General features: G+C 38.6%; 1 protein-coding gene across 1 annotated transcript; it reads left to right on the top strand.

The window, feature by feature from the left end:
• The first annotated feature begins 51,805 nt into the window (after positions 1-51,805).
• On the top strand, positions 51,806-56,874 carry PENK (proenkephalin). Its single transcript, XM_019711081.2, has 4 exons — positions 51,806-51,946; positions 52,044-52,100; positions 52,596-52,736; positions 55,884-56,874. Exons 3-4 carry the CDS (start codon positions 52,599-52,601, stop codon positions 56,544-56,546), a joined length of 801 nt encoding a protein of 266 aa, XP_019566640.2. The 5' UTR covers positions 51,806-51,946; positions 52,044-52,100; positions 52,596-52,598; the 3' UTR covers positions 56,547-56,874.
• The last annotated feature ends 15,215 nt before the right edge of the window (positions 56,875-72,089 follow it).

The raw sequence follows: 72,089 nt of genomic DNA on the forward strand, positions 1-72,089 counted from the left end.
GCTCTTGCATCACAACAATGCACCAGCTCACATGGCACTGTCTGGGAGGAAGTTTTTAGCCAGTTAACAAATAACTTTATTGGAACACCCTCCCTACTCACCTGATCTGGCCCCCAATGACTTGTTTCTTTACCTGAAGATAAAGGAAATGTTGAAAGGAAGACATTTTGATGACATTCAGGATATCAAGCAAACTATGATGACTACTCTGATGCCCATTCCAGAAAAAGAGTTCCAAAATTGCTTTGAAGGGTGGACTAGGTGCTGGTGTCAGTTCATACCTTCCCAAGGGGAGTACTTTGAAGGTGACTGTAGTGATATTCAGCAATGTGGTGTGTAGCACTTTTTCTAGGATGAGTTCACGGACTTAATTGTCTCACCTCATATGCATTGTTATATATGACAGCTATTGATGATGTCTTATATATAATACCAGCATTCACAGTCTAAACTCAACAAAAAACATATTTGCCAAAAAAGAAAATAGATATCTGGTTTTATGGTCAGGAAAGGTAGAATGATTTAGCAGATAGTCATTAATATCTCTGGATAACAATTTTATTATATTCACATAGTATCAACTTTAATCCCAAGTTTGGTCTTCTAGTCTCAGTAGCCTCCTTCTATAGTTAAATTGTCATAAATGCTGTGGTGATGCTGACAAAATCTCAGAAAGGCACTCGCTGAAGTCTTAAATTAAATATCTCTTAAACCAACACAAAGATTGAATCAAGCTGTTTCATTAAAGCCATATTGAGCAGCTAACTTATAACTGCTTTGTTAAGAAGGTTATCACTGTACCAGAAAGAAGCTGTGTCTAAATGTTAAGCATGATGAGGTCAGCTTAGCATTCATTATAAAACCAGTCTTCCAGACAACTGAACTTAATTTTCTGCTATTTTGTGTCATGCACAATTTCAAATTATCAAAGCTATTTCTAGAGCTCTACTCCCATCCTACATGGAATATGCTTTTCTAGTCTTTATCAAATCTTGACAAATAGCGGCACTAAGAAGGCAAAGTTGTTAAAAGTTCATTGGGACAAGATGCAAAGTCCTCTTCCATTTATTCCATGGACACCTGTCCAGGGTTCGTACCTGCCTAAAGTTTCCAGCAGGGGAATTACGTGTCATAGATGCACAGTAATTGCCCCTGGTATTTGAGGTTTACAATCTAAGAAACAGCATGTTGGCAAAAGTAGTCCCCTAAAAAGTAATCTAATCTGGTTTTGATTAAGCGTGTTTCCTTTTTTATTTATAGTGAAACCTGGTGCCAGATAACTTTTCCAAGAGCACACCATATCATTTCCCCGCTAAAGAACATGCAATTGCTTCTTATTAACCAGTGGCTCTAGTCACTGGATTAAGATTCATGGCCCTCCATTATCGGTTTCTGCTTTTTTCTGCCCACATGTATCTTCTTCTACTTCTCAACATGAATTCTAAACTCCATCTAACCAAACTTCTTATTGTTTTCCCTACTTGTTCTTGTGATATTGCTCTCACTTCAAATGCTCTTTGGTTTCCCCTCCCCCACCGCCAGCCCCCCAACCCTCATTCCCCCCACAACACACTCATCCCAGGCTTGGAAGTCACTGACACCTCAGTTTGAACTCCAGCTTTCTCATTTAGTGGCTGTGGGGATGACACCAACTCTAATTTCACTGACTTCATTAAAGGAAATTACATTTGAAGTGTGCCTGACACAAAGGAAACCCTCCATAAATGTCAGCTTTCTCCCTTGCCTCCCTGTTATCAAAATCCTAACCATCCTCGCCTTGGACTGATGGAAAATAATGCTTCCTCAATAATTCTACTATGGTTCAGGACATGTTTGGAACTCCTTTTATGGAACTGTCTTCGGTACTCTGTTAGGAATCTATGCATCTGTAATTCACTGATAACCAGATGAGCGGATGCTTAATAAGTGAAAGGTATATTTTGCATGTAACAGGATATCCAGAGACACAAAGTTCAGGGCGAGGATGGCTATTCTGTGATGTTGTCAGGATCCCACCTCCTCCTATTTTTCTGCCCTCTTATTGTATGCCCAGGGGAATACACAGGTATGGAGGAAGGCCAAAGGGTCAAAAGCTTTCTGCACCTTTTCAATAGAGAAGAGAACTCGCCCAAGAACTTCCACCCACATATTATGGGCAAGGACAACATTGCATGGCCACTGAGCTGCACACAAAAGCCACAAGACGGAATAATTCAGCTTCCCAGCCTCTGTAATAAAGGACTGCAAGGGGAACTGGGCTTGATGGATATGGAATAAGTCAACCTGTAATATCTGCTACATCTTCAAAGTCAGTTTCTAAACCTAGAAGTTTACCAAAGAATTAGTCTTAAATCCACCCTGAGCAAAATTGTCTTAACTGAATATTCAAGAGAATGTGTCAGAGATTCCTAATTCCTAAAGAGGAAATGCAAACACAATTGGGACAATAGCAGCAGCACTGGAATAATTATATGTTTTCCAAAAGTAATTAGTTTAAAGTGAAGAGAATTCATCTAGATAGACGACGTCCCATATGCTTCGGCTTTAAACAAAGTCATTGCGTCACTGTTGAGGAATACGCTTACTCTTTTATTCCTGAAGAATGTCATTTGTGCACTGCTCTCTCAAAAAAATCGGAAGCTCTTTGACACTGGCCTGTGTTTGGTGGCTCTTCTTTACCCCTGTTGCACCCAGCAGTGTGCATAACAGAGTACACTGAGGTGAATAATTTAGCCAACAGAGGTGGACAGAGTGCTACATTTTTATAAAGGAGATTTCTAAAGCAGGGTAAATTTCTCCTGGGCATATGAGGGCATTATAATGTTATAATTGGACTTAGCAGAGCCCTTATATATGGTAACCATCCAATAAATCTTTGCCATGGATATGGGCCATTCATCTGCCATATAATTAAACAGGGTGACTCCTTTTCCATAAATCTAGGGGGAGAAACTGCTCTATTAGGTACTTCTGGTATTTCTGATTTTCTTGCTACTTGGTTATCAACTTCTCCCCTGAGTACAGTAGGGAATGTGTATAAGTGAAAATAGAAAGAGCAGCAACATTGCACAACTCCAGGGGGCATCATTCACATGGAAGCTGATGGAACTGTGCAGTGTACAACCCATGCAGCTCTCTGCAACAGCCCTGTGAGGACACTCCGAAGACAGAGCTTGTCCTTGTCCATTTCACAGCTGACTGATGGCTTAGAAAGAAAAATTATTCTGCAGGAACAGACCATAATTCCAAGGAATGTGTTGCTATTGGCAATTAGATCCTTTTTACATTCCAGATAAAAAGCACGTGTTCCCCTTTTGATGAAATGGTTAGCCTATAAAACAGGTGAATTTTGACATTTCTCATTGTGACATCCAAAATCATGGGGAGACCCAACAACACGGCCCAAAGTGCTACCATGTGGTTGGGAGCATGGATTTTGGATGCGAATTTGGATTTTACTCAGGGTCTCAGGAAAGTTAAATGGCACTTGGGTCACCAGCCAGCCCCAGGGAATTCTGACATCCGAGTTACGCACCACATAAGACCTCTGGTTCCTAGTTTTAGAGACAACGAATTGCAGTGCCAGAGAGTCAATTGCAAAACTTTCAGGGCCTTTGAGAGCAAGTTCACATCTTGATGGTAGCTTGAAATTGGCCCTTGTAAAACTATTTACACCACAAAAATCCAAAAATACTTCAAACTAAAACTTTTTTTTTAGAGCTGTTTGGTAAACATTTATGAACACACCACTGATCATGTACAAAATGAGCAAGAGGCTGCAGCCTTGAAGTTAAACGGCCAAACCCCTCACAGGTCACAGATCAGGAAAGCCAGGGTCTCCCAGAAAAGTTGTAGGAAAAATTCAAATAACAAGTAAGCATTGAGCATCAACAGATGTTCTCCCCCATGCTCAGTCCCACCAGGATAAAAGAGGGAACTTACAGCCAATTCGTGACTTTGGAACAGCTCCTAACTGACTTTCAAACTATAATAATATCAGTAACAGTAAGCACTCAATCCTTACAACGTGCCAGAGAGCTGTCACCTCTCTTACTCCTCCAAACCTTACAGCATTGGTCTTACTAGCTTCACTTTATAGAAGAAGAAACAAGGGCTTAAAGAGGCTGCACGTATCGCTCCAGCTACATGGAAAGTGGGTAATGCCAGGAATCAGCACTAAGCAGGCAGACCCCCTGGTAACACACCCACAAAACAAGAGCAGGGTGCAGTGAAGGCCAGCAAGGGACAGCCTGCCATGCCAGAGCCACGTGCAGGCAATCACAGTGGGAGACACACCAGGGACTCAGGAGGGGGAGGGAGATTCGAGGTGGTGGAGGAGACAGAGCTGACAACAGGGAGGGGAGCAGAAGGCAAGTCCAGAGCTGGTGTGAGTGTGGTGGGTATCCTGGGCTTGTGATTCGGCCTGACTAGAGCAAAAGGTGCCCCCTCACCCCAGGGACACCACAAAGTTCTCCCAACAAGCCTCTGAGGCATGCATTGCACATACCTCCCCAAGATAAGCTGCCAAGAGACAATGCTTGACCATCTAGCTCATCTGCACTGGATGAAGGAGTGTGCACTGAAGCACATCACTATCCAATTTCCTTTTTCTTAGACACTCCAAGTCCTTACTCCAATTTCTCATTCACCACAATTAACATTGAACTAAACATGTTTTCTTAGCGTGCCGAAGCATATTTTATTGGACTAATTACTAAAACTCAGGTGGTGGAAATTACACTTTGCATTCATGTCATGGATTAACTAAGGCTGATGTTGCTGGAAATTGTAAGACTCTAGTCTATCATATATAAAAAAGATTAAGTATTAATTAGTGATTTCATCTCTTCAATAACTCAGACATCTCATTAATCAATTATTATCAATCTCTAACTCTTTCGAAGCAAGATGTCCTCTCTGCTGAGGTTCTGTGAATTGTTTACTTAATGCTGTTCTGTGCTTCTCTACCTGAGCTCCAGCATAGCAAAGTTTTACTATATAGAATCAAATACTCTGCAAGCCAACTTATAGCCTCTGAGATGTATGAATGCCTCACAGAAATGCTCTATTAAAATAGCAGCTAAGGTAGCTATAGTGCTGTCCCTACCCCAAATGCCAGTTAACAAGGGCTCCCACTGAATCTGTGACTGCTTAAGGGACAGAGAGGAAAGAAAGCTGTTTTCTTCCTCGGGGGAGGGAGAAGACAGAGGGGGAGGAGCATTCCCAGACTCATTTCCTTCCTCTGAGAGCAAAGGTTTGAAAAGTGATTCAGTGAGTTCATTCTAGAAACTTCTTGACTCAGTTCCAGTGAGACACTACATTAGAACACAATCTTCCCAGGTTTTGACTTACTAAAGAAGCCACAGTTAATATGATCAAAGGTACAGACAAAAATGTCAGTTCAAGATTGCTCATTGAAGCATTGTTTTAATAATAATGAATATTTAGAAACTATATCAATGACCAAAAGTAAGATAATAATTCACTTTGATCATAGCATAGATCATATAGCTGTTGAAAACCATGCATTTGAAGTCCCATGGGAAAATGTCACAACATAGTACTGGGTGAAAGAAGCAAAATGCAAGCTTTATTATTACAAAGTTTAAAACTAATTTATGTGTGCGTTTGTGTGTATTTATGTGGAACATATATATTATATAAAAACAACTTTAGCAATATTTTGTACATATTCTTCCCAATGTTAAATATGTAATACATATTAATATATAAATATTATATGTAATGTATGTATAAAATATTACATAAAAATAGTATAGATATTTATAATAACACATATCATATGTATTTCATATTGGAGGAATATATACAAAATGCAAAATGCCACTAAAGTTATTCTGAGCAATTGGTTTTCAAGGGATTTTTATTTTATTCTTCATATTTTTAATATTTTATCATGTGTAATTTTATAGTTAGGAAAACAGTTAAGATGCCTCCATTAATTTGATAACCAGAATCACACTGTATCTAGACATGAATCTCATAACTCTTCACTTACAGCTTCCCTACTGAACTTATGAGGAATGATGAAAAAATATGGTGAATGTTTAAATTTAAAATAATTTGTTACAGTAAAAGACACATTGTCTTTAATTCTCCTTAAAATACTCCCCCTCACTTCGAATACACTTATCCTATCATTCTTGCCTCTTTCGTGAGTATCTTTAGCTGCGCTTTTGTGGTTGCCTTGATGTACTGAATCGATTCAGAATATTTACCTTTCATGGTCATTTTGACTTTGGGGAAGAGCCAGAAGCCGCATGGTACCAGAACCGGTGAATGAGGTGGATGAAAACACACCATAATGTGCAGCTCACACCCAGGGGTGTGGTAGAGACAGAGTGATGTGACAAGCCGAGTTGAGGCTGAAATGTCTCTGGGTAGTAGAACAAAAGCGTGCACCCTTGGCTGGGGAACAGAAACCTTATTCATCTCCGAAACACAAAGCAAAGATGGAAAATGCCTACAGAGAAATCTAGCAACAGAGCCAGGAGTTCCCTCCAAAAAATTAAAATAGGTACAATATTGAATTTTTCCACATGATTTTTCGTTTGTCTAAACAGAAAATTATGTTCCTAATAATGGCATCAGTTTCTGAGTAATAAACTATGTGTACAGTCAAAATAGTCTTTAAATCATGACTCAAACCTGACATATTTAAATTTCTGTTGCATGGACATTTCATCCACCAGAGGAAGGCAGGCCACCACCATGTCTAATCGAGACTTATTTTGCCCAGTTTTCATCCATTAGTTCCCTCTAACGTGGCTAATCATCCCTGAGGATGGCTCACTGACAAAATGTTTTGGCTGTGGGGTACCACTGCTTCTACAAGAATTTAGAGTTTTGTCCATCAGCATCTATATCCAAATCACCAGTGGTCCTTCAAAAAGGTAAGTTTCTGGGCCCTACCCAGGGCCTACTGAGTCAGCAGTCCTGGGTCTCAACCCCAAGTCTACATTTCACCCACTTCTTTGGTGATCTGCATGCACATTCAAGGTTGAGAAATTGCCTTACTGCCTTAAATATTGTCAGCTGCTGCCTTATGAGGAATTCCTCCACAAGTTATTGACTCTTCTTTTACCTGTTCTCTCTTATAAAAAATTTTTTCACTTTAGGAACCTTGTTTCTTAATGTAGTTTAAGCCTCAGCTAATGTGTTTCCTTGGATCAGAGTGGTTTCCTCTCACTGTCAATGAAAGTGGAGCCTTTTAAAATTTTGCTTAAACTGAAAACATCAAAATGAATCTCATCAGGAAGTCATCCTGAGTCACTCCAGGGAAATGAAAGACAGGTCTGCTGGGAACAGAGGACGGATGAGGGAGAGAAAGCTGAATACCAAAGCCCAGGAGAGGGCCATACAAGAGGCTTGCCCTGGGAATTGTCAGACTTACTGAACAGAATGGGGCTCATGCTCATCAGAGGCTTGGGTGACGTTTCAGAGATGAATCACAACCCAGAAGAGTGGAAGGAGAGAGAGGGCCAGAAGAACCAACACTGAATACAGATGAGTGGAGCATTGCAGGCATTTATACCCCACAGGCTCTCTAATAACCAAGCTCTCTGCGGACATCAGGTCAGCATCATCCCAGCAGGGGACTTGGGCAGCTTTGACCAGAGGAAGGTCCACAGAGGAGCCTTGCTCATCCTTAGTCTCATAGTTCTTCTGGAATTCTGATTCTCTTACTTAAATGGCTCATATTTCAAATCCTTGAAAGAATTCCAAAATACCTATGTCCAGTTAATTTACTAAATCCCTAGAATTAGATTCTTAGAAAGTAGATGTCTAGAAATAATGAGACCTCATTGGAACATCTCATTTAAGAATCTTACTGAACATCACTGAATTGGTGAATAAAAAAGCACAGAATAACAATCTGTGGAAGCTTTGAAATCACCTTATACTTCATGTATATTTTGTTCACTTTGGTATTCATTCAGAAAGTATTTATTCGGCACCTCCACATGCCAGGTATATGAGGATATGCAGTGAACAAAGATAAACACGGTTTTTATTCTCAAGGAGTTATGTCCAGATGGGAAGATAAAGAGGAATCAAATGATCACACGTGAAACTGCAAAGCTGACATGAGCTATGAGGAGAGATCCAGTGCTGAGAGAGTCAGGAATAAAGTGTCAGGTTAGGGAGTTCAGGGAAAGCTTTCTTGAGGAAGTAGCACTTGAGCTGGAGGCAAGAGGCTGAGTAGGAATTGATCAGGCAAAATGGCAGTAATAGTAGCATGGCTGAGAGAAGCTAGTGCAGCTAGAGAGGATGGAAAAGGCCCAGAAAAGTGAAGAGGCAGGTAGGTCAGACCGGGACAGGCTTAGAGGTCTAAGGAAGGGGCTTGTCTTCTTCCTAGGGGCAGCAGGAAGACACGAAAAGTGGCCATTGGAAATATTGACCTGTGATCTTAGAATAGATGCAGAGGAAGGGATTGGTGAGGCAGTAAAATTAGACAAATTAATTAGGACTTGTAGCACTCCAGGCAAGAGAGAGTGATCACTTAGACCAGGAAAGATGTGGGTTGTAGAGTGGTCCATGAATTGCTTTGGGAGATCTACTATCAACTCCTCACTGTGGAAATGAGGACAGATGTCTAAGACATCAACTAACCTTCTCGAAGCCTTAACATCTAGATGGGGCAGTGCTGGTGCTGGAGCTATGACCCTGAGAGAAAAGGAGAGGTAAAGTAAAGTATCATATTCTTCATGCAGTGCATTTAAAAATGAATGTTCCTCTTATGATGATGGTACAGCCAAGTTAATAACCAATATTAGACACAAGTGGAATACAGCAAAATGTGAACCATAGTGTTCAAGTAGCTACTGCTGATGGAGCCCCACTGGGCAGAAACCCTCACCAAAGCTCCTCTGGTCCTTAATTTTCATAACAGTAACAAAAAAATCCATCATATTTGCATGTAATACTTTCCATTTTAAAAAATAATTTAACATGTATGATTCCATTTGATTCACGTAACCTTCCCAGGAGGGCATGGGGACAGGTGTCCCTACCACCCTTGTAACTGAGAAAACTAAGACACAGAGAAGTGACCAGTCCATGGTCACAGGGCCAGGTGGTGAGAAACCTAGACTCCTGCTTCTGGGTTCCATATTTTCCCATAAAGATCTGCTCATTCTGATGTTTACCCTTGGTGTTTTCCCATAACCACAATTCTACTTTTCCAAAATGATGCCCAAAATGCCGATAGAATACAAGACAGTTCTACAAATGATGAAAATTAGACAAGCTTAGTTCTTTACATATAGTGTCCCTCTGATTTTCACAACAACCTTGTGAGGTAGGTGGTATCATTATACCAATTATACAGATGAAGACATTGAAACTCAGAGATGTTAAGTAAGACAAGACCACTCCGTTACCACGTTTATGAGACAGAGAACAAATTCAAACCCAGGTCTGAGGCCAAAGCCTGACTCCAACCACCAGCCCATATTTCCCCATGTGTAGTGTACCTGAGATTCTCAGACACCTCCTTACTCAGTCTGTACCATTGGTCAAACACCAAACAACTTTAGTGGACACTAGCACTTGTCAATGATTCCTTTGTGATCTCTTTATTGCTTACCCATCACAAGTCTAGCAGTTTAGAGAAACTATATTTATAAAACCCGTTTTGTCAAGGTGTGTGTCAGATAGACCATGAACATTCACGTCCAAAAGAAACAAACCTTTACAATTTTTCTTTCCAAACTGCATGTTCTGTCACAGTATATGCCAATACCTAGCTTGGACAATTGTATGTGATAATGCATAAGAACGGATATGAGGGAGGTCAGTTTGGGGGTTTCGGGGAAGCGTTTGGTATATTGAGACAGAATACTGTTATGTGCATGAGCGTTCAAGTGCTGCACTGCTGGTTTCACAAATAAGTCTGGATCCTTTGCTAAAGTGGCCGGAAGAGCCAACTGATAATAAAAAATTTGATCCCAGGCTCAAATTTGTTCTAACTCAAATTTTAACTACATTTGGGGAGGATAGTAGAGAACCAAAATTAGGTTAGAAGGAGAAACAAATATGGCCATAAACGAAGCCATTTCATATGAGCAATATGTAATGTAATAATCAGGTACAATAAAACAGCCACTAAAAGAAATAAGGAGGTGACAAACCTCATTGACCAAACAGAAGCAGTTCTGATAGTGAAAAAAGGCACTATTAACGACTACGTCAGAACGACCTGAGCTGAGCCAACCAACACTACATTCGTATGATCACCTGACAATAAAGAGGGCGGAACACGGAGAAAGCCACATCAAAAATAGGTGCATGTAACTAGAAAAAGTGATGGAAGAGGAAAGAGATCACATGACAGGAAAGGTAAGAGCATGAGATGAGTTACTGCAAAAATCCACAAGGGGAAACAGAGTTAATTGAGCTGCCTGGAGACAGAGGTGGATTTGATTGGAACTAAAGAAGCTTAAGCTTCAGGACCCTTTCCAAGGTCCTAGCAATGGGTTCACATAATCCTATTTTTTAAACTAAGACAAAGTAATAAATTTTTGTACTGTTTTACCTAAAGAAGTTCCATCAAGTTGTCTGAGCATCGAGCCTCACAATACCTAGATTAATCCCTGCCTACAAAGCTAACTCTTCTGGGGAGCTGCCACCAGGCTCCCGGGTGTCAGCGCCAGGCTTAGACCAGGGAGAAACAAAAGCTTTTCCAAAATGCCAACGTTACTCCTCCAAAGTCCTAATTTTTCTCAGACCAGAATTATCAGAAGCAGCCTGAGCAGTCAGCAGCCTTCTCACCACAGTGGTGAGACCCAACTTAGACAGTAAGTGAGACAGTCCACCAACCGGATCCACTGACTTAGCCATTTATGCATCACTGAGTAAGAAGTCTATGGAAAAAGTTGTATCCTAAACTTCAAAGTGCAAGTTGCAGGAGCTTTAGATAAGTGTGTGTAATAACCCAATATCAAAGGTAGTTTACAGGTCTGCTCTGTAAAGGCAGATCCCGTCTGTCAGTTTTGAAAGTTCTCACTTAACTATGTGTATTAGAATAGGTGTCGCAGTAGCTAAGTGTCAACTCCTGGGTTTCCTCCTGTTGGGGCACAGCAAACTCACCCTTTTGGCCCCCACACTTTAACCACAAAGAGGCTACAAGAACTGAAGAACAGAAAAGTCAGAGCTTTCTAGAATAGGACTCAGGATACTCCAGAATCAAATGCCAGGCTTATGGAGGCACAGATAAAGGATCCATAATGTGCCTCACTTTCTTAAACTGAACCAGTGGAGGAGAGAGGGGAGATGACAATTTCTTCCTCAGAACAATGAACGTCTGAGAGCTGCGTGGGAGAAATTAGTGACAATAGTATGATATCTGTCAACTTTTGAAAAATTAGAATCAGGAAACCAAAAGTAAAGTTGAAAGAAGACAAATTAGGTTATATCAAGATTTGACACATCGCTGAATACCTGCTAATGAAAAAAAAGATTTCATTTAAACTTTCTTATTGTCTTTATGCATAACACTTTTAAAATCACATAACATTTTCATAAGAGTATTAAAAAATAACCTTGCTTTTAATATGAAAGAGAGTATGACAGGCATGTAAAGTTCATTCTCTAAAAATGGTAGCAGCTCATTCTTGAGTCTTTTTTTAAATGTATTTTCTAAAGATTTACTGTAAATAATTCAGGTGGAAGCAGAGAGAGAAGCCTTAAAACATCCCAATTGTTGCTATTCTGTTGGTCGTTTTCAGAAATGGACAGCAGTAAAGCCAGAGATGTGACATGGGAGCAAAACTGAGGATGATTTTCTGATTTGAATGTCTTTCTCGAGGGATTGAAATGCAATTTGTCAAGGTAATAGACTGAGTCATTTTCTACAGTCAGCAAATGTGACAAAGCCACATGGCCATATGACTTCCTAAACTTGATTGAACATTTAATAATGCTAATGCCAATGATCACTTGGAGATAATTGGCAATTATTTTTGGAGCAGTCATGAAGCCTTCCACCATAGAAGAGCTGGCTCAAAGACACTCATTGTCAGTGCATGTTTATAGCCAAACCAAGGGCCACAGTTTGGAGTACTTGGACTACCTGGGAGACAGTCTGGAGTCCCACAGTCCTGGATTTCAATCCCACGTTCACCTCTTATGAGTTGTATCACTTTAAGCAAGTTACAACCTCAGTTTGATGTGTTATATATAGCCAAAGGGATAAAACACTTAGTATTAGACCTGGCACCTTATAGGCTCTCAGTATATTTTAGGAAAACTTTAGGGAAATGGCTCTCTGGCTTAGGCACAGGTATGAGAAGAAGGCCTTCTTATCTAAGTTAAGTCTTTTTCTATCCTTTGTCTTATGCTGACAAAAGAAATTACTTAAGTTCAATATCTCTGTAAGATTGATATATAACATTATGTAAGTGTCAGGTGTACAACATTATAATTTGACATCTGTATACACTACAAAGTGATCTCCTCCAAAAGTCTGGTTACCATCCATCACCACACAATTGTTCCCCTTCACCCATTTTGCCCAGTCTTCAACCCCTTTCCCCTCTGGTAACCACCAGTCTTTTCTCTGTATGTACAAGTTTGTTTTTGTTTTGTTTTGTTTGTTCATTTTGTTTTTGTTTTTGTTTTCAGATTCCACATGTGATTAAAATAATATGGTATCTTCTTTCTCTGTCTGACTTATTTCACTTAGCATAATACTCTCAAGGCCCGTCCATGTTCTTGCAAATGGCAAGATTTCATTCTTTTTTATGGCTGAGTAGTATTCCTGTGTGTGTGTGTGTTTGTGTATCACACCTTTTTTATCCATTCATCCATTGATGGGCACTTAGGTTGTTTCCATATCTTGGCTATTGTAAATAATACTGCAGTGAACATAGGGGTGCAGATATCTTTCCAAATTAGTGTTTTCTTATTATTTGAATAAATACCCAGAAGCAGAATAGCTGTCTCATATGATAGTTCTATTCCTAGTTTTTTGAGGAATCTCCATATTGTTTTCCACTGTGGCTGCACCAATTTACATTCTCATGAGGAATATACTAATTTTACCTCAAAAAAAAAAAAAGAAAAAAAATATATATATATATATAAAGAGGTGTGTCAGGAGGAAACCATTGAACAAAAAATACTTACGATATATGAAAGGCAAATTTAAAAAAATACAATCAAATAAATTATTTTCTTTTGTGCTTAAATAATGGATGAAGCTTATGGTAACCATACTGCTATTTTTGATGTCTTGAATTACTTCAGCAGCTTAGCCTTGGGTTTATTTCTCTGGAGTATATCATTGATCCCCTGTGAGGTCCTATTCCCTGAGTGAATTTGTTGTCAGGGGGAAAAACAACTAAAAATTGATCCTATAGAATTTCATAAATGACAATGCTGAAAAAAATTGCAAAGAAATCTCCATAAGCATGTAGGTTCTTGATAATTGAGGGAGCTATTATCTCAGCAGCTCCCAAATAAATGAAATATTTAAATGTTGGCAGTTAAATGATACCTCTCATATGAAGCATAGATATTCCTAGGTCTGAATTTCTAATTGTAAATTATCCAGCTTCCTGGATTCCCTTCCTGTCTCTCATGCTCAACACTGGAAACTCTACTAGTCACTAGAATCTCTACTAGTCACTAGAAGGAGAGCAAGAGTGAAAAAAAGAAGAAAGAGTCACCAAAACAATCAACTTTATTCTTTGTGAATAGCTTTCTATATAGCAAGGGAGCTACTATTGAACACTGCATTGATAATTTGGGCCAAAGTAATGAAATAAGAGAAAGAAAATTGTGGTGCAAGAATTAAAAAATTAGAAGCATATGCATGTGATAGAATTATACATCTGTGACATCCCCCTAAAAATAATTCAGTGGAAAACCGCTGCTAACAATAAGATAATTTAGCATACTAGTATTAAGTTGATATTTTTAAAACTAGTTCTCACATATAAAACAAAAAACAATTAAAATATATAATGGAAAAGAAGATACTGTTTACATTTAGGAAAAAAGAGCACTAAGTATTAACAAATATATAAAACCTATGTGAGGAAAAGCACAAAACACTCCTAAAAACTACAAAGTTTACTGAAAAATGGAAAGAGAGCCAGTATACCTTGGTAGGAAAACTCAGTACTGTAAAGATGTCGATCCTCCCTTTACAAGCTAATGTCATCTCAATAAAATATCAAGACATTTTTCCTGGAACTAGACAAGATGGATACAAAATTCATCTGGAAGAAAAAACAAGCAAAAATAACTACAAAAACCCAGCAAAAGGAGTGAGTCAGGTGGAGTGGGGAAACGATTTCTACCACGTATGAAATGACATTTTAAATTATCGTTATAGTATAAATGATAAAGTCAATATAATTAAAAGCAGCATGATATTGGTTCATGAACACACAGGGGACTAATGGAACAAAATAGAAAATCCAGAAAAAGACATAGTAGCATGTGAAAATTTAGTATATGGGAAAGGCAGAATATCAAATCAGTGGGGAAAGGATAGATTTCTTAATAAAATATTTTATAATAACTGAATGATAATATGGAAAATAATAAAATATGATCTATTCCTTACAATAGATACCAGGAAATTCCAAACAGACTAGAGATGTAAGCGCAGGAAATAACACCACATGAGGAGAAAAGGAGTGAATTTCTTCATTACTTGAAAATGCACACAACTTTCCTAATCATGATTCAAAATAAAGAAGAGAAGATATTGATAAATTTAAATACATAAAATTAAAACATCTTTGCAGTAGCAAAGTGCAAGACAAATGACAAACTAGGGAACTAATTTGCAACATAATAAACACAGACAAAAACCTAATATTGCTAATATAAAAAGAACTTCTAAAAGTAGGGAAAAAGACCAACAACCTGATAGGAAAAATGGACAAGAGGTAGCCATAAAAAGTTTTAAAAGAAGAAATGTGAATGGTCCTTAAACATATAGAAAGATGCTCAACCTTACTCATGCAAAATTAATGTAATTTAAAATTTATTTTTCTGGTAGATAAGCAAAAATCCAAATATTTATCAGTAACCCCACCACAACCTTGCCCCTCCAATATTCCACCAGTTGCTACAATAGGTACAAGCAGAAAGAAAGAGGTACAAAGATCTATGCAAATGTTTTAAATGTCTACATCCTAGATAAATTCCTAATTCAGACAAATTCAGAAACTGGCCAATCATGAGGCCGAACAGGTTGCCTTAAATCCTACCCACTGGCTGCTCCACAGATGTTCCTGAACATGGTTTGAAAACTAGAAAATCTCTTATTAAAGTTTTCAGTGGTTGTTTCTTGCCCTCAGCCTCTTCACAGCTAAGATTATTGCTGTACATTCTTGTTTATTTTGTACCTAAACATCGGTTTTCCAGACTCCTTATGATGGCACCAAAGTCTGCTGATAACCACAGTGCTTAGGTCTCTATCAAGGATGTGGCAACCCTGCCCCACCCTCCAAAATGACTAAGGAGCAGAAATAATTTTGATATTAGGTCTTCTCTGCATTCCAGTGACACTGTACAATCAAGCAGAGAGCAACAAGGTGTTGTTTTGCTATGTGATAAGGACATTGGGAAGACGTTGCTTATCTTGTGCCAGGAGGTTGAATGCCAGTTTAGGACCCCTCCCCTCGGTTGCCAAGGGTGAGGGGAGCTGCAGAGGGAGTGCTCTAAAATGGGACAGAGTACAAAAAGCCAAAAGGAAATGTTTGCACCATGAACCCCCAACTTCAACTGCACAGATTTGGAACGCAAGGGGAGTTTCCTGAAATATCCACTTCTATAATTCAATCCGGTACACTTAATTGGAGATTTTCAGGATAATTGGCTCTTTGGGACATTTAAAAGCAAAATAGTCAGGTCTGTTAATGGAAGATCAGGTGTTGGGCCTTTCTAAATATTATTCACAGCCATTAAGACAGTTCCAGGAAAAGCAGTACTGGACAGTGTGGTGCCCATTAGCCAAAGCAGCAAGATTAAACCGACAGGCATAGTGCCACAGGCACTGGCCAGCTGCCGCCACCAGAATGGGAAGTCCCAGGGTTTCTATAGGCTTTTCCAGAACTCCTGTCCAGGGCCTAGTCCTTTGGCCAATAAAGAGAACGAGGAAATCGGGATTTTATGTGAACCTAAGGAGAAGTTGAAAATAAAATCCCCTAAAATATGGAATACTCTGATGTTTCCTAGCTAGACGTGTTTGTAACTCTAGAATTTCTTCTGTTTTCAAGTACAGAGTCTTTCACTTGTGTTATCCCTCAGGGATTATTTGTACTTAGTCTCACGCAAACAATGAAATGAAAGAACAGCGTGTTGGATGGCATCGTTTTCAGTAGCCACAAATAAAGGCTTTATTTTCCTTACTGATCATTACCCACGTTTGCTTTTGATTCAGCCCACTCTCCAGAGGTTGCCATCTTAGCCTCTTACAGGAGTTGTTTATTCTCTTCCATTTACTGAAGAGGCTGTCTTTTCTCCACCGTATGTCTTTTGCTTCTTTGTCAAAAATTATCTGTCCATATCTATGTGGTTTTATTTCTGGGTTCTCAGTTCTATTCCATTGGTCTATGTGTCTGCTTTTCTGCAAATACCATCATATGTCTTAACCCCACAGCAGCAGTAACAAAGAAATCAATGACTGGCGACAGTGGGCATATTGCAGACTTGGATGGATGACTGCAGCCAAACTATAGGAGGGGGTGGAAGGAAGCGACGTTGCTTTTCCATCTGTGAGTAAAAACCCAGACAGACCAGTAGCGAGAAAAGCCGAAACAAACTTTTCTTCCAAAACACATTTTCTTTTCTTTTAATGTATTGTAAGAACTAGTCATATCATATTTTGATCATTTTTTTTCCTGATTTTCTCATACGGCTCATTGTGAAGCATCAAAAATTCATTTACAGGGCTTTTGTGCAGCAAGAGGCAAAACATTAAAAACGTTGTCACACTCAGGGAAAAATGCGGCAAAGTGGTCCCCAAAGCTACATGGCACCATCGGCATATAGTTTCTCCATTCCCTATTACTTCCACTGATGAAAGGTAAAATTACTGTTCATTCCTCCTTTGCCACCCAGAATGACATATGTATGAGACACACTTCCTTAGCCATAATCAGACGTCTTCAGGAATTTGTTGCCTAAAAAGAACTAGGTTAGTTCTCATAAAAGTGGAATGGAGCTTTTCTTTCAGCTAATGTAACATTTTTCAGCAGCATCTGTGATTTTTATTCTCTGTTATTTATCGACTTATTATCCTAGGCTTAATGGGGGTGTAGTTTAGGGTGCTGCTATGCAAAAGGTGATATGGTACCGTTTAGGTCTGAATAGAGAGCGCACAAGTAGGCAATTTAACAGTTCTAGAAAGAAATGCCTGGATTTGGGCTTTGTTACTGGTATAGGACGAAGAAGGCACCAACTGGGTGGATATTCCATCATATTCAGGCATGGGAGAAGTAGCTTCAGATGAAATAAAATTCCAACTGGCTTTGGGCACATTTCTTGCTTTATCTCCAACTTGATTTTTAGTGATCTGTGTGGAGATCTTATATGGAGATGCCACATCCATTCCTCTGTTTGTAGTTTTAGTAAATTTCCTTATGGAGATGTTTTCTTATTAAAAAAAAAAGTTAGTGCTTTATCTCTTTATTAAAAGATACATAGTACAAAGGAAAATTGGCACCGACTCCAGACGTGTTCATTGGAAACATAGTCAGGCTATTATTTCAAAGACAAAGCTGAAATCCAAGCAGATGTTTACAGAATGCCGCTTGCCAGGACGTGTTACAGCTCCAAAAAATTATTCAAGACTGAAGTAGCAATGCTTGAGCTTGTCCAAAAAATAGAAGTATATCAAGGTACATTTTTATCAGTTATTTCCTAAACACAGGTAGTAAAATTATTCTAGCAGCACATAAAATATATTCCTGAATATGTTTGTTTACTTGCAGGTCAAAATTCTTACTCACTGCTTACCACAGGACAATTATGGCATTATAATCATCTTACAGACAAATAGGCAATAAATATTTGTTTAGTGATATTAAGCTGAATTTATTGTAATTCCAAGGAAAAATGTTTAGATGTGGCCAGTAATGTGTCACCAAATACCATATTGCTTTCTAAAGAACAAAAGCAACGAAATATATAGCCAGTCTTCTACAGAGTTTTTCCTTAAACATTATATTTTTCGGTCAACCACGGGGGATCAATTACTAGAAATAAATAAACTGAGACTTTTGGAAATGTGAGTATATGAGGAATACATGCCACTCGATCAAATGTTTACCTTCATGGCAGCTTGCCATTTTATCACTGGAGACCTGTGGGACATAGAAAACAAAATACTTCCTGCCCCAACCCCTGCTACCCTCCCCCCTTCTCTGCTCACACTTGAGCAATCTGCTGCCGGTACTTAGAGAAGTGAAGAGCAAAGCTGTCTCAAAGCAAAAACAATCTGCAGTCACTTTACTTGTCAAAAGCTGAACACCCACTTTTCTCCCCCCACCAACCCCTCAGCCTCTCACCCTCCTCTCGGTAGAGAAAAGCTGCCTCATGATAGACAAGCCACTTTCCTCTCCTCTTCTTTCTCCCTTCCTCTTTCCCATTAGACGTAGAAGAGGCTGTTTTTTACAGAGCTGACATGATTTTAAATCCAGCTATCTCTGGGTATTCACATTCGTACAGCTGTAAAGAGTCATTTACTTTGTGGATGTGATTTATGTTCTGATTCTATATTTTGCTTTCCATTAGTCCTATTCACAATTCTTCAACAACTTTGCCTCCGTCTTTTCAGGGGTGATTCACTAGGACTTCTGGACTCAATACCCTCTACTTCCCTGAGCCTCGGAAAATGGTGGCTTTCAAAAAATACTTGGACTTCAGTTCAATTCAACAAAGAATTGGGTGCCTATTGTGTGTGCAATGTAAAATTAAGCACCCAGAAGAGGAAACGCATGATTCATAGTTCCCCCATGAGTCTCAAGGAGTTCCCAAGTTCCACGGTAATAGGTGCTGTATGGGATTGTGGACAAGCTATGTAAGTATCAGATACCAAGATTGTTGATGTATAAAGAGCGAGATACAAACATAAACTCATAAAAGTTAAGTAAAAAAAATACATGTAACCTATTACATATGTAAATTAATATCATCATAATTCATGTTGCTTGAAAAGTCTAGAGGCAATAATGACCCTAGTGACCAAATAACTATTTTTTAAGTAATATTTATCATTAAAATGAATTAGGACTTCTTGGAGAAATGGCCAACTTCAGGTTTAGGACAAGATATGTACAAGATGAGTCTGAGACTGCTTATTGCGCCAGAAGGCAAGGAAGTTGGTTGTTTTAAACACAGTAGTAATTTGAAGGAGCTTCTCCTGTCCACTGACAATCTGAACACCAACGCCACTAGTGCATAGTTGAAAACACATCAAATGTGTGACATCCCTGAGTTCTTAAAATTCCAAAATAATAATACCTCATTGGACACTATTGCAATGGTACAAATTTATTATTCTGAAAATTGAAAATAAAGGAATTTATCTTGCCTTTTTTGTATGCATTATATTTTAGAGTAGACAAATAGTTGATAAGGAAAAGCTCTTTACACATGAGTTCCAATTAACTAATTAATGCAGAAAAAAATGACAGAATTGGAAATCACAACTTTACAATACTTAATGAAATAATTGATCTGGGCAAGAGTTGTTAAAAACCCTGAGGTGATAAGCTGATAGAGAATTTGATAATGGATGGATCAGACTTATAATATCTAAAGCCACTAGTCAATATGAACATCAGAAGGAGTGGAATAATGAGGCGTCAGTGTCACCTAATGTAATGCCTTTGGAAGTATACAGCACCATAGCTATGACATACTTGTATTCTTGCTCAGAAAACAAAGTGGCATCAAATAGAACTTATAGATACATCTGCCATTTTACAGGAAATACACGGAATAGAGACATTTGTTAAGCAACCCATCAAGGGTGCAATTGGCTGAGTCTACAACACAAGGAATTTTACAAAAAAATTACTTAATTTTTTTAAACTCAGGAATAACAGGAAAAAATAATGTTGGGAATTATTGAAAGTTAAAAAACGTTTTTTTATAATACATGGTCCACCAAATGAAATGTCAGTTCCTTATTTTGATTCTAATTTGAAAAAGAAATAAAGTGTCAAAAGTAATGTTTTTTAAAAAGTTGAGAAAAAATGAATATAGCTGAGTATTGGGTAATATTGAGAAATTATTAATAATTATTAAAATTATTAATTTATTAAGTATGATAATGGTATTTCATAACTGTTAGAAATACATACAGAAGTTTTTGTAGGAGAAAGTACATGGTCTGGAATTTGTTTCAAAATACTTAGCAATTTAAAAAGGAGAATAAATGAAACCAAAACAATGCAAAATATTGGTAATGATTCAAGTTGATGTGTTGCCTATGAAGGTTCATTTTTTTATTCTTTTTACTTTTGTGTGATTGAAAGTTTTCACCTAAAAATGTTTAAAGGAAACGTAGATTATTTGGCACCTGAGTAAGGGTATGCATTATACAATTTCCACTGATAGGGCTATACCTCTCCAACATGATTCCAAATCACAGGCGAGATGTAATACAAAAGACTATTGGACTAGAAGCCTGGACACTGGATTCCCATCCCTGATCACCCACTAAACAGCTGGACTTAAGCAAGTTATTGTCCTTCTCTACATCTTAATATCCTCACCTATATGATAAAGAGGTGGAACTAAAAGTTGACTTCTAGCAATACTGGGCTCAAAGTGTCCCAAGATTATAATAGACAATATATGGCATGGCTCTCAGGGCTCAGCCTGCCCTGAATCCAAGCTCTCATCTTGTTGCAAAGGTTCCAAATGATGAGGAGAGTAGACTCTTTATGAAGATGCCCCATATGGTATCTGGCATATTGTACAGGCTCAGTAATCATTCAAGAACAGCAATATCATTGTTAAATGCGAATTCCAGGAATAGAAAGGTTGATGGAACATGATTTGCTTACTGTTGCCTGGATAATACTAGACCAAGACTATAAGTTAGATTTCTTAGCTTTTTCTTCCAAATGAACCAAGCTTCGTGAAGACCAGTACCACAATATTTAATTTCTGCATATAGACAGAAAGTAGAAAGAGCTAATAAATAAACTCTAGGCCCTGAATCATATAACCAAGAGGATCCCGAAAGACACATAAGACAGGAACCAAGGAGTCCTGCCCAAGAAAGTCAGTCAAGAAAAAGAAGAGCAGGCAGGAAATGGGGCTCAGAGTTGGCATGGGTAACCTATGTGAGCCCAGGATCTGAGTTCATTGCAGCTGTCATTCACTTTTCTGAGCTGTTAATTTTGACCCTCTGACCACTGCTTCCTGCCTGCCCTGCTGTTTCAGGCCACCTGGGGAGATGGGACAGCCCCAGGACCAACAGGTTGATTATGGTCCAACCTGTAGGTCTGAAACCTGGATTTTGTTGATGGAGTAGCAGAAGTGCCATAAACAACAGGAGGGCTTTGGTAACTAAAATGCTAGGAACCACGGTGACTTCAATGATACAAAATATTTAGTCAGAACCAATTATTTATGGGTGTCTCCCAAGCATATGAAATGCATTAAACTTGCCATCCCGTGAACTTGCCATCTAGATATGCTGGCAATTGAACACTTGAGTCAAAACTGGGTTTTACAGAGAAGCTACAGTACCCTGCACATAATACTCAGTTGTGAATGGATGAATGAAAAAATAAAAGTAGAAATCAACATCTTATTTCTATCTTTTCCTATCTCAACCTGTTAAATAGAGGCTGGGGATAGAAATGGCAGGAGTGGGGGGCGAGCGGGGGTAGTCAGGTGGAATCCCTTACTTTTTTCTATTGCCTTAGGGTTGTTAAGTTGGAGGAAGAGAAATTGTGGCTCCTTTCTGATAATGATTCAGTATTCTTCCATACTGCTTTCCAAATAAATGTGTAGAGAATGATTTACCATGTAGGTCATCTTTCCAATACTACACTATGAATCAAAGAACAGAATAATAAGAAATTAACTAAGATTTGCTGTAAATCTTAGCTAAGAGATTGAAATAGATTTATTTAGTTTCTAATACAGAGTATAGAAAAATATTTTTGGATGAGAAGTAGGAAGGTTCTTAGCTTTATGACAAAGAACGGTCAATCTGTCCATTCACTAATGATCAGAGCCAAAAACACTTTCTAGTCTTTATTTATGACAGTGGTATCCGTTTCAGTGTCCTGATTATTTTTGACCTCATTAAAACCCAAATGTCTTCAGAGAAACTGCTGGAGACTTACTATCTCAATTACAGATCAAAACCAACTATTTATTCCCTGTGAGGTCTTAATTTTCTCAATCTCTACAACTCCCAGGAATTAGCTTGGTCATTTTTCTTTTTCTTTTTTTTCATTTGTTTACAGATGGCAGGGAGGCCTAGATGGCAGTGCTGGAAAAACGACGATGTCTCCATGCTAAAGAATTCACTAAGGAAAGGCAAAGAAAAGAAATGTCCAACAAATTAATTGCTGTGTTAATCTCTCTACTCTTCACAGAGGGCAGTAAAGAATGACCCACCAAACAAACCGTAAGAGTAGAATTTGAAGTAGAATAAAGGGAAGTGGAAGAACAAATTTGGCAACCAAGTCCCGAAGATGCTGATGGATGGATGTCTCAGGTATGATAAGGAAGGAGTTAGTAAGAGATTTCTTGTGCAAAGAGTCAAGTCAGCACTGGCGAGTGAGATGGGTAGCTGTAAGGAGAGCAGTCTCCAAAAGGTGGTGGTGGATGTGTGGTCTAGATGGGAAAACATGAATGAAGGAGTGTGCAGGAAGGAAGATGAGTGAAGAAGATAAGATCTCAGAAACATGAAGGGAAAAGTTAATGAAAGAGTGAGGTATGTGTGAGCAAGAAGGATATGCTAAAAGAGAGACAGGAAAACTGAGCCCCCCCCCCCACTGCCCCCCGTGAAAGTTTGCTTAAAACTGATTATCCGTATACAGAAAAGGTCATTAGGTTTGTCATATAATTGCTCTGTGGTTGATAGGTCCCATTGGTTCCCCAAATTTGAAACAGATTTCTTCAATTACCATGCAAAAGTACATTCTATCCACCAACTGGCTACCTGCAATCACAAAGGGAAAAAACATAGTAGCAACATCTTGCTGGGTTTTCTTAAATCCAACAGGTGGCTTCTTGCTAGATCTCTGAATGTTGGTGATACCAACTTCTGGGACAGCCAAGTGTGGAAGACAGTCCAAACAACGGGCTGCTTTTGCTCGCTGTCAGTTCAGCTTCCTACAAATAAAGTTAAAACACCACTCAGTTAGCAATTGGAAACACATATCAAAGTGAGGAAGATTAACCCAAAAAAGATTTTTCTAACCATCCTTAACATATGTGTTTAAGAAGATTCTATCTTTTAGTTGTAGCAATGCAAATGTCAGTGAGTATAAACATGTGTCTAACAGCTTGCCAGCAGTTTCTTCTTACCCTTGAATGATGAAACCCACACAGAATCCAGGGCAGAATGTGGAACTCCCATTGGCTTCAGCACGAAATACAGAGATAGGAATGGTGGTAACAGGAAGGGACACGAAAATCCTGAGAATAACCCTTTGAGAGGAATCATGTTGGTCCCTTGACAAATATGCATGAAAAGAGTAAATGTGGGTCCTCTCATTAAGACTAAGGCTGCTTAAAGAATGCAGATATAACTAAGTTTATTTGAAAGAAAATTAATTTCCAAGGATGATAAAAGAGGAATCATTCTTAGAAGAGACGCTCAGAGAAAGGGGGATGCTAGGAAGCCAGAGAGCTCTGGTGTTTACTGTCATGACATGACGACCGTCCCTTCCTCTGTTTCAGCAACCTGGATTTGTCTCATATGTTCTTTCCCAAACCAATACTACATATTACCCCAGAAGGGAAAGAATTTATTAGTGTGTATTCTAAAGTCCCTTGTAAGGGAAAAATCCACTTCATCATGTCTTAGAATGGGCAAGGAAAAACAAAAATGTCATGGTTGGCAGTGTTTCTAAGTTAGTATCAGTAAATAAAATGTTTGTCATTTTATTTTTCTGTTTTACCAAACAAAATATAGCTGCCAATTCTTCCATCTGTAAAACTACTCTTTCTGTAAAACTACTCAAGAGAATTACTGAGTTACTATGTTTGCAAAAGTGGTTTCCTTGGGTATTGTTTACTTTCTATGACTGAAGGGGAAACATTTCAATCCCTTTACTGAGCCCTCATATTCCATGCACGTGCTGTATTTTGATGAGGTTGTGCCTCTGTTAATTATTCCAAATCCTTTTTTTTCTTGTCATTTCAAATCTCTTTTTACTTTTTTTGGAATCCCAAATTTTTTGTCATTCCAAATTTTCAATGTCTTCAGGGTCTAACTCAGGCTCCTGGAGAGGCTTTCTCAACCTCTTATCCTCTACAGGTTTATCCCCTGTCTCTGTGTACTTACTATTAAATATTGTATTGTTTCATTACATTTTGCCCCATATTATTAAAAAACTATTTTTTTTATTTATTGGGGTGACAATTGTTAATAAAATTACATAGATTTCAGGTGTACAATTCTGCATTACATCATCTATAAATCCCATTGTGTGTTCACCACCCAGAGTCAGTTCTCCTTCCATCACCATATATTTGATCCCCCTTACACTCATCTCCCACCCCCCATCCCCCTTACCCTCTGGTAACCACTAAACTATTGTCTGTGTCTATGAGTTTTTGTTTCTCACTTGTTTGTCTTGTTCTTTTGTTGTTTTTGGTTTATATACCACATATCAGTGAAATCATACGGTTCTCTGCTTTTTCTGTCTGACTTATGTCGCTTAGCATCATACTCTCAAGATCCATCCATGTTGTCACAAATGTTCCTATATCATCTTTTCTTACTGCTGAATAGTATTCCATTGTGTACATATACCACGACTTCTTTATCCATTCATCTATCGAAGGACATTTTGGTTGTTTCCATGTCTTGGCCACCATAAATAAAGCTACAATGAACATTGGAGCACACATGTCTTTATGTATAAATGTTTTCAGATTTTTTGGGTAGATAACCAGGAGAGGGATTGCTGGGTCATACGGTAATTCTATTCGTAATTTTTTGAGGAACCTCCACACTGCCTTCCATAACGGCTGCACCAGTCTGCATTCCCACCAACAGTGTATGAGGGTTCCTTTTTCTCCACAGCCTCTCCAACACTTGTTACTATTTGTCTTGTTGATGATAGCCATTCTGACTGGGGTGAGGTGATATCTCATTGTGGTTTTTATTTGCATTTCTCTGATGATTAGTGATGTTGAGCATTTTTTCATATGTCTATTTGCCATTTGTATGTCCTCTTTGGGGAAATGTCTCTTCAGGTCTTCTGCCCATTTTTCAATTGGGTTGTTTATTTTTTCTGTTGTTGAGTTTCATGAGGTCCTTGTATATTTTGGATATTAGCCCCTTATCAGAGTCACTGCAAAAATCTTCTCCCATTCAGTTGGTTGCCTCTTTATTTTGTCGATGGTTTCTTTTGCTGTGCAGAAGCTTTTAAGTTTCATATAGTCCCATTCATTTATTTTAGCTTTTACTTCCATTGCCTTTGGAGTCAAATTCATGAAATGATCGTTGAACCCAAGGTCCATAATTTTAGTACCTATGTTTCTTCTATGCAGTTTATTGTTTCAGGTCTTATGCTTAAGTCTTTGATCCATTTTGAATTAATTTTGGTACATGGTGACAGATACCAGTCCAGTTTCATTCTTTTGCACATGGCTATCCAATTCTCCCAGCACCATTTATTGAAGAGGCTGTCTTTCCTCCATTGTATGTTTTTAGCTTCTTTGTCAAAAATTATCTGTCCATATTTATGTGGTTTTATTTCTGGGTTCTCAATTCTATTCCATTAGTCTATGTGTCTCTTTTTCTGCCAATACCATGCTGTTTTGATTATTGTAGCCCTGTAGTACAAGCTAAAGTCAGGTAGTGTGATACCTCCAGTATTGTTCTTTTTTCTTAAGAGTGCTTTGGCTATTTGGGGTCTTCTGTGGTTCCAAACAAGTCTGATGATTTTTTGTTCTATTTCTTTAAAAAATGCCATTGGGATTTTGATGGGGATTGCATTAAATCTGTATATTGCTTTGGGTAATATGGCCATTTTAACTATGTTGATTCTTCCAATCCATGAGCACGGAATATCTTTCCATTTCTTTCTGTCTTCTTCAATTTCTTTCAAAAATGTCTTATAGTTTTCAGCATATAGGTCTTTCACATCCTTGGTTAAGTTTATTCCTATATATTTTATTCTTTTTGCTGCAATTGCAACAGGAATGGTTTTTTGTATTTCTTTTTCTGAGGTTTCATTGTTAGTATATAGGAATGCAATGGACTTTTGTACATTGATTTTGTAGCCAGAAACTTTACTGTATTCATTGATTGTTTCTAATAGCTTTTTGGTGGAGTCTTTAGGGTGTTCTATGTATAGCATCATGTCATCTGCAAAGAGTGATAATTTAACTTCTTCATTCCCAATTTGGATGCCTTTATTTCTTTCTCTTGCCTGATTTTTCTGGCAAGGACTTCCATCACTATGTTGAAAAGCAGAGGTGATAGGGGACAGCCCTGTCGTGTTCCTGAACGTAGAGCAAAGGGCTTCAGTTTTTCACCATTAATTATGAGATTAGCTGAGGGCTTGTCATATATGGCCTTTATTATGTTAATGTATTTTCCTTCTATACCTATTTTATTAAGTGTTTTAATCATAAACGGATGTTGTTTCTTGTCAAATGCTTTTTCTGCATCAATTGATAATCATATGATTTTTGTCCTTTATTTTGTTTATGTGACACATCACATTGGTGGATTTGCGGATGTTGAACCATCCTTGTGCCCCGGGGATGAACACCACTTGGTCGTGATGAATAATCTTTTTAATGCATTGTTGTATTCGATTTGCTAGAATTTTGTTTAGGATTTTTGCATCTGTATTCATCAGAGATATTGGTCTGTAGTTTTCTTTTTTTCTGTTGTCCTTACCCGGTTTTGGTATCAGGGTTATATTGGCCTCATAAAATGAGTTAGGGAGTACTGTCACTTCTTTGATTTTTTGGAAGAGTTTGAGCAGGATTGGTATTAGATCCTCTTTGAATGTTTGATAGAATTCACTAGTGAAGCCATCTGGTCCCGGACTTTTGTTTTGGGAAGGTTTTGGATGACTGATTCAATTTCCTTACTGGTGATCAGTCTGTTTAGATTTTCCAGTTCTTCATGGTTCAGCCTTGGAAAGCTATATGTTTCTAAGAACTTGTCCAAATCGTCTAGGTTATTGATTTTGGTGGCATATAGTCCTTCATAGTATTCTTGGATGATCCTTTGTATTTCTGTGGTGTCCGTGATAACTTCCCCTTTTTCATTTCTGATTTTATTAATTAGTGTCTTCTCTCTTTTTATCTTAGTGAGTCTAGCCAAGGGTTTGTCAATTTTGTTAATCTTTTCAAAGAACCAGCTCTTTGTCACATTAATTTTTTCTATTGTCTTTTTGTTCTCTATTTCATTTAGTTCTGTTCTGATTTTTGTTATTTCCTTTGTTCTGCTGACCTTGGGTTTTACTTGTTATTCTTTTTCTAGTTCTTTAAGGTGCAGCATGAGGTTATTTATTTGAGATTTTTCTTGTTTCTTGAGATAGGCCTGTAATGATATAAATTTCCCTCTTAAAACTGCTTTCGCTGCATCCCCAAAATTTTGGTAGGATGTGTTTTCATTGTCATTTGTTTCTATCTATCTTTTTTTTTCTTTTTTTTAATTAAATTTATTTGGGTGACAATTGTTAGTAAAATTACATAGATTTCAGGTGTACAATTCTGTATTACATCATCTATAAATCCCATTGTGTGTTCAAAAGAACAAGACAAACAAATGAGAAACAGAAACTCATAGACACAGACAATAGTTTAGTGGTTGCCAGAGGGTAAAGGGGGTGGGGGGTGGGGGGTGGGAGATGAGGGTAAGGGGGATTGAATATATGGTGATGGAAGGAGAACTGACTCTGGGTGTTTCTATCTATCTTTTGATCTCTCCACTAATTTCTTCTTTGACCCAGTCGTTCTTTAAAAGTATGTTGTTTAATCTCCATGTATTTGTGTTTTTTCCTGCTTTCTTTTCGCAGTTGATATCCAATTTCAAAGCCTTGTGATCAAAGAATATGCTTGGTATGATTTCAATCTTCTTAAATTTTCTGAGGCTGATTTTATGTCCCAATATATGGTCTATCCTTGAGAATGTTCCATGTATACTAGAAAAGAATGTATAGTCTGATGTTTTAGGATGAAGTCCTCTATAAATGTCAATTATGTCCATTTCGTTTAATGTGTCATTTAGGGCTGCTATTTCGTTATTTATTTTCTGTTTGGATGATCTATCCATAGCTGTCAATGATGTATTTAAGTCCCCTAGTATAATTGTGTTTTGGTCAATTTCTCCCTTTAGTTCTATTAGTAGTTGCTTGGTGTATTTCGGTGCTCCCTGATTGGGGGCATAAATATTGATGACTGTTATGTCTTCTTGTTGTATAGTCCCCTTTACCATTACGAAATGTCCATCTTTGTCTCTTGTTATCTTTTTCGCCATGAAGTCTGTTTCCTCTGATATCATTATGGCTACACCTGATTTTCTCTGGGTACCATTTGCTTGGAGTGTCAATTCCCACCCTTTCATTTTGAGTCTATGCTTGTCCTTGTAGCTGAGATGTGTCTCTTGGAGACAGCATATGGTTGGGTTTAGTTTTTTGATCCAATCTGCTACTCTGTGCCTTTTTATTGGTGAGTTCAGTCCATTTACATTTAGGGTGATTATTTATATGTGTGGATTTCCTGTCATTCTATCTTTAGTTTTCTGGTAAGGCTGTGTCTCCATTGTTTCTTTGCCTTTTTATTGTTGTCTATTATTTCTGTGTGGTGGTATTCTATGATGTTTCCCTCTGTTTCTTCTTTTATTACAGTATATATTTCAGTTCTGGATATTTTTTAGAGTGGTTACCCTTAAGTTTATGGAAAAAAGTTTGATATTTAGAGTATTCCATTTTCTTCAGCACGCTTACTTTCTCCATTCCCAAATTCCGGTTCAGGCCTTTACTCTCCCCCTTTTTATGTTTTGGTTGCACAAATTGTCCCTGTTGATGGTGGTCGAATAGCCTCCTTTAGTATTTCTTGTAGTGCAGGTCGTGTATTAGAAAATTCCCTCAGCTTCTGTATGTCTAGAAAAGTCTTTATTCCTCCTTCATATCTAAAGGATATCTTTACTGGATATATTATTCTTGGCTCATAATTTCTCTCTTTCAATAGTTTGAATATTTGCTTCCACTCCTTCCTGGCTTGTAGAGTTTCTGCTGAAAAATCTGATGATAATCTAATGGGCTTTCCTTTGTAGGTTACTGTCTTCTTTTCCCTGGCTGCCTTGAGGATTCTTTATTTGTCGTTGATTTTAGACAGCTTCAATACAATGTGCCTTGGAGAAGGCCTATTGGGATTGAAGTAATTAGGTGTTCTATTTGCTTCTTGGATTCAAGGATCCAGTTCTGTCCATAAGTTTGGGAAGTTCTCATCAACAATTTGTTTGAATATATTCTCTGTTCCCTCCTCTCTTTCTTCTTCTTGTATGCCCATTATTCTTATATTGCTCTTTCTGATGGAGTCAGAAAGTTCTTGTAGAGTTCTTTCATTTCTTTTAAGTCTCAAGTCTCTTTCTTCTTCCATCCATGTCATTTCCAGGTTTCTATCTTCGATGTCACTGATTCTTTCCTCCATCTGGTCAACTCTACTACCTAAGCTGGTTATTTCATTCTTAATTTCTTCTATTGAGTTCTTAATCTCCAGAAATTCTATTTGGTTCTTTTTTAAAATTTCAATCTCTTTTGTAAAATGCTCATGTTGTTCTTTGATTGTGTTTCTGAGTTCATTAAACTGCCTTTCTGTGTTTTCTTGCATCTCATTGAGTTTTTTCAGAACTGCAATCTTGAATTCTCTGTCATTTAAGTCACATATTTCCATATCTTTAAGTTCCTTTTCTGGAGACTTTTCACTTTCTTTCTGAGCTGTCTTGTTGCCTTGGTTATTCATGGCAATTACTGATTTATTATTTCTCTTCCTAGACATCTACAGGAGTGGCTTCTGCAACAGGTTGATAGGAAGAGGTCTTTCTTTTGTTTTCCAGTACTTGTTGGTAGAATGTTTTATTTTCTCTCCGACTGCAGCCTTTTTTTTTTTCTCTCTCATACAGTAGTGCTATGTTTTCTCTGCACTATTCCAGCTTTTCACACAATGGAGGGATTCCCTGGGAGACGGACTTCTCCTCTGTTAACAGTTCACCTGGGTCACAGAGCGCAGTGTCCCGGTGGGTATGCGGAGAGCTTTTGAAGTTCCAAAGCTCTCCCTGCACCAGATTCAGAGCCCGTATGTTTCAACAGTTCTGTTTACTCCTGCAGGTATCCACCCAGATATGTGGGGCCAGGGGCGGGGTGAGTTGTGAGAGGTGGCCCAGAGCAATGGTGGTGTCCACACCACAGCCAGTCCTGCTTCCACAGCTCCCTCCACTTTGCCAGAACTAGTTGGGCTGTGAATCTGTCTGTGGTCCACAGTTCTCAGAACAGCAAATATTCTGTTCTTTTGATCTGACACTGCTACTGTTCTGCTTCTAGCACCGGGCAGGTGGGGGTGGGGCGAGCTCTGGGACGGTAGGGAGGGGTCGGCTAGTCTCAGTGCCTAAGGCTTCCGTTCTCTGCTCAGCAGTGAGGGCTTAAACCACTGTTTTTAGCCTTTTTCCCTCAGTCTTTTCTCCAAGGTCTCTGCCATGAGCGTTGGGTTCAGCCGTATTATATGGTGTCCCCTCAGCCCTATGGGCCATAAACAGAGCCCTAGCAGTCCGAGTTCTTCCCTCTCCCACAGCTTCAGTAGCTCTGGGATGCAGCGAGCTCGGAGCCCTGAGCTAGGTCTGCTTCCTGCGCCCGGGCGGCTCCGTCTCTGTACTTCTCCCTCCCCTCCTCCCCCGCTCATGTGATTCGCCCACCTTTAGGTGAATTCAGTAATGGGCCTCCTTGTCCTGCCCGTCTCCTGTGCAGGGAGTCCTTTGTGGAATTATTGTTGTTCGATTAGTTGTAAATTCCAGGGGAGCTTTACAGAGGCTCACCTCATGCCGCCATTTTGATGAGCTCTATAAAATTATTTCTTTTAAGTGTCTATCCTCTTCAACTAGGTGGTGAAATCATTTTTGGTCAAAGCATGTTACATACTCCCCACATATCACTTCAGACCTAAAATGGAACCAGATATACAAGAAATACTCAAATTAAAATATTTTGTTCTCCACAAATCTCTAAATGCATAATAGAACAAATATATAGATTATTACAGTATTTTTACGCTAATTATTTGATGAGGGAGGAAGAGGAAAAAATATGCAACAATAAGGGAAAATCTGTGTTAACTTAGTGATTCTGATAAGTCAGTGGAATGCTTCCACAAGAAGAAAAAAAGTAGAGTTAATGAGTAAACCTAAAGTTCATAAACTATTTTACTGGGAAAAGAAATTTAAATTGAAGTACAGAGCGGATTTCTATGTGGTGGACCAACTACTGTAGAGAGATCCTGTTCTTGCCAAAAACACAAAATACTGGATAAAATAAACATTTAAAAAATTTTCAAATACATAATAAAGTTTAAAATATAAGGAACGCTCCAGTTGTCAGAAATAAAAAATGAAACCAAATTCTGAACTGTAAGGGGAACCCAATGTTTCTGGTGGGGATGAGGTGTGGTGGGAAGAGAGAGTTTAAGGTCAGATATGAAAATTCTGACACCCACACAATGAGGAGTGTTGATTCAAGTCTGCATTATGTGGGAGAAGCCCTCAGTGAGATCTTTGTCTTCAGACACACACACACACATACACACACGCACACACACACACACACACACACACACAAAGCCAATAAATTAATATAAATACTATTCCAGGACAACTTATACCCCAGGACCCATCAGCAAGCTAGCAGAAAATTACTGTGAAATGTCACTTTCCCAGCTTAGCTGCAATATATATGTATATAAATTATATAGAGCACTCTTTCAATTCAATAATAAGACAAATTTAAATGGGCAAAAGATTTGAACAGGAACTTTACCAATTTTTTTTATTTGTATTTTTAACTGACAATATAAAGTTCTAGCAAGGCAAATAGAACTCTCTTACATTGCTGATAGGAATACAAAATGGTATAACAACTTTGGAAAACAGTTTGTCAGTTTTTATAATATCTGTGAGCAATCTTGCACGTAAGGTGTTACCATAACATCCCAGCAACTGTATTGCTAGGCATTTATCTAAGAGAAATAAGAACACCTGTATGTAAATGTTTGTAGCACCTTTATTCATACTTGCCCCAAACTGGAAACAACTAAAATGCCCATCACTTGTGAATAAATAAACAAACTATGATACACCCATACAAAGTAATACTACTCAGCAATAAAAATAAATAAATACCACGAAATGGATGAATCTCAAAAGCATCATACTAAGTAAAAGAAGCCAAATACAAACACCACTTCATCTATGATTCAATTAACATGACATTCTGGGAAAGGCAAAATTATAAGGACAGGGTCCAGATCAGTCATTTCCAGGGGCTGGAAGACAAGGAGGAGAATTGAATGCAAAGAGACATGAGGAAACTTTTTGGAGTGATAGGAATCTTCTAGCTCTTTATTTTGGTGGCAGTTACATGACTGCGTACATTTGTCAAACCTCAAGACACAGAACACCCAACGAGGGTGAACTTTACTACTATACGAGTATATAAATTTTTTCCTCAATGAACATATTTTTAAATGACCGTATACTATGTTTTCTGACTTTATAAAGACTCTAGAATTTAAAATTCCCACACACACTAATTGAAGTTTCAGAAGTCAAGAACAGAGTGGATGTGAAGGGATAGAGTTTAAAGATATAATAACTGAAATTTGCAAAATTAAAGAAATATATTTTTTCAGATGAAAGAAGCACATGGAATCCTGAGCAGGAAAAATAAAACAAACTGCAGAATATCAAGTTAAAGAAAAATCAAACAGCTAGTAGAGAAAAAAAATTAAAAGTAATGACAATTTTCTCAATGGATATTCAGGTTTACTATTTTATCTGCTTCCTATACCCGTGTTAAAGCTTGTGTTCACGTAAATCCAGCTCCCATTTTCTCTCTTCCTAATAAGAGAAAATCTCTCCTGAAATCTGAGAATTATTCAAACTCTATGCATTTCTCTTTCTGCTTTGATTCATGTCCAACTCTGATGAAAACTTGAATATGATATGATTTAGAGATATCTCATATCTTAATAACATGAGGTCAGACAACTAAGTTCACGAACTTGTTGCAACAATGTTGCTAACTTTTTTGTTATCAGAGGGATTATATATCATGAATTTGTACCAACTGGAAAAACAGTTAGCCAAGTTGGAAGTGCTGAAAAGGCTGAGTGAAAAAGTTAGATGAAAATGACCTGAACTTTTCACAAAAATTCATGGCTCTTGCATCACGACAATTCACCAGCTCACATGGGAGTTTTTAGCCAGTAAACAAATAACTGTATTGGAACACCCTCCCTACTCACCTGATCTGGCCCCCAATGACTTTTTTCTTTATCCAAAGATAAAGGAAATATTGAAATGAAGATATTTTGATGACATTGAGGACATCAAGGTTAATATGACAACAGCTCTGATGGCCGTTTCAGAAAAAGAGTTCCAAAATTGCTCTGAAGGATGGACTAGGCACTGACATCGGTGCATAGCTTCCCAACAGGAGTACTTTGAAGGTGACCATAGTGATATTCAGCAATGAGTTATGCAGCACTTTTCTAGGATGAGTTTGTGAATTTAATTGTCAGATCTCGTAATTAAGGTACTCTTTGTACTTATATGTTGTAATTTATAAACATTTTCTTATAAAATATTTTGCTATAATTCTACGCCAAAAACTGTGACATGAGTATACCACTTTCCTGATGTTTCAGAGTTAATATACTGCTAATAGATATCGCATTTAGAGTCATTCATGATTTCAGCATGCTATGGAAGCAAAGAAGTTTTCTAACTTATGTACCTCCTCAATCAAAATTTTAAAAGAAATTAATAACTACTTATTAGAGATAATATATTTTTAAAAACTTATAGTGAACCCAATTCTAAAGATATCCTTTTTAATTCAAATTTTTATTTTCAGATAATTGTAGATCTGCATACATTTGTCAGAAATAATGCATACAGACCCCTGACCCTTTAACCAGTTTCCACCAATGATAACATCTTACAAAACAAAACTGGAGTACAATATCACAACCAGGAAATTGACATTGATACAGTCAAGGTACAGAACATTTCCAAAAGCACACCATGTTGCTCCTCTATAGACACAATTCCTTCCTTCCTGTCCTCACCCCCTTCTTACCTCTGGCACCTTACCTCCAATTCTACAATTTGTCATTTCAAGAATGTAATATAAAAGAAATCATGTATTATAAAACTTTTTCAGATTGGATTTTTATCTCTTAGTATAATATTCTTGAAATTCATCTAGGTTGTCACACATCAGTAGTTTGCTCCTTTTTATTGCTGAAAAATATTCCATTAAATAAAAACATCATACTTTGTTTAATCACTTTCTTGTTAAAGACAATTGAGTTGTTTCCAGTTATTATGAATAAAGCTGCTATAAATATTTGTGTATGGGTTTTATGTGAATGTAAGTCTTTATTTCTCTGGGATAAATGCCCAAAAGTGCAATTGCTAGGTCATCTGGTACTTGCATGTTGTTTGTTTTAAAAAACTGTTTTTCAGAGTGGTTGCACCGTTATCCATTCACATTGCAACATATGAGTTATCTAATTTCTCTACATTCTTGCCAGCATTTGGTGTTTTCACTAATTTTTATTTAAGCCATTCTGATATATGTGTAGTTTTATCTCACTATGGTTTTAATTTGCATTTTATCAATGGCTAATGATTATCAACATCTTTTCACATTTTTGTTTGCCATCTGTATATCTTCTTCAGTTCAATCTCTCTTTATGTCTTTTGCCCATTTGCCAATTGTTTGTTTTTTTACTGTTAAATTTTAAGTTTTTTATATATTCTAGAGTACTAGCCCTTTGTCAGCTACGTGGTTTGCAAATATTTTCTCCCTGTTCATAGTTTGTCTTTCAACCTCTTAACAAGGTCTTTCACAGAACAAAAGTTTTTAATTTTGGTGAAATCCAAGTTACCAATTTTCCTTTTATGGATTGTTTGTAGTGTCAAGTCTAAGACTAAGAAGTATTTGCCTAGCCCCAGATCCCAATATTTTCTCTTTTGACCTTTTCTAAAAGTTTTATAGTATTATTCTTTACGTTTAAGTCCATGATCCACTTTGAATTCATCTGAGTACTGAGGCCAAGATTAACTTTTTTGTCTATGGATGTCTCGTTGCTCCAGCACTGTTTGTTGAAAAGGCTATCTTTCCTCCACTCAATTGCTTTTACACTTATGTCAAAAATTAGTTGGACATATTCATGTAACTCTATTTCTTCATTCTCTACTCTGTTCCATTTACTTATGGGTCCATCACTCCACCAATACCACACAGTCTTGATTACTGTAGCTATGTAATAAGTCTTGAAATCAGGTACACTGATTCATCTCACTTTATTCTACTTTCTCAAAATTATTTTAGCTATTCAAATTCCTCTGTCTTTCCATATAACTTTTGAAATAATCTTGTCTATATCTACAAAGAGTCTTTAGGGGATTTTGATAGGAATTTCAATAAACCTGCATATAGAGAACTGACACCTTTACTACATTGAATCTTCCAATTCATGAATACAGTATGTCTCTCCATTTATTTAAATCTTTTTGAAATTTCTTTCATATGTATTGGAAATAAAAAATTAGTCTTCATTGTTCTCATACAGTATATGGAAATTCTAATAGAATTTACACACAAAATATAACTTCTAATAAAAGAATTCAGTAAGTTGTTCTGTATTATTTCAATATACCAAAATCAATATCTTTCCTATAAATTTGAATCAAATAAGTAAAAATATTATTATTGAGAAGGCTCTTATTCATAATAGCCACAAAACGATTAACAATGGAAATAAGTATTTTTTAAAAAGGTCCATAAAGATATATGTACTCCAATGTTCATTGGAGCTTTATTTATGGTGGCCAAGATATGGAAACAACCAAAGTGTTTTTCAATAGATGATTGGATAAAGAAGATATGGTATATATACACAATGGAATACTATTCTGCCATAAGAAAAGTTGAAAGAGTGCCATTTGCGACAAGATGGATGGATCTTGAGATTATTATGCTTGCGAAATAAGTCAGACAGAAAAAGTCGAGAACCATATGATTTCACTGATATGTGGGATATAAAACTGAAAGCAACAAAAGAACAAGACAAACAAATAAAGAAACAAAAACTCAAACACAGACAATAGTTTAGTGGTTACCAGAAGGTAAGGGGTAAGGGAGGACGAGGAAGGTAGATGAGGGTAAACAGGATCAAATATATGGTGATGGAAGGAGAACTGACTCTGGGTGGTAAACACACAATGTGATATATATATGATGTAATACAGAATTGTACACTTTAAACCTATGTAACTTTACTAACCATTGTCACCCCAGTAAACTTTAACTAAACAAAAAAAAAGAGATCCAAGATCTATATGAAGAAATGTATAAAACTTTATGGAATTTCATTAAAGAAATCTTAGGTAAAAAGAGAGATAAATCATGTCCCTGGATAAGAATTGCAATGCCATAAACATTGGACTACACCTCAGTTTAATAGAATAACAATCTAAATCCAAACAAGATCTTCGTGTTAAACTTGATAAGATCTTCTTAAAATTCTCACAGAAGATATAGTCAAGATTCTTTTATAAAGAGATGAACAATGAAAAAGTACTTGCCCCATGAAAAATCAGGACGTTGTTATATGGTTATAGCTATTAAGAAGGTGTGACCCTGGCACAGAGCTACACAAATAGAGTAGTGAGGAAGTGACCAGAAATAGACCCACAAAAAACTGAAAAATGATGTCCTCTTCAATAAATGGAATTGGAACAAGTATACCACATTCAAAAGTAAAATCTAGCTAGATAAAAGCTCTAGGCATAAAAAATAAAACTATTACAAGAAAATACAGAAAAACATCTTTGTGATGTCCAATTTGGGAAGGATTTCTGGTTGGTGCGGGGGGGAGTTTAGGTTTTTAATTGTGATTAATAAACACATAACATAAACTTACCATCTTAGCCATTTTGAAGTGTATGTTCAGTCATATTAAATATATTCACATTGTTGTGCAACAGATCTCCAGAATTTCTTCATCTTGCAAAACAATATCTGCACCCTTAAAACAAACACTCCCCATTCATCCCTTTTCCCAGCCTCTAGCAAACACCATTCTCATTCTGCCTCCATGAATGTAACCACTTTAGATACCGCATATAAGTAGAATCATACAGTATTTATTTTGTGTCTGGCTTATTTCATTTAGCATAATGTCTTCAAGGTTTATCCATATTGTAGCATGTGAGAAGGTATCCTTCCTGTTTAAGGCTAGATAACATTCCATTATATGTATATACCACCTTTTGTTTATCCATTCACCTATGGATGCACATTTGGATTGTTTCCACCTCTTGGTTATCATGAATAATGTGCTAGGAGTGTGGGTGTATGAAATAGCTCTTTAAGATCTTACTTTCAATGCTTTTCGATATATACCCAGAAATAGAATTTCTGGATTATATGACAGTTTTTTTAAATTTTCTGTAGAACCTCCATACTGTTTTCCATAATGGCTGCATCATTTTACATTCCCACTAATGGTACACAGGAGTTCGAATTTCTCCACATCCTCATCAACACTTTGGATTTTCTATTGTTTTGTAGTAGTCATCCTAATGGGTGTGAGGTGTGGGCAGGATTTCTTAAGGCACCAAAAGCAAAAACCATAAGGAAAGGGTTAATAAATTTGACAATCTCACAAATTGAAAATTACGTTAATAAAAATCTTCCTTGCGAGAGAAGATATTTGCCATATATTTAACCAAAAAAGAATTAAGATCTACAATGTGTAAGGAATTTATACAAATTAAAACAAAAAGTTAAACCACTCAATAGAAAATGGCCAGAGAATATGAATAGGTCGTTGAGAGAAATGGAAGCCCAAATGATCAATAAATACAGGGGAAAAAATGTTCATCTCACCTGGTATCATGTTAGGGTCAAGTAAAACACCGATGAGATGCCATCTCACACCCACAATATCAGTAACAGTTTTAATATTTGACAAGGTTTGGAGAAGATGTTGAGAAAAAGGAATTTACAATACTACTATTGGGAGAGTAAATTGGTACAACTGCTTCACAAAGCAATTTACCAATAACTAATATAGTTAAAGGGGCACATACTCTAACATCCTGGTAATCCAATGAGGTATATTTCTTGAGAGATGCTGGAACATACGAGCAATGAGATATTCAGGGGCGCAGCATTGTTTTTAATGAAAATAAATTAATGCTCATAATAAGGTAATGAATCATAAATTGTGACTTAAGCATTCCATAATGTAATTAAGATGGTTAAACTAGAAACACATGTATTAACATGGACAAATCTCAAAAACATAATGATTAATGTCAGAAGTATACATGAAGAATGATACTCAAGTGTGATTTTAAAAACACCATAACTCAATCTTGTATTTTTTTCTTTTTTTTTACAGGACTTTATTGGGGAACAGTGTGTACTTTCAGGACTTTTTTCCAAGTCCAGGACCTTTTTCCAAGTCAAGTTGTCCTTTCAATCTTAGTTGTGGAAGGCACAGCTCAGCTCCAGGTCCAGTTGCCATTGTTAGTTGCAGGGGGCGCAGCCCACCATCCCTTGTGGGACTTGAGGAATCCAACTGGCAACCTTGTGGTTGAGAGCCCACTGGCTCATGTGGGAATTGAACCGGCAGCCTTCGGAGTTAGGAACACGGAGCACCAACCGCCTGAGCCACCGGGTCAGCCCCGCAATCTTGTATTTTTTATGAACCCAGAAAGATGAAAAAGTATAAAAAATATGAATGAGAATACCCACACGCTTCACAAGTGGCTTCCTCTGGACGCAGAGATAAGACAACAATATGGAAGAAGAGTAGAATAAAGGACTTTACCTCTTAACAATTCATTACCTTACAAAATGGAAAATGTGGCAATATTTACTATAGACATTGCATCTAGGTAGTGGAAATATATGTCTTTATCTTTTATTCTCTGTTACATGAAGCACTGGATATGAGTGGATGAAAGAGGTATTAAAACCCACCACTCGTCCATGAGTTGGTGCCTAAGGGTCAGGTTTGTGTCTCATTTCCGTACTTTCTGAATCACCTATTCATTTTATATGTAAACAAGCTATACTATTTAAAAATTCAAATAATTTTCCTACCATAGTTGTCTTTCTATTTCCACTTACATATTTAAAACTTTTTATTTCTGCAAAACACAAACTACTAAAATATAATTTATTCTAACCATCACTTAAGGATGATAACCCTGATGGTAAACTACATTTTTTCACTCATTTTGGCAATTCGGTTTAATGAGAAGAGATCTCATCTGAGCTTATTAATTACACTTCCTTAAGTATTTGACATAAGATGATTATTTATTTATTTATTTATTTATTTATTTATTTATTTATTTTGGTGTGTGGAAGAAAATCTAATCTTTAGGACAGCAGCTTCTCACTTTCTGAAATGCCACAAGTCTGAATGACAACCTTGCTACCAATTCATCTATTCACTCAACAAATGCTTACTGATAACCCACTCTCTCCCAGGTGCAAAAATGGAATTTAGTACCAAATATTGCAACCCACGTACGATGAAGTAAGATTGAAGTAGAGGTTACTTCAGTTAGGGTTCAATGAGGGGTTTCTCATATACTTGCTGGCTCTGAAACCCCTCCAGCGTCAAAGATAAACAAAGCCAGACACTAGTTAAAGTAGTATGGACAAATTTTAATCAGCAATATGCTATTGTAATAGGGGGGAAAGTCCAGCATGAACCAACCTCTACCTCGATATGGGCCTTAAAAGGGATAATGAAATAGTAGGGAGGGGACTGAACATGTAGTCAGAGAAGTGAAAAATTATAAAAAGTGGGAAGGAAGGCAGGGGTTGGTCCATGTGCAACCCAACTGGGTTTGCTAACTGGCATTTATCAAAGTTCAGCTCCTCCCCTCCCACAGAGACTAACAGACAAAGGCCCTATCTTCAGGTGTTGCCTGGAACAAACAGTAAATTATTTTGACAGCCTTGAGTTTTCTTGGGCAGGCGCTTTACTGGGGGAGAGGGAGGTTCCTAGAGGTGCAGCCTTGAGCTGTTAGAAAGTCTGTTAGTGTTTGCTCAACCAAGGTTGAGGCCTTGTCCAGGAGAGGGCTCAGAGGAGCCTGGCTAGGGCTTGGTCAACGAGAGAATCTTTGTCAGTAGCCCAGCCCCTCAGATGTGGGTGGGGGAAAAAGGAAGAAAACGAGGGCTTAAAAATGAAGTGTGATGTTGACATTTCTGCCCATGTCAAATGCAGTGTGCAGAGTTAGGTCAATGATTTTTAGAACTGGAAGTAACCTAGCTCATTTTACAAATGAGTAAACTGAGGCCAAAGAAATTAGGTTCTTTCTAGACTCTGAGGTCGGGCACTTAATAAAGCCTGCAGAGCCAGCAGTAGAATCCAAAACTCCAGGAAGATTAGCATGTGTAGAGCAGGCCTGGCAGAACTCAACAACCTGCAGGACCCATGTCTCTCCCAGGACAGCCGCAACTCAGCTCCTATCTGCAAGTCCAAACGTGAATGGGAGTCTGGACGTAAACCAGATCTGATTTCCAAACTAGGCTGGAAATTCGTACTTTTATGTAAGCTTTCTTATTCTGAAATGCTGGACACCAGTTCCAAATTTTAAAACATACCATATGAGCCAAACAAAACACATCTGCGAGCTGTGTTCCAACTGCTGGTCACTATTTTGCAACATCTACTATAAAAACTAGTTCTGAGGGCCTCCTCCTGGCCAGTTTTTATGGCTCCTGAATTCAGGAAAAGAAAAGAAGTTATGCTCAAAGCTGCTTCTAATATCTGAGCCATCTGAAATTAAACGTTCACTGCTGAGGGCTATTTGGATGAAAAGCAGCAGTTGTAAATCTGATCGGTTTGTGCCTTTGGAGATCGTAGAGAATAAAACTGGCTGCCTGGCCCATCCAATAAGAGCATGATTGTTGGGGTCCCTTAGCAGATGATATGCTGGGAAGGGGAGGAGGATGAGCCACATCAAGTGATCCCAACGAACCCCACCATGCCATTTCTCCTTCCTCCCCTCTACGTTCTCTGTAGCCGTATTCTATCAGCCCTCTCCTCTCTTCTTCCAGTCACTAAGTATTATAGGTAGAATAGAAGACTGACGGGTGAAGAGTGCAGAGAAAGTCATGAATCATTCTGTTTACTCATCAAAACTAACATTTGTCTCTTCTTAACTATGTTTCGCACCCTCTGATAATCGTCTTCCATTTTAGTCCTTACAACAATTCTACGAATGAGGTACAATTCTGGCCCTGTGCTGATGGGGCTTGGAGAACTTAGGAACTTAGTCAAGGCCACAAGTAGCAGAGCCTGGACTAACTAGAATCCAGTTAACTAGAATTAGAATTAACTAGAATCCAGATGATTCCGACAGAAAGCCCCAAAGTCGTGCTCTCTACCACCACCCCATCTACCTCCTGTTTACATGATTTCATCCTGTTTTCTTTAATTTGCCCACTACATAGTACCATTCAGTTTCCTCAACCCAAAACAGAGTAAATATGAAATACGATTGTGCGTTTGTGGGAGATCTTTTTAAAAGAAACATTTTAAAGGGAGATTTTCGGTCTGTCTTCTCCTTTCATTATAATAATGATAGAATCTGTCCTGCAGCAGTGAGTAGGTTCTGGGAAGGATAAAGAAAGAAGCTCATTTCTATAACTTACACTTTCTTTTTAAGGACTTCGAGAAACTTGGGGGAAAGACCTTTGTCCTCTGCTGCTTCATGAGTAGTATTGTCCTTGTATTTTAAGTGAAAAATCAAAACACACACACAGGTGTGCTTTTATGTGTGTGGTATATGTGCCTATAGGTGTATGTGGTGTATATGTATGTGTGTGCAGTGAGTGTGTGTGTGTATGTGGGATATGTGTGTGTGTGTATATATATATATGTATATATATGTGGTATGTGTGTATGGTGCATTTGTTTGTGTGTGTGGTGTGCGTATGTGGGGTTGTGGGGGGGGATTATGTGTGTGGGTATGTAGGTGTGCGGTATGTGTCTGTGTGTCTATTTGTGTGACTGTCAAGGTGTCACTCAGGACAAATGATGTAGCCACTGGTGAAAGGGAATCAAAGTGGAAACCCAGAGGAGGATAAAAGTAGAGTGGAAACCTCCCTAAGGACCTTCGTTCTTTGCCTTCCAGTAGTGATCCACTTCCCAGGAATACGTCCAAGTCCCAGGGATGGAAGAATGGTGCTCAGGAAAATGTACCGTGTCCCCACATTGCTCTGGAAATATTCCCATTGCCTTTTGTTCTTCCTCCTCACCTCTTCTGTCTTCCATTGCTTCTCTCTTCTCGTAAAAGTCAACACAATGTGGAACACAGTGAGCTCGTGGCAGTAATCCATCCGAGAAGCAGTGAGGACATGGATAAAGGCAGTGAGGATGGGCAAATGGGAGGTAACAGATTCAGGAGGCATTAAATAGGTAGGGCATGGGGATGGATAGGAGATATTCAGGAAGGTAGAGGGGTCACAGACAGCAAACAAGTTTCTAATTTGAATTCCCAGACATCAGAGTTTGCAAAGTCATAGGCCTCTAGGGGCCAAGCAGGTAAAATACATGCGTAAAGAGGGTTGGAGGCCAGGATGCTGAGGACTACAGGAAACTAAAGGGGGCATAAAAACTAAAGAGAGAACGAAGAGAGCAGCCTCTCTTCATTCTAGCCAGTTGCTGCCATTGCAAAACTAAGGCCAAGGCCTTGTACATCTTCCTGTTTTCAAGACAACCCAGAAATCTTGGTTTTCCAACAAAAAGTCTGAATTTAAAATTAGGATAAATAGTTATTAATTTTAATTTGTTGTTAGTTTTTATTTTAAAATAAAGATATTTTAAAAATTTGGAAACACTATATCAAACAAAGAGAACTTGGGGGAAGGGGCCACCTGGATATAGCCTGAAGCTTCCTGGTTTAAGCCTCTAAACTAGACTGTGGTGCTACTCACCCTCTCTAGATTATGAATATTTTAAAATTAGGATAAATCTGTAATCTAGACCAATGACCATGGAAACTCAAGATTAGAAAGGAACCTACTTTCATCTGATCCAACTATATCTCTAATTCTTGGATCCCTTCTGCCTCTAAGTTTCCTTGTAACCCTGAGATTCTACTACTGTGATTGTTGCAACAGCTCCCTACGCCCTATATCTACATGCCGTACTGTTACTTTAGATTCAGTCATTACCTCTCCTTTTTCTCTTTTCTTAGGCTTCTCTCCGGAGAGAACACAGCAAGGATGTGATATGACACTTACCTTGTTACGATTAACAACGGATCATTTGGATGCCAATCAAGTGTAGAAAAATGTCCACATTTTTCAAATCAGTCAAGTAATCGTCAAATCACTTCGCTCTCCTTTTCAGATATAGCTCAAGCTATGAGAAGCCCCAGAGTTTTTAATTTTGAGTGCTTTTTTCCTGGTCTTTTGAGCACTAATCCTAAATGAACTTGATCTTGAAAGTGATACCATTATTCAGAAACACTTTTATTGAGTGTATATTTTATACAAGTATTTTTGCCTACACATTGGGGAATGAAAGGAAGACTATGGGAAGTCACCTACCGGCAAGGAGAAGAGAAATGCACGATTGATTATAATATAAAGTAGAATAACAGTACCTACAAGAGTTTGTCCCTCTTTATTAAAAACAAAATAGAACTACCAACAAACAATTGGAAAATAAACCTTAAAATAATACCATTGGAAAGACATCTTAATGTATGAAATGCTTATGAATATAATTTACAAAATATGTGCAATACTTATATACTTAAAACTACAAAACATTGCTGAGAAAAATTACATTAGAAGACTGAATAAATGGAGAAATGTAACATGCTCATGGACTGGGAGACACAGTTGTTAAGATGTCAATTGCCCAAAACTGATCTACAAATTTAACTCAGTCCAAGCAAAATCCCAGGAGGCTTTTCTGAATAAATTGATGAACTAATTTTAAAATTTATATGGAAATGTAAAGAACCTATAATGGCCAAAGCTGTTACAAAAAAGAGAACAAAAATTGGAATATTTCAAGATTTAATATAAAGCTACAGTAATTAAGACAATGCTGAATGTTAGCATATAGATGTATTGATCAGTGGAACAGATAATCTTAACACAAATTCAAAAATAGATTCACATATATATGTTGAACTGATTTTTGACAAAGTTGCTGGGATAAGTCAATGGGAAAAGAATAGACTTTTCAATAAATAGTGCTGGAACACTGGATATTTATTCTGAAGAAAAAATGAACTTTGGCTTTACCACAGACCCAAATATTAACTTGGTATATATCAAAGACTTAAACATAACAACCAAAACTACAAAATTTCTAGAAAAAAACAAGAGAGTTTGTTCACAAACTTGGGGTATGCAAAGATTTCTTAGATAAGACATAAATCTTCTGTTCTTCAAAAGATATGGTCAAGAAATAAAAAGGCAAGCTTGACATCAGGAGAAAATATTCACAATATGTATTTATGACAAAAGGCTTATAGCCGGAATATTTAAAGAGCTCTGACAACCCAATCATAAAAAGATAAACAATCCCATAAAAATGGGCAAAATATTTGAATTAATATATCACAAAGGATATGAACGATCCAAAAGCACAGGAAAAGAAGCTCAACATCGTTAGTCATCAGGAAAACATAAAATAAAATTACAAGATGTCACTAATCCATTAGAATGCTAAATTTAAAATTTTTAAACGAATGATTTCCAGATGTCTGTCATTCACTGAGAGTGAATACAGGAGCAAGGGCAAATCTGAAGGAGATGATTAAACTAGTTGAACACAGGATAACTTTGAGGTGCCTGGAACACACACACATTGAGCTACACTCACGTAGACAGAGAAGGAGCCACAACTGAAGATAAAGATTTAGGAATAATTGATACATAGATGAGACAGAAAGTCCTGGAGTGATAAGTTTTTCCAAACAGATGTACGACTTGAGATGAGGCACAGGAAAAAACCTTAGGAAACATCACTATTTAAAGGACAGAGGGAGAAAGAAAAGTCCAAAAAATAGAGTAAGAAAGAACAACCAAAAGGATAAGTGAAAAAGTTTTAGGGAAAATTCCTAGAAAGAGGGAATGGATAATGGGGTCCAATAGTGCAGAATGACAAGTAATATCATGACTGAAAAGAGTTTCTGGAATTTTCATCTAAAAGATTATTGCCAACTTGAACAATTATGATTTCACTGGAGTGGTAAAAACAAAAGCAAAATGGCAGTGAAGTAAGGAATTCATAGATGAAGAAAGGCCAACAAAGAAGTTAGACCATCCTTCAACAATGGTACCTGTGAGACAGAGTTAGGACAGAACTTGGGCTGGAAGTAGAATGACTACAGATTTAAGAAAGTGCTCTTTTTTCAAAATGAGAGAAAAATAAGCAAGATTTTATACTTATGAGGGTATATGAGGTCTAAGCACCAACAGGCAAAAACCAACAATAGAAGTGAGAAAGGAGTAGTCAGTGACACAAACTTCCTAAGGGCTTGGGAGGATGTCAAATGCAAAATCAGAGACAATGTAACTAGAAGAAGCAAATACATTTGGGGGTCCTATGACAAGAAGCTAAAGGAGAACTTGCCTCCATGAATGTCCACTGATTAACAATTAATCAGCGGATTAATCTTTGTGTGTATCCCTTCTAGGGGAGAATAATGGACTGGGCAGATGATAAGAAGTGATTCCAACACACTCACTTTCTGCCTTATTCTCACTGGGGCATATGAAGTTAAAATCACAAACACATTATACATGAGGAACAAAATATGTCTTCTTACCCTGTCTCTGAAAAAATCTTCTGGGGGGCATCTCGCTCCCTAGTGAACTCACTGTGGGAGTGGACATTGCAGAGCAAAGGGGGGCTTGTGGGAATCAATGCTCTCTATGCCATGCTGCCCTGAGCGACCAGCTGCTCTGTCCCAGTGCCCCAGAACAAGAGTGGTTGAACAATCTCCTTCCTTCTTCTCTCCCAGTGTTCCCCACTCCACCCCACCAGAGGCTTCTCAGTTCAGATCAATTCCCCATCCACACTGCCTTGCACTCTGATAGCTGTCTTCAATGACAGGCTCCTCTTTGTCTCTGACTTTTCCTAGGACACTCTCTGCTGTCTTCTCCACTTTTTCAAACCCTGCCCTTCTTTGGAACCTTGAGTGCCCTGGTCCAAACACCTATACCATGCTTTACCTCCCCTAATTTGCTCTGCAACACACAGAAATGTTGGAGAGTAATGCTACATAATATATCCCAAATAAAATAACAGTTGATAAGATTGTGTGTGCCATCTACAAGTCCTCTTTTCTAGCAATATCTCATTACATTTTTATGAAACAATTTGCTACCTGCAGTTATTATAAGTTTCTCTATCATTGTAATATTTATTTTGAAGCACTGGATCCAAGTAGATAAATAGCCTGTTTCCTTTACCCATTATCAAAATACTCACTTGCTTTCATTATCTGAACACTCCATTAAGGCAACCAAATCATAGCTCCAAAAATAAGAGGCCAAGAACATGACAATATAGGAACTGAGAAAAAATCATTTTGCCTCAGAAATTCAAGTTTAACACAGCACAGTAAAAAGTGTCATTCATATAAATTGAATACCTACCTACACATAGTGTATATTAGCTTTTCATTTAATCCATGAAACAAACTAGAGTGGTTGGTTTTATTTTCCACATTGTATAGATGAGAAAAATGAGGTTTAGAGATTAACTTTCCCAAGTTTACACACTTAATTAATAGCGAACATGGAAATTAAAATTAGCATTTTCTGATCCTAAACTCTTAACACCAAAATAATTGTCCCCTACCCCCATAAAATCTTGCATTTTGTTAGTTTCTAGAATATCTGCTAAAATATTCCCTGGATTTGTTTTTCCATGAAATTTATCAGATAAGAGCTTCCGAGTAGAAAGAAGGCACATATTTCAACATCATATTCTCTTACTCCATTTTGTGCCACACAAGAGCACTTTCTCTAGGTGGGTTTTCACAAGATTCATGCACATAAAAAGAATACTTTTATCTAGGCTCGATATACAGCAAAGTAGATGTCAAGATAGTAATTGTAGAGTTAGGTGTGAATTACCGAGTTAGATGTGCAGGGGTTTAGCCCGTCCTCTACATAATTTTATGACAAGCTTTTGACTTTTTGAGTCCATCCCATAAGCATGGGAGTTATGGGAGATGTAGCTACAAGTAGAAGCATAGTTTTTAAAAACAGCTTTACAGAGTATCCAGTATTATAAAGCTCTGTGCTGTGGATCATATGCAGAGGAGTCCCCTCTAGAATCTGGGAGCCTGACTCCAGTGATTTATTATTGCTCAAAACCTGCTTAGAACTTCTCTTCTGGCATTGCCCCAATTATGAAAATTGTTTCCTTGGTGAATGTTTTCATTCCTTCAATGAATATTTTTGCTTTCTCTGCAGGTCTATAGGTGGGAAACTGGAATTTAATTTTGGAAACAACCCCCCACATACACACACACACAAAAGAAAACAAATCAAAGTCAAGTTATGAAATAAAGTTCAGGTTCAAAGAGACAATACAAGTTTTTAACATGACTGGTTCTCTCGTGTGGCTATTAAATTCCTTCAAGGCAATTCCAAAAGTCATTTATCAAAGTCAAGCTGCTCAAGAATCCATATATTGCTTGGATCCGAAGTTTTATCTTCTTTTAACCTATGAGTCACAACGTAACTTGTTTTATTCATGGTTTAATTACCTATGCTTAATACTAAAATTTATTGTCCCCTGAAAGCGGAAGGCCAAACTTAGGAACCCTATCTCATTTCTAAGTTTACAGTATATTAACAGTATGTTTGATATGCTTAGTTCAGTTTCCCTTCCCTGCTGATTTTGTTGTTCCCTCCTCTCTCTCTCTCTCTCTCTCTCTCTCTCTCTCTCTCTCTCTCTCTCACACACACACACACACACATTAACACATACTGTGTACCAGGTTACTTTGTCTTCCAAGGGGTTTATTTCCTGAATTTTTGAGAGTAAGAATGTACCAGCACTCGCTTTCCTTAAAATGGGGATTTATCACACCATAAAAACCTCTCCTTACAACCAACTCCACTTCCAACTTCTGCTATGGTACTCTGAGCCAGTCGGAAGAAGAACCCCTTAACAGAAGAATTGTGATAATTCACCGTAACATGCCCAGCTCACAGAATCTTATCTTGCGAAGTGTGTACTTTAGATTGTAACTGAAAACTGGCAAGTTTGCCCTGCCTCTGGCATCGCTTCGAACATCGGAAATGTTAGAACATGGTGCTTTTACGCTGAAACACTACACAATCCCCAGAGGGCAGAACAGCCATGTTCTCACTATTGCTATTTTAGGGAAAGAGGAGCAGAAGGAAATCAGGTTCCATAACAAAGTATGTGTATTTAGGTGGCAGCAAGGACAGGGGAGGAGAGGAACGCATACCTGAGAGACATCATTCGATTTAGGCATCTTCAACCTGGAAATGATAGAAGAAAACACTGAAAGGACTTTTTAAAATCCATCCTACCTGCTTGTAGAACACCTAAGAACTGAGTGAAACACCACTCATCATTGGGACTTTAAAAGCCACCTTTTTTTTTTTTTTTTTTTTTTTGGTCTCTGTAATGAATCCCTTTTGTCTAATGTTTGGGACCCTGGGATCAGAAGAAGGTGACGTCTTGATCTTGACCTGGAAGTCAGAATTCTCTGGATTAAATGTTTTAAGAGAATGTCCCCTTCCCTTTTTTGAGTCTCATTTCTACAGCAGTTTTTTTTCCCAGAAGGTAACTGCAAATTCTGTTCATTCTTGATAATATTTAGAGGATCGTGAAAAGGTGAATTCCTTGCAACCCACTGGCACTGTTCAAGCATAAAGAAATGGATACAAAAATGTATGCCCTTTGGCCTCCAGGGTAGACTGGGGCAGGTAATGGGAAGACATGTCTCTGATTAAGGTATGCAAACAAGATTGACCTCTCACCACCTCATTCCTTCCTTCAGCCAGGCAGCCAACACACGTTTATTCAATATGCTCCAAGTATTGGGGTGGATGCTAGGCACTAAGTATCCCTGCACTACATCTAGAGGACAGCCCTGTGTTTTTCTCTGTTTCTCTGTCCCCTAACATTTAAAAAGCCGCAGAGATAGATGCAGATTAACCTTGATAAACTAACTCAAAGCAGGTATTAGCTGTTCTAACAGAAACAAATCAGGCCTGAGGTGGGTGCCAGAGAGGAAGTGTGGGGAAACCTGGTTCTGCCACCATCTAAGCTGGTCACTTGGACGCCCTGAGCTTCAGTTTTGCCCGTATGTAGAATGAGGGTTCTGATAAATTACCCCAAAACAGTTTTCAGCCTTAAGCTTCTACTTTCCCAAGATTCTAAGGAAGCACTGTGTATCCTAAGGAAGCAGTTCTCTCTCTCTCTCTCTCTCTCTCTCTCTCTCTCTCTCTCTCTCTCTCTCTCCATCTCACTCTCTACACACACACACACACACACACACACACACACACACACGTCTCAGCCTCTTGCCCCTAAGTATGTGTTTAAAATTCTCGGGTGATCCCAGATATGCCAGCTCTCAGAGAAATTTTTCTTTCATTTTAGGCAGGGCCTGTTCATGTACTCCTTTCGCACTGAGTACTGCAGTGTAGTCCGCTGCTTTTACAAAGCCCTGGCAACAGGGCTTTGTAAAGGCAGATGTTATTTACAGATGTCAGCTCTCATTTCGGTTGGGGACACGGATAAGTAGCTGGAGAGGACACCATCAGCTCCCTGATGGTGAAAAGCCTAAAATGAAAGGGAAACGTTATGTTCTTCTGGCAAAATGTGTCAGGGCTATGCCGGGGTTCTGCCTCCGCACTCCTAAGCCCCGCTTTCCCGACACCAGCGGCAAGGCTGCTCGGCGGCCACCCCGGGTGAGTCTCCCACGCCGGCAAGCTGAGACCCCTTCCCTGGAGCGCCGAAACCTACGCAGGAGAGCGCTGCCCTCTAGCGACGAAAATGCGAGAGCGTGGCCGGAGCTTCCGAGGAGCTCCGCGGTGGTCTCCGCTAAGGTTGAAGTGGTGGCCTGTCCCTTGCAGAGAGCACTTATGTCTGGGAGAGCCCTGAGACCCTTTCTTTATGTGCAGGCTTTGGTACTGTTTGCGGTTTCCCTCTAGGGCATGGATAGATAGATACATAGACGTATGATGGTAGATGACAGACAAAAGGTAGATGGATGACATGATTAGAAACATTTTTAGGGCTTGCTACGTGCTAGGCACAAGGTAAATGTTTTCCTCCATCATTTCATTTGCGTCTCTCCGCAACCCTTGAATGGCCCTATTTGCCCAACGGGGAAACTGAATCCTTAGACAAGATAAATAACTTCCCAAGCTGAGGATGCCAGGGGCAGTGCGTCCCTCATAGCTGGATCGCCAGTACAGTGCTGGAGTGCTGACGTCACACTCGCCCCGGCACCCCCTCCTACTCTTCAAACACCCCCAGGGACACCCTGGACCGCGCGCTTGAGGCAGCAGGACTCCGGCTTGGAAGCCTGCCAGGGGAGCTGGGTAAAGACGGGTCCCTTCCCGCAGTGGCGGAACAGCGTGCAGTTTCCGGAAGAACACCGTTCCAGAAGCTTAGGTTTTACTGCGTCCACGCTTGGCAAGGTGTCTCACTAACGAGCCAGGGGAAAAGCTCAGCCCCGAGATTTAAGGATTCCCGTAAAGTTTCAATCATTCATTTCTTTAACCATTAACTGAGCGCCTATTCGGTTCCTGGTGATGTCAGACTCTGCAGCAAGGAACTCAGAGTCTAGTGTGGGGACAGACGGATGGATAAATGGAGACTTTCGGGACGGCTGTACTTGGTGCCCACTGCAACCACGAGTGTGCCCCAGGTGGAGGCGGAGAAGAGGCAGGTTCACCAGCTCCAAGGGTCTCCAGCACATTCCAGAAATCTAAATCAGTCAGTCCATCTGACCCTCCTAAACGCCCTCACTTTGGCTCTCTTCTTGGAGCCCGGACCCCCAGGGAGTGTAATTTCAGTGACCCTACCCTGGAGGGACTTAATCTCATTCCACTTCCTCCCCAAATTTACTAACTGCCTTGGTTTGTCACCCGGCCGCGAGGAAAGCCACCAAAGGCTATCCCCCCCCCCCGACCCCACCCCCAGTGCCTGGAGCGGCGCGTGCACCCGCCGGGACAGACACCTCCCGCGATGGCGTCGGCGGGGCTGGCGTAGGGCCTGCGTCAGCTGCAGCCTAACGGCGATTGGGGCGCGCTCGCCTCCTTGGGTTTGGGGCTAATTATAAAGTGGCTCCAGCAGCCGCCAGCCCCGGGACAGCGAGGCGAGGTGAGGCAGGCGCTCTGAGCCCTGCAGTCCAGCGGGCGGCCCCGCAGCGACTCCATCCAGCGCGACGGTGAGGCAGGCGCCTGCCCGCGCCCCCTACCCTTCCCAGCCTCTTCTCCCGGCTGCCCCCAGCCCCTTACACCTGCCTTCTTCTCCTCTACCTCTAGTGTCGTGCCTGGGACCCGGTTTCTGCCACCAGCCTGAGCCATCCAAACATCGTCAACGTGAGTGAACTTGCCCAGAGCTCGCATTAGCTGCGTGCGTTTTGGGACCGTCAGCCTGATCTGTTCTGCGTTTCATTGCGTGGGGTTCCCCAACTTTCTTCCTGTCCCTGTTTGTGACCTGGGTCAATGTCGCGTTTCCCCAGGCTCCCGTTTTTGCGCATTTGGTCTTAGCTGTTCCCTCCAGAATCCTGCTGGGGCAGCTGACGTCCAGAAAGAGAGCCCAGTGCCCCGGGCAGCCCCGGGCAGCCCCGGGCAGCCCCGGGCTCGGGACGCCAGCCTGGGAACTGCGAGGTGATCTGACCTGTCCCCGGGCCTCTCGAAACGGCATCTGCCGGGAGGGCGGGGGCCCAGGAAGGAGCATCCGTAGCAGCTCTTGCTCTTGCCCTTGCCCTTGCTCCACAAACCCCCAGTTCGGACTGTCCCACCGAGGGTCCTTCTGAGGGACCCCCTTTGCGCCCGAGCAGGCTCGGAGTTCGCGTTCCTCTGTCCCTGCAGCCCATGGCGCGATTCCTGAGACTCTGCACCTGGCTGCTGGCGCTCGGCCCCGGGCTCCTGGCGACAGTGCGGGCGGAATGCAGCCAGGACTGCGCGACGTGCAGCTACCGACTGACGCGCCCGACCGATATCAACCCGCTGGTGAGTGTTTTAGCACGATGAGTGAGCCAGTAGCGATCACCGTGCGGGGCGTCTCCTGATCTCTGGAGACCCCGGTGTCCCGAAGGTTCCCCCTACACTGACCCAGGACCCGCTCTAGCTCTCAGTTTCGGAGACCCGCGACTATTTAAAGAAGGGTAAGGGCGGCGATGTCTCCACACAAACCAAGTTTGTTTTAACCCGGGGGATGCGGGAGCCCGGAGAGGTGCTCTCGTCAGCACCTCGGAGAGCACTGGGGTGTCGCCTCACCTGTCCCAAGGAAAATAGATGTCCATTCACCCCAACTCCTAACATACCCCGCTAAGGGCCCGTTCCACACACAACCATCCTCCCATCCTTCCCGAAAATGTCATTTTTTTATTAGGGACATTTCGTCTCCTTCGGATTTCATTTCTCTAACCCTAAACCTCACTTCCTTCAAGCCCTTATCCTCACCAGTGGATAGGGGAGAGCTAAGGAATGAGGTAGAGACAAAGGGAGAGGAAGGAGAGAGAGCGCAGTAGACAGGAGAAAAAAAATCAGCAACTGTCTCATAGGCTAGTAACGCTGGAATTCAACTTCTGTCTTGTCTTTAACGTACTTTGGTAAAACCTACTAAGATAACAGTGTAATTCAGCTACGAAAAAGGCACAGGAGAGGTGGCCAGGGTCCAAAGAAGTGGCAATAATGCAAAGATAAACTACATACACCCCAGGGCCTTAGGGAAATATTTTGAAAGCTGAAGACAAAAGAACTCATTCCAATCAATATCCATGTGCTCTTGAATCACCCGGTGTCCCAGAATCTCCGAATGTGGGACCCGGGAAGCGTCATTTTAACTAGTGCCCCAGTGATTCCTTTGTACTCTTCTCAATTTGTTGAAATTCTGTTATGACTTCAACCACTCAGTGGAGAATAATGTATTCATCCAAGGAGTTAAGCTCCTCCCTTGAGCCTTTGAAGAAATTTTATGTAGATTCATAAAATTGGGGCAAAAATTAAGGAAAGAATTCCACAAAATCCAAAGCGTATATTTCAGATTAAATATTTATTTCATTTGAATTACCTGATTCATTTTATTTGGTATGTGCATGTGCTAACATGGCCTTAAAGAGAAAAATATGTATTTAAACTAGGAGAAAAATATTACATCTTAAATAGATATAACAATCCCCTTCATCTATCTTTTTTTTCTCTTTCGAATTTGTTTTTTGTTTAACTGATTTGTTTTGTATGGGGGCTGACATTTAGGGTTGTTACTTTCTCTGCGACAAAAGGCTTTGTTAATGACTATGTTGTTAGAAAGACAGCAGTCCTGGAATTTTAGCTTGGATGCAAAAAAGACATATGAGAAATGAAGTTGTCTAGCCAAAACTATGTAGTAAAATCAAAGTAACAAATATTTATTGAGCTTCTACCATGTGAAAGACACTTGTGCTTGGTTCTGTGACAGACAGAAAGATAAGCAGGTATGCCATGACTAATGTCCAAATACAATTTACCATCAAATATAAGCTTGACCATATAACACAGAGTGTGATAAATGCAACAAAAAAATGCAGTCATATACAAGAACATACAAATTAATATCACTTCTTTAGTATGAGTGTGTTATTCTGGTTATTTCTCATTATTTGTTTTTGAAGCAATTCCAACATTAAAAAGCATTTTGGTAATAGTGTAAAAAATACTCAACATTAATTTTTGGAAAAGAGATTATTTAAATTATATTTTAGAATGGAAATATTATTGACACCTGAACATCTTAAGTTTTTAGTGATGTTTGATTTCTTAATCAGATATCAAGAATAAAACAGGATCACTTTAATTAGATCATCTTTAGATTTTTATATATACATACATTTAACTTTTTTAGACACAAAGCTTAAATAATCACTAAAAGCTGGTTAAATATATACCCTAAATAATTTTGTTGTGCTAATAGAATGCTTTCTTTCATTGTGAAAACAATATGTGTGAATTTTATATCAATCAAAATACCAATATATTTTTAAATACCAGGGAAAGATCTGTTTTTTCTAAATAAAGAGTGTGTAACCTGAGTTCTATAAGTAGACTTTAGGGGACCATAAAACCCCCTAAAATGCTCAGAAATATCCTATAGATTTTGTGAATGTTCATGTAATGTTAGTACTCTTTATCATATCAAAGTGGTCTGTTGAATAGAGGAGACTCTTAACAAGACTATTAGTATATAAAGCCTAAATCGTACAATAATTAGAATTTAATTATTATATAATAAAAAGGAAGGAATTGTACAAGTATATAGATTATTCCTATTGTAAAATGACATGATTTCCATTGGACAAGTCTTGTTCTGTACACTCATAACTAAATGCTAAGAAGAGAAACATAAATAAACATTTGCATATACATATTTTCATATTGGATCTCATAATTATAAGCATTTAGTTCAAGATGATTAAATATGTTTTAATCAATCAAGGGGGGAAGCAAAACAACTCTACTTTCATAAAATCAATGTCGTAATCCAAATAATTCATAGATTTAAACTGAGTTTTTAGAATGTCTTTCTTTTCAAATCTATTTTCAATTTGTTGTTTTTCTTTAAAGATTGGAAATGTTTGCAGAAATATGGGATACCATTCCAAGTAAAATATTAGTACAAGAAAGTAAACAAACCTTGTATTATTAATATTGACTTTATCTGCAAGACAAGAAGATAAAAGGAATTTGGGGATAATGTCCCTGATTAGGTAAAAAAGAAATTCTTCTCCCTCTTTGTTAGAAAAAAGCTCAAAGAAAATAAAATCAATAGTGGAAAATTATCCAGTAAATTACATTATGCAGGCAGCCAATCTAGGTTAAAATCGGGTAGAAAAGAATCCTTTACAATATTGAAATGGCACAATATATATAATCTGCTAAAATTCAAAAAAAGATCCAGTTTTTTGCTTCTGATCCAGAAAATTGCTTCTGCACAATTTCCCCTTTCAATTTTCCTTTGATTTGCCTGCTCAGGATGACATAAAATTGTCATAAGAAAATGGTAATTATTATCTGGGAGTTTCCATATCAAAGCAAATATACTGTGGTCCACACAAATCTGTTTACTTAATACAATCAGAAAAGCCTCTTTCTATCCTTAAAGTGAATTGTTCTTCCCAGGCTTGCACCCTGGAATGTGAAGGGAAACTGCCTTCTCTCAAAACCTGGGAGACCTGCAAAGAGCTCCTTCAGCTGTCCAACCTGCAGCTTCCTCAAGATGGCGCAAGCGCCCTCCGAGAACGCAGCAAACAGGAGGAGAACCTTGTGCTGGCCAAGAAGTATGGGGGCTTCATGAAAAGGTATGGAGGCTTCATGAAGAAAATGGATGAGCTTTATCCTCTGGAACCGGAAGAACAGGCAAATGGAGGTGGAATGCTTGCCAAGAGATACGGGGGCTTCATGAAGAAGGATATAGAGGAGGATGACTCCCTGGGCAATTCCTCAGACCTGCTGAAAGAGCTGCTGGCAACAGGGGACAACCGAGAGAGCAGCCACCACCAACAGGGCAGTGACGATGAAGAAGTGAGCAAGAGATACGGGGGCTTCATGAGAGGCTTAAAGAGAAGCCCCCAACTGGAAGACGAAGCCAAAGAGCTGCAGAAGCGATATGGGGGCTTCATGAGAAGAGTTGGTCGCCCAGAATGGTGGATGGACTACCAGAAAAGGTACGGGGGCTTCCTGAAGCGCTTCGCTGATTCTCTGCCCTCCGACGAAGAGGGTGAAAGTTACTCAAAAGAAGTTCCCCAAATGGAGAAGAGATATGGAGGATTTATGAGGTTTTAATACCCTTTCCCCTTCAGTGACCCGAGCCCCAGCAAGGTTTCCTCTATCCCCCAGTGAGAGACTGCCTCGTTAATCGTGTTATATTGTCATGTGTTGCTTGCACTGTATACTTGACTTTATTGTTCGGATAACTAACTACATAACCTGAAAGTTCTCATTCCAGGTTCTGTGTTCTTTTGAGAGTCTTTAAGCTCAGTATTGGATTATTGCTGCGGTCTTGTTTTCATGCTAAAACAGTTTCTGTCACCTTGTCCTTTATTTTTGACAAAATATCAATAAATGCTTACTTGTATATGGATATAATAAACCCCTTACCCCAACTGCATAACATTCTTGCAAGTCTCTTCTTCTCCAAGGCCCTCATTCACGTCTGTGTTTCCACAGTAAATCCTAAACTCAGACACAGTGAAACTGTGTGCTTTTGACAGAATCATCACTGGCCTCCTTCTCCAACAGCTGTGGCTGCAAAAACAGTTTTCATTTCATTCCTCACACATGAACTCTTAGAGGAGTAAACACATTAGAGCAAAATAAAATGTATTCCCACTCTCATTTCTGGAAATCAGATGCCTGAAGAAAACCAAAGTTTAATAAAGAAACAGGGTATGCCCTTATACATAAGAAAATATGCATTTACATTCAGATGTTTATGTCTTTTTTCTTCAGCAAAGTATTTTAGAAGTTAATAAGTAATTAAAGATAATTTAAACCCATTTTACAAATGAAGGTGAAGCCCAGCAAAGTTAAGTAGTTGGCCCAAGGTTGCCCAGCAGTTGAAGGACAGAAAAAAGAATTAAGACCCCGAACTTCTTGCTCCCAATGTCTTTCCCACTCCAGTTCCCTGTCTCTCGCCCATGTCACTACCAAAAATTGGGAGAATATATTGGGACTATATATTGTTCATTATTGTCCACCCTTCTACCACACCACAGTGCATTCTCCAATATCTTATGAATGAATAAAGGAAGGAATGAAGGAATTTGGTTACCAGGTCAATAGAAAGGTATTATGGATGTTTTATAAGGCAAATTCTCACCCCACAGGAATTTGTGACTATTTCATATGAATTAAACCATTTGAGGCAATATTCTGGTACCAAAAACTGTAACTTTTTTTTTCTAATTGAAAATAACTGCAGCTAACCTCCTATCCACTAAGTCCTCTCCTATGTGTTCTTTCCCCAAAAAAAATTAGAGGGTTTAGCAGTTCAGGAAAATGGAGAAAGAGTCTCTGACCTGCAGTCTAGCAATGCAAGCCCACATGCTCCATTCTGAGGATGGACAGCTCCACTGTCTCCAGCAGTTTAACCTTCTGACGCCAGCCCTGCCAGGCTTCTCAGGATGCCACGTGAGGCCATGCTCTATTAGAAGAGCCATCTCCTCCTAATCAGGTCAAAGGCTCTGAGGTCCCCACCACTCACAGAACCTCACCACCATCCATTTTCCTGATCTTTAGCAAACCAACTTTTTCTTCCATGCCAGAACCCTTCTCCTTTTGAACTAGAGATGTAAGAAACGTAGGTGTTTGCAGCAGACTGGGAAGAAGTTGATAACCAGCAGCTGGCTATCAGAAATCAGCATCAGCAGCATGAGGAGTGATGGGGCTGGAACACATAGGAAATATGGGGTCTCTACTCAGCCTTAGCTGGTTATTTCCCTTGGATATGCCAGCCTCATATTGCCAGACTTTTCCAAAGAAACCTAGATTTTCTTAATAATATCCCAAGTTTTTAGTTTTGGCCATTACATTTAAAACAGTGTGGTAGGTGAAAAAGGTAGAAGGGATTAAGGAGTACAAATCGCCAGTTATAAAAATAGTAATGGGGATGTAAAGTACAGCCTGGGGAATATAGTCAATAATATTGTAGCTATAACAATATTACGGTACTAGATGGGTACTAGACATTGGGACGGTCACTTTATCATGGATATAAATGTGTAACCACTATGCTGTGCACCTGAAACTAACATAATACTGTATGTATGTCAACTATAATTTTAAAAATAATTTAATTAAAAAATAAATAAAATGCTAAAAATAAAACAGTATGGACCAAACAAAACCCATCTAAAGGTCAGATTTGAGAGACACGGGGCTAGCCTTTTGAGAAAAGTCACATGATTCTCTACCCTAGAACAAAGGATTCCCAAAGGTAGGAAACATGAATCCAGCCTACACCCGAGGACAGTAAGAGTAAAATGCCTGTGTCCCTCTTTGATAAGATAAAAATGAAACTATTACAATAATACAATATGTGTACATACATATCTCATACAATATATTTGAGAAAATAACACAATTTCACCATCAAATGAATGCGTTATTTTTCAAATCAAGAACAGTCCTTTACAAAAGAGCCTTTTCTTGTCTATTTTGGGTTCGCTGTTTGGAACTGTTTAAAACACTCGGAGTGGTTAACAGACAATTGTCTGTCCCTCTGTTTCACCACCTGTCACCTCCGCTAAGGGCCGAGGGATGCCCAGGTGGGACAGTGTTACTCACTCTTGGAGAATCAAGAACCTAGAGGACGTGTCACAAATGTTTGGGGAGGGAAGGAACAGAGGACAGGGACGGGGAAACAGGAAAAGGGGGAAAGAAAAAGGGGAAAGGACGATTAAACAAGGTGGCTCCTTCTCGTAAGGTGATTATGCCTGCTTCTGCTCGAAACACCAAACGAAGCGCAATGGTCGGCGTCAGAGGGACCTTAATAGTAAGTATCAGCAGTTGTACACAAAATGCGACTGGACGGGGGCTTAAGTTTTCCTATGTCCTCAAATATCTTCCATGTTGTCCACCCTTCAGTCTGAAATTCCATCATTAGAATTTTTGCACCGTTATCCCTAAAGACTTTGATTTTCAAGATTCCTTATTTTAATTCTAAGGGGCATTTGCCTAAGACTGGGATGCTATTGCAAATGCAGATAACTGTGCTCTGACTGCGGTATTCAGTGTGTGCTCAGCACAGGTGTTCTGGGTGCCATAAACACGGAAAGACTAGGGTTAAAACTCGCCTGGAACTAAGATTTAGGGTTAGATGTACGGGAGTCAAAACCGCTACTGACTTGAGAGTCTCCAGAAACGCTTGCATATACCGATTGGAATGCAGACCCACCTAACTGCAGAGGGCGCTGCGGCTCCATTTGGGACCTTTTCCTAGTACGTGGGCTCCTCTTCACCTCAGTTCCGCACACTTGGGCCTCCCCTATTCCTCCAAGCCGGAGTCCTGCTCTGGGTTCCTTCTGAGAGTTAATAACTGTGAACTCTGTGTGTGTAAACTCTGGGGCCAGGCTGCCTGGGTTAAATCCTAGCTAGCTATGTGATCTGAAGCTATCCTCGACGCTTTCCTCATCTGTCCCTCATTAGGTTGTTGTAATAACTAACGTGTTAACATATACAGAGTGCGAAAGCCTGGGCTAGTACGCAGTCGGCACTTGCAGGGTTCGCTACAGCTATTGCTCCGTGTCCCAGTTCTTACACATACGGTCCTGATCTCTCCCCCAGCCCATCCTGCTTCACCCTGGGCCTCTCAGGAACCAGGTGCTATCTCAGCCTGGGTCTTTCAAGGTTGAGATACTATGCTATGAGCTTCAGTCCTGGTCAGAGACTGAGAAAACCCAAGGAGAGGGTTTCCTCTTCTACTGATTGTGTCCCCTGAGGCAGAAACTATTTGCAGTTTTCCCTTAATACTCATCTTCGCTTTCTCAGTTTTCTACCACAAACATGTAAAATCCATGTAATGAAAAAGTCATTCAAAAAACGACATGAAGAGTCTGAGCCTTGAGCTACAAAGGTTTCTTCTTAGAAGGTGAAGGAGGGGCATACAACCTTGACTACTATGAATATTTATAGGGTTTTTTTTATCTTGAAATGAACATAAGCACCCCACATGAATCAATTCATTCATTCAAAAATAATTGAGCCAGCTGCATGAATATCTGGTGGGAAAGCATTCCAGACTGAGGGAACAGTAAGTGCAGTGACCTAAAATGGGAACATTTGGATAACTGGAGGAACAAGATTTATGAGGCCTTGTGTAGGCATAGAAAGAGCTTTGGGATTTAGTCTAAATGTTATAGAAAACAATTTGAGGTTGAGGGCAGGTCAGTGACAAGATAGACTGATGAGTGTAAACCTCAGTGTCTGCCATATAGAACAAGTTTCCTCACTCCTCATCCTCCTGAGAGAAGAATGTATTAAGTATCTGTCATCATTTTGCATCCTTCAAAACATCTTGGTTTACCTGAAAATAAAAAAGTTATGTAAAATTCTCATGTTTTATAATTCAAATTTAGTGAATAAATTTTCTTTATCAATTCCTACACCAAAAATCAGCGCTTACAATGATCACTCATTGTTTAGAAAATGAAAAAAATAAAATAAACCACCAACAACAAAAAAATCCACGTAATAATTATATTATCGACCAGGAACATGTGTTTCTGCAGAGAGAGGAGTGTAAAAAATCACATCAGCAGAGGGAGCTTGACAATAGCTTAAACATACCCGGCCATGACATATGTTTATACTTTTTTTCTTAGCTTTTTTTTTTAATCAAGAATAACATATCTATAGAGAAGTTCACACATCATAAGTGTATATCTCACTGAATTGCTAAAACAAACATACCCATGAACCATCATCGGGCAAGAAAGAAAACATCACCAGCACCTACTCATGCCTCCTCCAAATAACTAGCTCTCCCTCCTCTCCAAAGGTAACCTCCCTCCTGACTTTTATCACCATAAATTAATTCACCTATTTTTTAATTTTCTATAAAAAGAAAACATGTGTTTTTTTTCCTAACTACATAGTTCAACATTATGTTTATGAGATTCATCCATGCTGTTGCATATAGCTGTGGTCTATTATTTTTATTGCCATATAGTATTCCATTGTATGAAAATACTGTTAGTTTCATTCTATTAGTGATGGAGGCTCAGTTGTTTCCACTTTGGGGCTATTGGAAATACTACTTCTATAAGCATTCTTGGCCATGTGTCTTATAACATGTGATGCATTTCTCTTGCGTGTATAACTAGATTTGCCAGATCATAGTAGGGTACGCACATGTTCAACTGTAGTTTATAATGCCAAACAGCTTTTAAAGGGTTTGCACTAATCTGGACTCCTAACCACAGTGTATGCCCCATCAATACTTTGGACTGACAGTCTTTTTAAATTGCAGCCATTCTGTTTTAATTTGTTTCCCTAATTACTAATGAGCTCATGCATCATTTACTATTTGGGTATCGTTAGTTACTCTTTTGCTGTGCAATTGTATTTTTCAAGTTACAGATCTGAACTATATTCTGCTCTGTGGTGAATGGCCTTAAACCATGAAATAAATGCATGAGTTTTGGGTGTTTTTTTTTTCTTTTTAACTACAAAATATCTTCAGGAATCACTTTGTATTTCCCTATTACAATCTATACAAACTTGTCCATGACCCTGCCCGTAGGCTGACACCATGGCATTGCTAGCCAAATACTGGATCCTCTTTATGTTGTCCCTGCTGTGTTCTTTTATGTTTAGAACATTCAGGTACAGCAACCCTACCCAACTGGGTGCCTTTCAGTCTACTGGGTCTCCCTGCCGGCTTCCTGGGATTAGTACAAGTGGAAGGTTCCCGCCCGCGCCCCCCCACCCAGGACCATCCTCAGTGAGGTAAGGGGACAAACCACTTCTAAGGGGATTCACAGGTTTTGATGGTCAAGTTGTTTCAAGGAACTACTTCATCCCAGGCCTTGCAGACAGGCACCATCTTTCCTTAGCCACTAGGCACTCGCCTCTCACCTCACCGCTAAGGGAATGAAGTCTGTCATTGCTCTCTTCCCTAGAGAACACTGGAAAACTGGAGGGCATCTGGCATATCCTCTGCAGCTGTCAATTTTGGTATCAATCTAGAAAAAAAAGAAATTGGAAAAGAGAGGAGGTTGCAGACATGAAATAAAAGAGCCAACCTTCCAGAATTCCTCCTCCAATTTGTCAATCAAGTACAGCAGGACTTTCAATAATGTTGTTTTGTTTAATGTTGTTTCATTGTAACATTGATGAGACACCCTAGGAATTTAACTTTTATCTATATCAATTAGCTTTTGGTAAAATTGGTTTCATGATACATTGTTTCACTTGAAGTCTCAGAACCTAACAACGACATTAAGTGAGGACTTACTGTAGAAGGCTAGATCTTCTATGGATATAAAAAGGGCTAAGAAAAGAGGAAAAAGCCATGAGGAAGTCATACAATCTGAAATCAGCATTGAAGTGAAAAGAGACTAAGCTCTTGTTAAAGAATTGGTTGGTAGGGCAGGAGCTTAGCTGAATTTGAAATGGGCAGTAGAGGATTTACCCAGCAAGTCATTTTTATTTCCTTTTCACTGCTCAAGTTATTCATTGAATAAATATTTGTGGAGTATATGTTGTAGGCCATGCACTGTTCTAGGCCCAGGAGCTACAAGAAAGGAAAGGCCACCCATTCTCTGCTTTCTCAAAATTTATATTCTAATGTGTAGGATGAGACAATAAACAACAGGAAAGAAAAAAGACAATTTTGGATAGTTCTGATTACTAAAGTACTTGTTCTTCATATGAAAATTCAAACAAGTGCAGAATTATACATTGTTAAAAGTGAAATTCCTCTTTCACCTCCCAAATTTCCACAGAAGTAACCAGTATTAAAAGTTTTGTGCTTACTCTAAAATTTCTTTTTTCATTAATGAATATACACACAGGCATGCATGGGCACACAGTTTTAATTTTATTGTTAATGTGAATAAAATAATTCTACACATTTCAACATCAACATGAAAATCTGCTTGATGCTCTTTAACTACTGCATGTTATTGTGTAACTTGTCTGCTTTGCTTTTTTTTTTTAGCAACTCCAATAGCAACTAATTTTTTTCACACTATAGACAATGTTGCAGTAAACATCTTCATAAATATATATGCTCTATATAGCCTATACTATATAAAAAGTGTGTCTATGTGTGTGTGTGTGTGTGTAGTAGTAGTAGAAGTAGTTTTTGTTGTACACATTATACTAAATAATCCTTTTTACTGTATATAACCTCTGACAATTAAGTTCTCGAACTTGCCACCATGTGCTTACACTGGCAGCACTGTACAAAGAGCTCGGTAAGGTTTCATAACTTTAGTATATCAGTATCTCACAGCTGTGTTCATGTCGATATGTGGCGGTGTCTTGCTGAATGGCATTCATTATTGTTGTTCCGTGTTATTTTGTGCCATTGCAAGAATGTCTGAGCTCGAATTAGAGCAACGAACAAACGTTAAATTTCTTGTTAAACTTGACAAGAGTAGAAGTGAAATCAGGGACATGTTAGTCCAAGTTCATGGGGATAATGCCATGAAGAAAATGTCAGTGTCGTGCGGGAAGTCCGGTGGGGTCTCTGCTCCCGCTCCCCACACAAGAACGCAGGATATGGTGAGGCCAAAAAGGAACACCCATGGAGCCATAGGTAGGGGAGTCATACCACCACTATAGTCTTGCTGGCAGCTGAGTTGGAGACACAGGAAGCAGGAGCCACACTGTCTGCAATCTGCAACCCGCACTCCGCTGTGCTAACTGCAATCCACACTTGCCAGCTCAGCCCCCATCTTCTGCTAGCGTAGCCACAGCAGTTATATTAGTGGCCAATGGCTCACTGGTTACAGCTGATGGCCAACTAGCCACAGCTGATGGCCATCCCATCACACTTGATGGCCATTTACTACCTGAGCCAGCACCTTTCTATGTGAGGCCGAGAGCCTGGAAACTGCTTTCTGGGGCTCTCTTCCAACAGGCAGTGTACAAATGGATTAAACGCTTTTCTGAGGGGAGAAAATGCGTCCTGATGAAGAGAGGTCAGGGGGCCAGTAACAAGCAGAACTGATGAAGACATTGCAAAAATTCATCGAATTGTACGTCAAAATCATCAACTGATGGTTAGAAGCAGAGCAGACCAAGTAAACATCAATACAGAAAGAGTCAGGAAAATCTTAACTGAAAATCTTGGCATAAGAAAGGTGTGTGCAAAAATGGTCTCAAAAGAGTTCACCGATGAACAAAAGCAAAGGAGAATTGAAGTTTGCCAAGACCTTTTGGAGAGGCAAGGTGATATTTTAGTTATCATTGGTGATGAAACATGGGTGTGCCAATACAACCCTGAAACAAAGTGTCAAAGTGCACAGTGGAAGTCAGCCAATTCTCCATGACCAAAAAGTTCTGTCAGACCAAATCAAGAGTCAAAATGATGTTGCTAATCTTTGTTAATATCAGAGGGATTATTCATTATGAATTTGTACCAACTGGACAGTTAACCAAGTTTAGTATTTGGAAATGCTAGAAAGGTTGCGTGAAAAAGTTAGACAACCTGAACTTTTTGTCAACATTACTCTCACATCACCATAATGCACCAGCTCACACGGCACTGTCTATGAGGGAGTTTTCAGCCAATAAACAAATAACTGTACTGGAACACCCTCCCTACTCACCTGATCTGGCCCCCAGTGACTTCTTTCTTTCCCTGAAGATAAAGGAAATATTGAAAGGAAGACATTTTGATGACATTCAGGACATCAAGGGTAATACAATGACAGCACTGATGGCCATTCCAGAAAAAGAGTTCCAAAATTGCTCTGAAGGGTGGACTAGGTGCTGGCATCGGTGTATAGCTTCCCAAGGGGAGTACTTCAAAGGTGACCATAGTGATATTCAGCAATGAGGTATGTAGCACTTTTTCTAGGATGAGTTCACGAACTTAATTGTCCGACCTTGGATGTTGAATTATGTAATTATTTTTGTCAAGCAGAGCACCGCACAATCCTAAGGGAGGACTTTAACACTTCTGCCCATTGCATCTCGGTATTATTCACAAGGAAAATACAACCCAGTCAAGCATGAGATGGAAAATTGTTTTACTTATAGAGAAGAGACAGGGTAATATTAGCTTCAACAGTGGGCACCAGACCCCATGGCCAACAAGTCTCTGTCCAAGGTCCATGTCCAGGACAATTTACCTACCTGCACCCCTGTCATGTGGCAGTAAAAGGAACCCTGTCTCCTCTCCTTGGAGGACAGATATAGCAGTGGGGTTGGCCAGGTCTCATATCACACACACCACACTTCAAGCAGAAAAAAAAGAGCACTCATTGAGCGTGAAACTCGAGAGATATTCCCACACAAGGTGATAAGCGCAGCACAGGGTGTGCGGGCTCTTCATCTCTTGATAAGGAAGTGCTCCAGACTCAAAACCCATCTTATGCAGCTGAGTGGGGGTCAAAAGACAGTTCATGAGACTGTCAGTTGTGTACATGGCAATTATTCCATAGGGTTAACTCCTAAAAGTGAAATTCCTGGGTCAGAGGATATGTATATTTAATATTTTATGGTTATTGCCACATAATGTTCAAAAATACCATACAATTTACATTCCCATCTACAATATCTGTGATCTGTTTAGTCATCTTTTTCTTGTTGACTCATAGGTAGCCTTTTAACACATTGTACTAAATAATCATTTTTTCTGTATATGTTGAATTATGTAATTAAAAAGTTGAAGTTTTTCATCACTGTGTATCTTAAGTTATAAATGTAATGTCTCAAACTACAAGTCTTTTGAAAAAGTTTTGCAATTAAACTTCCTTAAAACTCTAGGAAATCACGTAATTGTGTTCTATGTGGAAAGTTACTCCAAATAGGAAAGAAGTCTAAATGTCTTCTGGTGGTAGCTTTAATGTTAAATCATCCTTTGTACAATAAAGTACAAAAAATATGGAAGCATTTGAGAGTTGGAATACATCACATGGAAATTCCTTTGTGCACAAATAATCTCACAAAACAAGCAGTCAACCACTAACCCATGCATTCAATTATTGACCTAACCACCTTTCCAGAACTGTACCTGGTCTAGTAACAGCTGCCATGGCTCACAGACTCCATAGAACCTTTGAATAGAAGAATATTGAGCGCTATAAAGAGGGCCGGGGGAAATGGTTTGATATGATCTCAGATCTCTAAATTGAAGCCTGCAATCCTCCTTGAAGCAGCATAGGAAGACTTGTCTAGCTGAGCACCTTCTCTACTTGAAAGTCTTCAAATAAAACAAAAATTAAATTTTATAGGACTAGCCTCTTGCTATACAGGGTCTTAGAAGATATTCTAGCAAATAAAAAAAAACTTTATAGAATTTTATCAGAATTTAAAAGCCTCTAAAACAAAACATTTCACTTCGGATCAATCAAGCATTATAAGTGAATTCCACTAGAAAGCTAGTTGCTGATTTATCCTATTATGATGACTTCCAAGGGTCCACTTCCACATTCCTCCTTGCTTATATTATACTCTTCCCAGCTTAGATTCCCCAGCCTAGTCAGTGTCTTTCATTATAGCTTTCATAGAACACTCTTTTTTGTTTAATTGTTTGGGTTTTTCCCCTTCACAGCACTTCTTACATTTTATAATTGTTTTGTTAATTTGTGTGATCGATTTATGTCTCAAGTAGAAAAGTAGAAACTGTTTGTTTTGCTTGTCATAGGCATTCAAAAAATATATCATTGTGAGTCCATGCTTCCATCTAAACTCATATCAAAGATATGTATGGTTTTTTTAATTTAAAAGACATAATTATGCTCAGAAAAGGATGAAACTATGTGCAGAAAAAGATGAAACTATCCAACTATTTGGATATCAGAGGCATTGTTTGCAAAAATCTTCTCCCATTCGGTTGACTGCCTCTTTATTGTGTTGATGGTTTCTTTTGCTGTGCAGAAGCTTTTAAGTTTGAAATAGTCCCATTCATTTATTTTAGCTTTTACTTCCCTTGCCTTTGGGGTCAAATTCATAAAGTGCTCTTTGAACCCAAGGCCAATAAGCTTAGTACCTATATTTTCTTCTATGTGTTTTATTGTTTCAGGTCTTATGTTTAGGTCTTTGATCCATTTTGAGTTAATTTTGGTACATGGTGACAGCTAGCAGTCTAGTTTCACTTTTTTGCATGTGGCTATCCAATTCTCCCAGCACCATTTATAGAAAAAGCTGTCTTTTCTCCATTGTATGTCTTTGGCTTCTTTGTCAAAAATTATCTGTCCATATTTATGTGGGTTTATTTCTGGGTTCTCAATTCTATTCCATTGGTCTGCGAGTCTGTTTTTCTGCCAATACCATGCTGTTTTGATTATTGTAGCCCTGTAGTACAAGCTAAAGTCAGGGAGTGGGATACCTCCAGTATTATTCTTTTTTTCTTTGGATTGCTTTGGCTATTTGGGATCTTTTGTGGTTCCATACAAATCTGATGATTTTTTTTTGTTCTATTTCTTTAAAAAATGCCATTGGGATTTTGATGGGGATTGCATTGAATCTGTATATTGCATTGGGTAAAATGGCCATTTTAATTATGTTGATTCTTCCAATCCATGAGCACGGAATGTCTTTCCATTTCTTGTGTCTTTTTCAATTTCGTTTAAAAGTGTCTTACAGTTTCCAGTATATAAGTCTTTCGCATCCTTGGTTAAGTTTATTCCTAGGTATTTTATTCTTTTTGTTGCCATTGTAAAGGGAATTTTGTTTTATTTGTTTTTCTGAGATTTCATTGTTAGTATATAGGAACGAAATGGATTTTTCTACCTTGATTTTGCAGCCAGCAACTTCACTGTATTCATTTGTTTTTCTAATACTTTTTGGTGGAGTCTTTAGTATTTTCTATGTATAGCATCATATCATCTGCAGAAAGTGAAAATTTAACTTCTTCATTCCTAATTTCGATGCCTTTTATATCTTTCTCTTGCCTGATTGCTCCAGCAAGGACTTCCAATACTATGTTGAAAAGCAGAGGTGATAGGGGACAGCCCTGTCGTGTTCCTGAATGTAGAGTAAAGGCTTCAGTTTTTCGTCGTTAACTATGAGATTAGCTCTGGGTTTGTCATATATGGCCTTTATTATGTTCAGGTATTTTCCTTCTATACCTATTTTATTAAGTGTTTAATCATAAATGGATGTTAATCATAAATGCTTTTTCTGCATCTATTGATATAATCATATAATTTTTGTCCTTTACATATTTTGTTTATGTGATGTATCTCATTGATCGATTTGCATATGTTGAACCATCCATGTGCCCCTGGGTTGAACCCCACTTGGTCGTGATGAATAATCTTTTTAATGCATTGTTGCATTCGATTTGCTAGAATTTTGTTTAGGGTTTTTGCATCTGTATTCAACAGAGATATTGGTCTGTAGTTTTCTTTTTTTGTGTTGTCCTTACCAGGTTTTGGTATCAGGGTAATGTTCAGTTCATAAAATGAGTTAGGGAGTATTTTCTCTTCTTCAATTGTTTGGAAGAGTTTGAGCAGGATTGGTATTAGATCCTCTTTGAATGTTTGGTAGAATTCACTAGTGAAGCCATCTGGTCCCAGACTTTTGCTTTGGGAAGGTTTCGGATGACTGATTTAATTTCCTTACTGGTGATCAGTCTATTTAGATTTTCCAGTTCTTTGTGATTCAACCTAGGAAGGCTGTATGTTTCTAAGAACTTGTCCATTTCTTCTAGGTTATTGAATTTGGTGGCATATAGTCCTTCATAGTATTCTTGGATGATCCTTTGTATTTCTGTGGCATCCATGATAACTTCCCCTCTTTCATTTCTGATTTTATTTATTTGTGTCCTTTCTCTTTTTTATCTTAGTGAGTCTAGCCAAGGGTTTGTCAATTTTATTAACTTTTTCACAGAACCAGCTTTTTGTCGTATTAATTTTTTCTACTCTATTTCATTTACTTCTGCTCTGATTTGTGTCCTTTCTCTTTTTTATCTTAGTGAGTCTAGCCAAGGGTTTGTCAATTTTATTAACTTTTTCACAGAACCAGCTTTTTGTCGTATTAATTTTTTCTACTCTATTTCATTTACTTCTGCTCTGATTTTTGTTTCCTTCCTTCTGCTGACTTTGGGTTTCATTTGTTCTTCTTTTTCTAGTTCTTTAAGGTGTAAAGTGAGGTTATTTGTCTTGGATTTTTCTTCTTTCTTGAGATAGGCCTGTAATGACATAAATTTCCCTCTTACAAGTGCTTTTGCTGCATCTCAAAAAATTTTGATAGGATGTATTTTCATTGTCATATGTTTCTATGTATCTTTTGATCTCTCCTCTTATTTCTTCTTTGACCCAATCATTGTTTAAAAGTATATTGTTTAATCTCCACATATTTGTGTTTTTCCGCTTTCTTTTTGCAGTTGATATCCAATTTCAAATCCTTGTGATCAGAGAATATGCTTGGGATGATTTCAATCTTCTTAAATTTGCTGAGGCTAGTTTTATGTCCCAATATGTGGTCAATCCTTGAGAAGGTTCCATTGTATACTAGAAAAGAATGTAGAATTTGATGTTTTAGGATGAAGTGCTCTGTAAATGTCAGTTATGTCCATTTCACCTAATGTGTCGTTTAGGGCTGATATTTCATTATTTATTTTCTGTTTGGATGATCTATCCATAGCTGTCAATGATGAACTTAGGTCCCCTACTATAATTGTGTTTTGGTCAATTTCTCCCTTTAGTTCTGTTAGTAGTTGCTTAGTATATTTTGGTGCTCCCTGATTGGGGGCATAAATATTGATGACTGTTGTCTTCTTGTTGTATATGCCCCTTTATCATTATGAAATGTCCATCTTTGTCTCTTGTTACCTTATTTACCCTGAAGTCTGTTTCATCTGATATCATTATGGATACACCTGATTTTCTCTGGATACCATTTGGTTGGAGTGTCAGTTCCCACCCTTTCACTTTGAGTCTATATTTGTCCTTGTAGGTGACTATATGTGTCCCTTGGAGGCAGCATATTGTTGGGTTTAGTTTTTTTATCCAATCTGCTACTCTGTGCCTTTTTATTGATGAGTTCAGTCCATTTACATCTAGTGTGATTATTGATATATGAGAATTTCCTGTCATTCTATCCCTGGTTTTCTGATAGAATGGTCTCTCCATTGTTTCTTTGCCTTTTTGTTGCTGTCCCTTATTTCAGTATGGTCATATTCTATGATTTTTCCCTCCATTTCTTCTTTTTTTATGTTATATGTTTCAGTTCTGGGGTTTTTGTTTGTTTGTTTGTTTTTTTGAGTGGTTACCATTAAGTTTATGTAAAAGAAATTTTCATATTTAGAGTATTCCATTTTCTTCAGTATGTTTAATTTCTCCATTCTCTTGCGCCATTTCACACCTTTACTCTCTCCCCTGTTACATTTTTGTTGTCACAAATTATCCCTATTTATGCTGTGAGTTGATTTCTGTGCTAAAGTAGCAAGTTGTCTTTTAACTCTTTTTTTAAGTGTTGGGGATTTTTTTCCTTCTTTACCCTGTATGTTATGTTTAAGTGTGTAGTGTCCTATTTGGTGTAGGGGGTTGCCATTTTCTGCTTCTGTCTGCTCATAATACTACTGATGTTTTTGTATTCTTTTGTTTTTTTTTTGTTTCACATCAAATAGCCTCTTTCAGTATTTTTTGTAATGCAGGTCATGTGTTAGAAAATTCCCTCAGCTTCTGTATGTCTGGAAAGGTATTTATTGCACCTTCATATCTAAAGGATATATTTGCTGGAAATATTCTTGGCTTATATTTTCTCTCTTTCAATAGTTTGAATATTTGATTCCACTCCCTCCTGGCTTGCAGAGTTTCTGCTGAAAAATCTGATGATAATCTAATGGCCTTTCCTTTGGAGGTTGCTGTCTTCTTTTCCCTGGCTGCCTTCAGGATTCTTTCTTTGTTCTTAACTTTTGATAGTGTCAATACAATGTGCCTTGCAGAAGGCCTGTTGGGGTTGAGCTAATTAGGTGTTCTATTTGCTTCTTGAATCTGAGGATCCAGTTCTTTCCACAAGTTTGGGAAGTTCTTGCCGACTATTTGAATATACTCTCTGTTACCGTCTCCCTTTCTTCTCCTTCTGGTATGCCCATTATTCTTATTATTCTTATATTGTTCTTTCTGATGGAGTCAGAAAGTTCTTGTAGAGTTCTTTCATTTCTTTTAAGTCTCAAGTCTCTCTCATCTTCTATCTGTGTCATTTCCAGATTTCTATCTTCGATGTCACTGATTCTTTCCTCCATCTGGTCTACTCTATTACCTAAACTGGTTATTTCATTCTTCATTTCTTGTACTGAGTTCTTAATCTCCAGAAATTCTATTTGGTTCTTTTTTAAAATTTCAATCTCTTTGGTAAAATGTTCATGTTGTTCTTTGATTGTGTTTCTGAGTTCATTAAACTCTTTCTGTGTTTTCTTGCATCTTGTTGAGCTTTTTAAGAATGGCCATCTTGAATTCTCTGTCATTTAAGTCACATATTTCTATGTCTTTAGTTTCATTTTCTGGAGACTTTTCATTTTCTTTCTGAGCTGTCTTGTTACCTTCATTATTCATGGCAATTAATGAATTATTATTTCTCTTCCTAGGCATCTATAGGAGTGGATTCTGCAACAGTTTGATAGGAGGAGGTCTTTCTCTTGTTTTCCAGTAGGTGTTGGTAGAATATTTTATTTTCTCTATGACTGCAGCCTTTTATTCTCTT

Source organism: Rhinolophus sinicus, linkage group LG14, assembly GCF_036562045.2.
Source record: "Rhinolophus sinicus isolate RSC01 linkage group LG14, ASM3656204v1, whole genome shotgun sequence".
In the NCBI taxonomy this organism is placed as follows: Eukaryota; Metazoa; Chordata; class Mammalia; order Chiroptera; family Rhinolophidae; genus Rhinolophus; species Rhinolophus sinicus.

Excerpts from the sequence above, each read along its gene's own strand:
- PENK (XM_019711081.2), top strand. The coding sequence starts at position 52,599 with ATGGCGCGATTCCTGAGACTCTGCACCTGGCTGCTGGCGCTCGGCCCC. Across the intron at positions 52,737-55,883 it reads CGACCGATATCAACCCGCTG|GCTTGCACCCTGGAATGTGA; the intron begins GTGAGTGTTTTA and ends TGTTCTTCCCAG.